This window comes from Eucyclogobius newberryi, unplaced genomic scaffold (assembly GCF_026437365.1).
Source record: "Eucyclogobius newberryi isolate DKJ021-1_F unplaced genomic scaffold, fEucNew1.0.hap1 SCAF_36, whole genome shotgun sequence".
In the NCBI taxonomy this organism is placed as follows: Eukaryota; Metazoa; Chordata; class Actinopteri; order Gobiiformes; family Gobiidae; genus Eucyclogobius; species Eucyclogobius newberryi.
In genome coordinates, this window is record NW_027316012.1 from 930,455 (window position 1) to 1,000,700 (window position 70,246).

The window sequence follows — 70,246 nt, forward strand, 5'->3', positions numbered from 1 at the left end:
ACATTGCCATCCCTCTGAACTTTAGAAGCATGCGCTTTGGCCTCAAAACTCCTCCTACTTTTGGCGGCAGGAAAAAAAGGCTACAACCCATACACACGCACAAGAAAAGGTTCCGATGGCGCTGTGTTACGTTATAGAAGAAACGTTTAAATAAGCTCTATTATCAGAATCAAAAAGGTTTTCTGGCAATTGTCAGTGAACAAAATTCCCAAACTACAAGCGTACTTGGGTGGTAAGGTGCAGCATAGCATTTTAGCCTAAGTCCAAGATGTTTATAACACATGAGATTATTCAGCAACGCCTTGACAGGGATGACTAATGAGGCCAAAGAGTTCTTTTGGGGTCTCCCCACGTAGATTTAAATCCTGAGAGTAATGGCTTCTTCTGCTCAAGTGTGTGATGGGATTTTGTTTACTTTGCCAGTGCCCCATTTTTAAGCCTATGGCTTTTGATTTCTTTCGATCGATCGATCTTTGCAAAGTAAATAAGTATTCAACTGCGGACTCTTGATTGACATTGCCATCCCTCTGAACTTTAGAAGCATGCGCTTTGGCCTCAAAACTCCTCCTACTTTTGGCGGCAGGAAAAAAAGGCTACAACCCATACACACGCACAAGAAAAGGTTCCGATGGCGCTGTGTTACGTTATAGAAGAAACGTTTAAATAAGCTCTATTTTCAGAATCAAAAAGGTTTTCTGGCAATTGTCAGTGAACAAAATTCCCAAACTACAAGCGTACTTGGGTGGTAAGGTGCAGCATAGCATTTTAGCCTAAGTCCAAGATGTTTATAACACATGAGATTATTCAGCAACGCCTTGACAGGGATGACTAATGAGGCCAAAGAGTTCTTTTGGGGTCTCCCCACGTAGATTTAAATCCTGAGAGTAATGGCTTCTTCTGCTCAAGTGTGTGATGGGATTTTGTTTACTTTGCCAGTGCCCCATTTTTAAGCCTATGGCTTTTGATTTCTTTCGATCGATCGATCGATCTTTGCAAAGTAAATAAGTATTCAACTGCGGACTCTTGATTGACATTGCCATCCCTCTGAACTTTAGAAGCATGCGCTTTGGCCTCAAAACTCCTCCTACTTTTGGCGGCAGGAAAAAAAGGCTACAACCCATACACACGCACAAGAAAAGGTTCCGATGGCGCTGTGTTACGTTATAGAAGAAACGTTTAAATAAGCTCTATTTTCAGAATCAAAAAGGTTTTCTGGCAATTGTCAGTGAACAAAATTCCCAAACTACAAGCGTACTTGGGTGGTAAGGTGCAGCATAGCATTTTAGCCTAAGTCCAAGATGTTTATAACACATGAGATTATTCAGCAACGCCTTGACAGGGATGACTAATGAGGCCAAAGAGTTCTTTTGGGGTCTCCCCACGTAGATTTAAATCCTGAGAGTAATGGCTTCTTCTGCTCAAGTGTGTGATGGGATTTTGTTTACTTTGCCAGTGCCCCATTTTTAAGCCTATGGCTTTTGATTTCTTTCGATCGATCGATCGATCTTTGCAAAGTAAATAAGTATTCAACTGCGGACTCTTGATTGACATTGCCATCCCTCTGAACTTTAGAAGCATGCGCTTTGGCCTCAAAACTCCTCCTACTTTTGGCGGCAGGAAAAAAAGGCTACAACCCATACACACGCACAAGAAAAGGTTCCGATGGCGCTGTGTTACGTTATAGAAGAAACGTTTAAATAAGCTCTATTTTCAGAATCAAAAAGGTTTTCTGGCAATTGTCAGTGAACAAAATTCCCAAACTACAAGCGTACTTGGGTGGTAAGGTGCAGCATAGCATTTTAGCCTAAGTCCAAGATGTTTATAACACATGAGATTATTCAGCAACGCCTTGACAGGGATGACTAATGAGGCCAAAGAGTTCTTTTGGGGTCTCCCCACGTAGATTTAAATCCTGAGAGTAATGGCTTCTTCTGCTCAAGTGTGTGATGGGATTTTGTTTACTTTGCCAGTGCCCCATTTTTAAGCCTATGGCTTTTGATTTCTTTCGATCGATCGATCGATCGATCTTTGCAAAGTAAATAAGTATTCAACTGCGGACTCTTGATTGACATTGCCATCCCTCTGAACTTTAGAAGCATGCGCTTTGGCCTCAAAACTCCTCCTACTTTTGGCGGCAGGAAAAAAAGGCTACAACCCATACACACGCACAAGAAAAGGTTCCGATGGCGCTGTGTTACGTTATAGAAGAAACGTTTAAATAAGCTCTATTTTCAGAATCAAAAAGGTTTTCTGGCAATTGTCAGTGAACAAAATTCCCAAACTACAAGCGTACTTGGGTGGTAAGGTGCAGCATAGCATTTTAGCCTAAGTCCAAGATGTTTATAACACATGAGATTATTCAGCAACGCCTTGACAGGGATGACTAATGAGGCCAAAGAGTTCTTTTGGGGTCTCCCCACGTAGATTTAAATCCTGAGAGTAATGGCTTCTTCTGCTCAAGTGTGTGATGGGATTTTGTTTACTTTGCCAGTGCCCCATTTTTAAGCCTATGGCTTTTGATTTCTTTCGATCGATCGATCGATCTTTGCAAAGTAAATAAGTATTCAACTGCGGACTCTTGATTGACATTGCCATCCCTCTGAACTTTAGAAGCATGCGCTTTGGCCTCAAAACTCCTCCTACTTTTGGCGGCAGGAAAAAAAGGCTACAACCCATACACACGCACAAGAAAAGGTTCCGATGGCGCTGTGTTACGTTATAGAAGAAACGTTTAAATAAGCTCTATTTTCAGAATCAAAAAGGTTTTCTGGCAATTGTCAGTGAACAAAATTCCCAAACTACAAGCGTACTTGGGTGGTAAGGTGCAGCATAGCATTTTAGCCTAAGTCCAAGATGTTTATAACACATGAGATTATTCAGCAACGCCTTGACAGGGATGACTAATGAGGCCAAAGAGTTCTTTTGGGGTCTCCCCACGTAGATTTAAATCCTGAGAGTAATGGCTTCTTCTGCTCAAGTGTGTGATGGGATTTTGTTTACTTTGCCAGTGCCCCATTTTTAAGCCTATGGCTTTTGATTTCTTTCGATCGATCGATCGATCGATCTTTGCAAAGTAAATAAGTATTCAACTGCGGACTCTTGATTGACATTGCCATCCCTCTGAACTTTAGAAGCATGCGCTTTGGCCTCAAAACTCCTCCTACTTTTGGCGGCAGGAAAAAAAGGCTACAACCCATACACACGCACAAGAAAAGGTTCCGATGGCGCTGTGTTACGTTATAGAAGAAACGTTTAAATAAGCTCTACTTTCAGAATCAAAAAGGTTTTCTGGCAATTGTCAGTGAACAAAATTCCCAAACTACAAGCGTACTTGGGTGGTAAGGTGCAGCATAGCATTTTAGCCTAAGTCCAAGATGTTTATAACACATGAGATTATTCAGCAACGCCTTGACAGGGATGACTAATGAGGCCAAAGAGTTCTTTTGGGGTCTCCCCACGTAGATTTAAATCCTGAGAGTAATGGCTTCTTCTGCTCAAGTGTGTGATGGGATTTTGTTTACTTTGCCAGTGCCCCATTTCTAAGCCTATGGCTTTTGATTTCTTTCGATCGATCGATCGATCTTTGCAAAGTAAATAAGTATTCAACTGCGGACTCTTGATTGACATTGCCATCCCTCTGAACTTTAGAAGCATGCGCTTTGGCCTCAAAACTCCTCCTACTTTTGGCGGCAGGAAAAAAAGGCTACAACCCATACACACGCACAAGAAAAGGTTCCGATGGCGCTGTGTTACGTTATAGAAGAAACGTTTAAATAAGCTCTATTTTCAGAATCAAAAAGGTTTTCTGGCAATTGTCAGTGAACAAAATTCCCAAACTACAAGCGTACATGGGTGGTAAGGTGCAGCATAGCATTTTAGCCTAAGTCCAAGATGTTTATAACACATGAGATTATTCAGCAACGCCTTGACAGGGATGACTAATGAGGCCAAAGAGTTCTTTTGGGGTCTCCCCACGTAGATTTAAATCCTGAGAGTAATGGCTTCTTCTGCTCAAGTGTGTGATGGGATTTTGTTTACTTTGCCAGTGCCCCATTTTTAAGCCTATGGCTTTTGATTTCTTTCGATCGATCGATCGATCGATCTTTGCAAAGTAAATAAGTATTCAACTGCGGACTCTTGATTGACATTGCCATCCCTCTGAACTTTAGAAGCATGCGCTTTGGCCTCAAAACTCCTCCTACTTTTGGCGGCAGGAAAAAAAGGCTACAACCCATACACACGCACAAGAAAAGGTTCCGATGGCGCTGTGTTACGTTATAGAAGAAACGTTTAAATAAGCTCTACTTTCAGAATCAAAAAGGTTTTCTGGCAATTGTCAGTGAACAAAATTCCCAAACTACAAGCGTACTTGGGTGGTAAGGTGCAGCATAGCATTTTAGCCTAAGTCCAAGATGTTTATAACACATGAGATTATTCAGCAACGCCTTGACAGGGATGACTAATGAGGCCAAAGAGTTCTTTTGGGGTCTCCCCACGTAGATTTAAATCCTGAGAGTAATGGCTTCTTCTGCTCAAGTGTGTGATGGGATTTTGTTTACTTTGCCAGTGCCCCATTTCTAAGCCTATGGCTTTTGATTTCTTTCGATCGATCGATCGATCGATCTTTGCAAAGTAAATAAGTATTCAACTGCGGACTCTTGATTGACATTGCCATCCCTCTGAACTTTAGAAGCATGCGCTTTGGCCTCAAAACTCCTCCTACTTTTGGCGGCAGGAAAAAAAGGCTACAACCCATACACACGCACAAGAAAAGGTTCCGATGGCGCTGTGTTACGTTATAGAAGAAAAGTTTAAATAAGCTCTATTTTCAGAATCAAAAAGGTTTTCTGGCAATTGTCAGTGAACAAAATTCCCAAACTACAAGCGTACATGGGTGGTAAGGTGCAGCATAGCATTTTAGCCTAAGTCCAAGATGTTTATAACACATGAGATTATTCAGCAACGCCTTGACAGGGATGACTAATGAGGCCAAAGAGTTCTTTTGGGGTCTCCCCACGTAGATTTAAATCCTGAGTAATGGCTTCTTCTGCTCAAGTGTGTGATGGGATTTTGTTTACTTTGCCAGTGCCCCATTTTTAAGCCTATGGCTTTTGATTTCTTTCGATCGATCGATCGATCTTTGCAAAGTAAATAAGTATTCAACTGCGGACTCTTGATTGACATTGCCATCCCTCTGAACTTTAGAAGCATGCGCTTTGGCCTCAAAACTCCTCCTACTTTTGGCGGCAGGAAAAAAAGGCTACAACCCATACACACCCACAAGAAAAGGGTCCGATGGCGCTGTGTTACGTTATAGAAGAAACGTTTAAATAAGCTCTATTTTCAGAATCAAAAAGGTTTTCTGGCAATTGTCAGTGAACAAAATTCCCAAACTACAAGCGTACTTGGGTGGTAAGGTGCAGCATAGCATTTTAGCCTAAGTCCAAGATGTTTATAACACATGAGATTATTCAGCAACGCCTTGACAGGGATGACTAATGAGGCCAAAGAGTTCTTTTGGGGTCTCCCCACGTAGATTTAAATCCTGAGAGTAATGGCTTCTTCTGCTCAAGTGTGTGATGGGATTTTGTTTACTTTGCCAGTGCCCCATTTTTAAGCCTATGGCTTTTGATTTCTTTCGATCGATCGATCGATCGATCTTTGCAAAGTAAATTAGTATTCAACTGCGGACTCTTGATTGACATTGCCATCCCTCTGAACTTTAGAAGCATGCGCTTTGGCCTCAAAACTCCTCCTACTTTTGGCGGCAGGAAAAAAAGGCTACAACCCATACACACGCACAAGAAAAGGTTCCGATGGCGCTGTGTTACGTTATAGAAGAAACGTTTAAATAAGCTCTACTTTCAGAATCAAAAAGGTTTTCTGGCAATTGTCAGTGAACAAAATTCCCAAACTACAAGGGTACTTGGGTGGTAAGGTGCAGCATAGCATTTTAGCCTAAGTCCAAGATGTTTATAACACATGAGATTATTCAGCAACGCCTTGACAGGGATGACTAATGAGGCCAAAGAGTTCTTTTGGGGTCTCCCCACGTAGATTTAAATCCTGAGAGTAATGGCTTCTTCTGCTCAAGTGTGTGATGGGATTTTGTTTACTTTGCCAGTGCCCCATTTTTAAGCCTATGGCTTTTGATTTCTTTCGATCGATCGATCGATCGATCTTTGCAAAGTAAATAAGTATTCAACTGCGGACTCTTGATTGACATTGCCATCCCTCTGAACTTTAGAAGCATGCGCTTTGGCCTCAAAACTCCTCCTACTTTTGGCGGCAGGAAAAAAAGGCTACAACCCATACACACGCACAAGAAAAGGTTCCGATGGCGCTGTGTTACGTTATAGAAGAAACGTTTAAATAAGCTCTACTTTCAGAATCAAAAAGGTTTTCTGGCAATTGTCAGTGAACAAAATTCCCAAACTACAAGCGTACTTGGGTGGTAAGGTGCAGCATAGCATTTTAGCCTAAGTCCAAGATGTTTATAACACATGAGATTATTCAGCAACGCCTTGACAGGGATGACTAATGAGGCCAAAGAGTTCTTTTGGGGTCTCCCCACGTAGATTTAAATCCTGAGAGTAATGGCTTCTTCTGCTCAAGTGTGTGATGGGATTTTGTTTACTTTGCCAGTGCCCCATTTCTAAGCCTATGGCTTTTGATTTCTTTCGATCGATCGATCGATCGATCTTTGCAAAGTAAATAAGTATTCAACTGCGGACTCTTGATTGACATTGCCATCCCTCTGAACTTTAGAAGCATGCGCTTTGGCCTCAAAACTCCTCCTACTTTTGGCGGCAGGAAAAAAAGGCTACAACCCATACACACGCACAAGAAAAGGTTCCGATGGCGCTGTGTTACGTTATAGAAGAAACGTTTAAATAAGCTCTATTTTCAGAATCAAAAAGGTTTTCTGGCAATTGTCAGTGAACAAAATTCCCAAACTACAAGCGTACATGGGTGGTAAGGTGCAGCATAGCATTTTAGCCTAAGTCCAAGATGTTTATAACACATGAGATTATTCAGCAACGCCTTGACAGGGATGACTAATGAGGCCAAAGAGTTCTTTTGGGGTCTCCCCACGTAGATTTAAATCCTGAGTAATGGCTTCTTCTGCTCAAGTGTGTGATGGGATTTTGTTTACTTTGCCAGTGCCCCATTTTTAAGCCTATGGCTTTTGATTTCTTTCGATCGATCGATCGATCTTTGCAAAGTAAATAAGTATTCAACTGCGGACTCTTGATTGACATTGCCATCCCTCTGAACTTTAGAAGCATGCGCTTTGGCCTCAAAACTCCTCCTACTTTTGGCGGCAGGAAAAAAAGGCTACAACCCATACACACGCACAAGAAAAGGTTCCGATGGCGCTGTGTTACGTTATAGAAGAAACGTTTAAATAAGCTCTACTTTCAGAATCAAAAAGGTTTTCTGGCAATTGTCAGTGAACAAAATTCCCAAACTACAAGCGTACTTGGGTGGTAAGGTGCAGCATAGCATTTTAGCCTAAGTCCAAGATGTTTATAACACATGAGATTATTCAGCAACGCCTTGACAGGGATGACTAATGAGGCCAAAGAGTTCTTTTGGGGTCTCCCCACGTAGATTTAAATCCTGAGAGTAATGGCTTCTTCTGCTCAAGTGTGTGATGGGATTTTGTTTACTTTGCCAGTGCCCCATTTCTAAGCCTATGGCTTTTGATTTCTTTCGATCGATCGATCGATCGATCTTTGCAAAGTAAATAAGTATTCAACTGCGGACTCTTGATTGACATTGCCATCCCTCTGAACTTTAGAAGCATGCGCTTTGGCCTCAAAACTCCTCCTACTTTTGGCGGCAGGAAAAAAAGGCTACAACCCATACACACGCACAAGAAAAGGTTCCGATGGCGCTGTGTTACGTTATAGAAGAAACGTTTAAATAAGCTCTATTTTCAGAATCAAAAAGGTTTTCTGGCAATTGTCAGTGAACAAAATTCCCAAACTACAAGCGTACTTGGGTGGTAAGGTGCAGCATAGCATTTTAGCCTAAGTCCAAGATGTTTATAACACATGAGATTATTCAGCAACGCCTTGACAGGGATGACTAATGAGGCCAAAGAGTTCTTTTGGGGTCTCCCCACGTAGATTTAAATCCTGAGAGTAATGGCTTCTTCTGCTCAAGTGTGTGATGGGATTTTGTTTACTTTGCCAGTGCCCCATTTCTAAGCCTATGGCTTTTGATTTCTTTCGATCGATCGATCGATCGATCTTTGCAAAGTAAATAAGTATTCAACTGCGGACTCTTGATTGACATTGCCATCCCTCTGAACTTTAGAAGCATGCGCTTTGGCCTCAAAACTCCTCCTACTTTTGGCGGCAGGAAAAAAAGGCTACAACCCATACACACGCACAAGAAAAGGTTCCGATGGCGCTGTGTTACGTTATAGAAGAAACGTTTAAATAAGCTCTATTTTCAGAATCAAAAAGGTTTTCTGGCAATTGTCAGTGAACAAAATTCCCAAACTACAAGCGTACTTGGGTGGTAAGGTGCAGCATAGCATTTTAGCCTAAGTCCAAGATGTTTATAACACATGAGATTATTCAGCAACGCCTTGACAGGGATGACTAATGAGGCCAAAGAGTTCTTTTGGGGTCTCCCCACGTAGATTTAAATCCTGAGAGTAATGGCTTCTTCTGCTCAAGTGTGTGATGGGATTTTGTTTACTTTGCCAGTGCCCCATTTTTAAGCCTATGGCTTTTGATTTCTTTCGATCGATCGATCGATCTTTGCAAAGTAAATAAGTATTCAACTGCGGACTCTTGATTGACATTGCCATCCCTCTGAACTTTAGAAGCATGCGCTTTGGCCTCAAAACTCCTCCTACATTTGGCGGCAGGAAAAAAAGGCTACAACCCATACACACGCACAAGAAAAGGTTCCGATGGCGCTGTGTTACGTTATAGAAGAAACGTTTAAATAAGCTCTATTTTCAGAATCAAAAAGGTTTTCTGGCAATTGTCAGTGAACAAAATTCCCAAACTACAAGCGTACTTGGGTGGTAAGGTGCAGCATAGCATTTTAGCCTAAGTCCAAGATGTTTATAACACATGAGATTATTCAGCAACGCCTTGACAGGGATGACTAATGAGGCCAAAGAGTTCTTTTGGGGTCTCCCCACGTAGATTTAAATCCTGAGAGTAATGGCTTCTTCTGCTCAAGTGTGTGATGGGATTTTGTTTACTTTGCCAGTGCCCCATTTTTAAGCCTATGGCTTTTGATTTCTTTCGATCGATCGATCGATCGATCTTTGCAAAGTAAATAAGTATTCAACTGCGGACTCTTGATTGACATTGCCATCCCTCTGAACTTTAGAAGCATGCGCTTTGGCCTCAAAACTCCTCCTACTTTTGGCGGCAGGAAAAAAAGGCTACAACCCATACACACGCACAAGAAAAGGTTCCGATGGCGCTGTGTTACGTTATAGAAGAAACGTTTAAATAAGCTCTATTTTAGGAATCAAAAAGGTTTTCTGGCAATTGTCAGTGAACAAAATTCCCAAACTACAAGCGTACTTGGGTGGTAAGGTGCAGCATAGCATTTTAGCCTAAGTCCAAGATGTTTATAACACATGAGATTATTCAGCAACGCCTTGACAGGGATGACTAATGAGGCCAAAGAGTTCTTTTGGGGTCTCCCCACGTAGATTTAAATCCTGAGAGTAATGGCTTCTTCTGCTCAAGTGTGTGATGGGATTTTGTTTACTTTGCCAGTGCCCCATTTCTAAGCCTATGGCTTTTGATTTCTTTCGATCGATCGATCGATCGATCTTTGCAAAGTAAATAAGTATTCAACTGCGGACTCTTGATTGACATTGCCATCCCTCTGAACTTTAGAAGCATGCGCTTTGGCCTCAAAACTCCTCCTACTTTTGGCGGCAGGAAAAAAAGGCTACAACCCATACACACGCACAAGAAAAGGTTCCGATGGCGCTGTGTTACGTTATAGAAGAAACGTTTAAATAAGCTCTATTTTCAGAATCAAAAAGGTTTTCTGGCAATTGTCAGTGAACAAAATTCCCAAACTACAAGCGTACATGGGTGGTAAGGTGCAGCATAGCATTTTAGCCTAAGTCCAAGATGTTTATAACACATGAGATTATTCAGCAACGCCTTGACAGGGATGACTAATGAGGCCAAAGAGTTCTTTTGGGGTCTCCCCACGTAGATTTAAATCCTGAGTAATGGCTTCTTCTGCTCAAGTGTGTGATGGGATTTTGTTTACTTTGCCAGTGCCCCATTTTTAAGCCTATGGCTTTTGATTTCTTTCGATCGATCGATCGATCTTTGCAAAGTAAATAAGTATTCAACTGCGGACTCTTGATTGACATTGCCATCCCTCTGAACTTTAGAAGCATGCGCTTTGGCCTCAAAACTCCTCCTACTTTTGGCGGCAGGAAAAAAAGGCTACAACCCATACACACGCACAAGAAAAGGTTCCGATGGCGCTGTGTTACGTTATAGAAGAAACGTTTAAATAAGCTCTACTTTCAGAATCAAAAAGGTTTTCTGGCAATTGTCAGTGAACAAAATTCCCAAACTACAAGCGTACTTGGGTGGTAAGGTGCAGCATAGCATTTTAGCCTAAGTCCAAGATGTTTATAACACATGAGATTATTCAGCAACGCCTTGACAGGGATGACTAATGAGGCCAAAGAGTTCTTTTGGGGTCTCCCCACGTAGATTTAAATCCTGAGAATAATGGCTTCTTCTGCTCAAGTGTGTGATGGGATTTTGTTTACTTTGCCAGTGCCCCATTTCTAAGCCTATGGCTTTTGATTTCTTTCGATCGATCGATCGATCGATCTTTGCAAAGTAAATAAGTATTCAACTGCGGACTCTTGATTGACATTGCCATCCCTCTGAACTTTAGAAGCATGCGCTTTGGCCTCAAAACTCCTCCTACTTTTGGCGGCAGGAAAAAAAGGCTACAACCCATACACACGCACAAGAAAAGGTTCCGATGGCGCTGTGTTACGTTATAGAAGAAACGTTTAAATAAGCTCTATTTTCAGAATCAAAAAGGTTTTCTGGCAATTGTCAGTGAACAAAATTCCCAAACTACAAGCGTACATGGGTGGTAAGGTGCAGCATAGCATTTTAGCCTAAGTCCAAGATGTTTATAACACATGAGATTATTCAGCAACGCCTTGACAGGGATGACTAATGAGGCCAAAGAGTTCTTTTGGGGTCTCCCCACGTAGATTTAAATCCTGAGAGTAATGGCTTCTTCTGCTCAAGTGTGTGATGGGATTTTGTTTACTTTGCCAGTGCCCCATTTTTAAGCCTATGGCTTTTGATTTCTTTCGATCGATCGATCGATCGATCTTTGCAAAGTAAATAAGTATTCAACTGCGGACTCTTGATTGACATTGCCATCCCTCTGAACTTTAGAAGCATGCGCTTTGGCCTCAAAACTCCTCCTACTTTTGGCGGCAGGAAAAAAAGGCTACAACCCATACACACGCACAAGAAAAGGTTCCGATGGCGCTGTGTTACGTTATAGAAGAAACGTTTAAATAAGCTCTACTTTCAGAATCAAAAAGGTTTTCTGGCAATTGTCAGTGAACAAAATTCCCAAACTACAAGCGTACTTGGGTGGTAAGGTGCAGCATAGCATTTTAGCCTAAGTCCAAGATGTTTATAACACATGAGATTATTCAGCAACGCCTTGACAGGGATGACTAATGAGGCCAAAGAGTTCTTTTGGGGTCTCCCCACGTAGATTTAAATCCTGAGAGTAATGGCTTCTTCTGCTCAAGTGTGTGATGGGATTTTGTTTACTTTGCCAGTGCCCCATTTCTAAGCCTATGGCTTTTGATTTCTTTCGATCGATCGATCGATCGATCGATCTTTGCAAAGTAAATAAGTATTCAACTGCGGACTCTTGATTGACATTGCCATCCCTCTGAACTTTAGAAGCATGCGCTTTGGCCTCAAAACTCCTCCTACTTTTGGCGGCAGGAAAAAAAGGCTACAACCCATACACACGCACAAGAAAAGGTTCCGATGGCGCTGTGTTACGTTATAGAAGAAACGTTTAAATAAGCTCTATTTTCAGAATCAAAAAGGTTTTCTGGCAATTGTCAGTGAACAAAATTCCCAAACTACAAGCGTACTTGGGTGGTAAGGTGCAGCATAGCATTTTAGCCTAAGTCCAAGATGTTTATAACACATGAGATTATTCAGCAACGCCTTGACAGGGATGACTAATGAGGCCAAAGAGTTCTTTTGGGGTCTCCCCACGTAGATTTAAATCCTGAGAGTAATGGCTTCTTCTGCTCAAGTGTGTGATGGGATTTTGTTTACTTTGCCAGTGCCCCATTTTTAAGCCTATGGCTTTTGATTTCTTTCGATCGATCGATCGATCTTTGCAAAGTAAATAAGTATTCAACTGCGGACTCTTGATTGACATTGCCATCCCTCTGAACTTTAGAAGCATGCGCTTTGGCCTCAAAACTCCTCCTACTTTTGGCGGCAGGAAAAAAAGGCTACAACCCATACACACGCACAAGAAAAGGTTCCGATGGCGCTGTGTTACGTTATAGAAGAAACGTTTAAATAAGCTCTATTTTCAGAATCAAAAAGGTTTTCTGGCAATTGTCAGTGAACAAAATTCCCAAACTACAAGCGTACTTGGGTGGTAAGGTGCAGCATAGCATTTTAGCCTAAGTCCAAGATGTTTATAACACATGAGATTATTCAGCAACGCCTTGACAGGGATGACTAATGAGGCCAAAGAGTTCTTTTGGGGTCTCCCCACGTAGATTTAAATCCTGAGAGTAATGGCTTCTTCTGCTCAAGTGTGTGATGGGATTTTGTTTACTTTGCCAGTGCCCCATTTTTAAGCCTATGGCTTTTGATTTCTTTCGATCGATCGATCGATCGATCTTTGCAAAGTAAATAAGTATTCAACTGCGGACTCTTGATTGACATTGCCATCCCTCTGAACTTTAGAAGCATGCGCTTTGGCCTCAAAACTCCTCCTACTTTTGGCGGCAGGAAAAAAAGGCTACAACCCATACACACGCACAAGAAAAGGTTCCGATGGCGCTGTGTTACGTTATAGAAGAAACGTTTAAATAAGCTCTATTTTCAGAATCAAAAAGGTTTTCTGGCAATTGTCAGTGAACAAAATTCCCAAACTACAAGCGTACATGGGTGGTAAGGTGCAGCATAGCATTTTAGCCTAAGTCCAAGATGTTTATAACACATGAGATTATTCAGCAACGCCTTGACAGGGATGACTAATGAGGCCAAAGAGTTCTTTTGGGGTCTCCCCACGTAGATTTAAATCCTGAGAGTAATGGCTTCTTCTGCTCAAGTGTGTGATGGGATTTTGTTTACTTTGCCAGTGCCCCATTTTTAAGCCTATGGCTTTTGATTTCTTTCGATCGATCGATCGATCGATCTTTGCAAAGTAAATAAGTATTCAACTGCGGACTCTTGATTGACATTGCCATCCCTCTGAACTTTAGAAGCATGCGCTTTGGCCTAAAAACTCCTCCTACTTTTGGCGGCAGGAAAAAAAGGCTACAACCCATACACACGCACAAGAAAAGGTTCCGATGGCGCTGTGTTACGTTATAGAAGAAACGTTTAAATAAGCTCTACTTTCAGAATCAAAAAGGTTTTCTGGCAATTGTCAGTGAACAAAATTCCCAAACTACAAGCGTACTTGGGTGGTAAGGTGCAGCATAGCATTTTAGCCTAAGTCCAAGATGTTTATAACACATGAGATTATTCAGCAACGCCTTGACAGGGATGACTAATGAGGCCAAAGAGTTCTTTTGGGGTCTCCCCACGTAGATTTAAATCCTGAGAGTAATGGCTTCTTCTGCTCAAGTGTGTGATGGGATTTTGTTTACTTTGCCAGTGCCCCATTTCTAAGCCTATGGCTTTTGATTTCTTTCGATCGATCGATCGATCTTTGCAAAGTAAATAAGTATTCAACTGCGGACTCTTGATTGACATTGCCATCCCTCTGAACTTTAGAAGCATGCGCTTTGGCCTCAAAACTCCTCCTACTTTTGGCGGCAGGAAAAAAAGGCTACAACCCATACACACGCACAAGAAAAGGTTCCGATGGCGCTGTGTTACGTTATAGAAGAAACGTTTAAATAAGCTCTATTTTCAGAATCAAAAAGGTTTTCTGGCAATTGTCAGTGAACAAAATTCCCAAACTACAAGCGTACATGGGTGGTAAGGTGCAGCATAGCATTTTAGCCTAAGTCCAAGATGTTTATAACACATGAGATTATTCAGCAACGCCTTGACAGGGATGACTAATGAGGCCAAAGAGTTCTTTTGGGGTCTCCCCACGTAGATTTAAATCCTGAGAGTAATGGCTTCTTCTGCTCAAGTGTGTGATGGGATTTTGTTTACTTTGCCAGTGCCCCATTTTTAAGCCTATGGCTTTTGATTTCTTTCGATCGATCGATCGATCTTTGCAAAGTAAATAAGTATTCAACTGCGGACTCTTGATTGACATTGCCATCCCTCTGAACTTTAGAAGCATGCGCTTTGGCCTCAAAACTCCTCCTACTTTTGGCGGCAGGAAAAAAAGGCTACAACCCATACACACCCACAAGAAAAGGTTCCGATGGCGCTGTGTTACGTTATAGAAGAAACGTTTAAATAAGCTCTATTTTCAGAATCAAAAAGGTTTTCTGGCAATTGTCAGTGAACAAAATTCCCAAACTACAAGCGTACTTGGGTGGTAAGGTGCAGCATAGCATTTTAGCCTAAGTCCAAGATGTTTATAACACATGAGATTATTCAGCAACGCCTTGACAGGGATGACTAATGAGGCCAAAGAGTTCTTTTGGGGTCTCCCCACGTAGATTTAAATCCTGAGAGTAATGGCTTCTTCTGCTCAAGTGTGTGATGGGATTTTGTTTACTTTGCCAGTGCCCCATTTTTAAGCCTATGGCTTTTGATTTCTTTCGATCGATCGATTGATCGATCTTTGCAAAGTAAATAAGTATTCAACTGCGGACTCTTGATTGACATTGCCATCCCTCTGAACTTTAGAAGCATGCGCTTTGGCCTCAAAACTCCTCCTACTTTTGGCGGCAGGAAAAAAAGGCTACAACCCATACACACGCACAAGAAAAGGTTCCGATGGCGCTGTGTTACGTTATAGAAGAAACGTTTAAATAAGCTCTACTTTCAGAATCAAAAAGGTTTTCTGGCAATTGTCAGTGAACAAAATTCCCAAACTACAAGCGTACTTGGGTGGTAAGGTGCAGCATAGCATTTTAGCCTAAGTCCAAGATGTTTATAACACATGAGATTATTCAGCAACGCCTTGACAGGGATGACTAATGAGGCCAAAGAGTTCTTTTGGGGTCTCCCCACGTAGATTTAAATCCTGAGAGTAATGGCTTCTTCTGCTCAAGTGTGTGATGGGATTTTGTTTACTTTGCCAGTGCCCCATTTCTAAGCCTATGGCTTTTGATTTCTTTCGATCGATCGATCGATCTTTGCAAAGTAAATAAGTATTCAACTGCGGACTCTTGATTGACATTGCCATCCCTCTGAACTTTAGAAGCATGCGCTTTGGCCTCAAAACTCCTCCTACTTTTGGCGGCAGGAAAAAAAGGCTACAACCCATACACACGCACAAGAAAAGGTTCCGATGGCGCTGTGTTACGTTATAGAAGAAACGTTTAAATAAGCTCTATTTTCAGAATCAAAAAGGTTTTCTGGCAATTGTCAGTGAACAAAATTCCCAAACTACAAGCGTACATGGGTGGTAAGGTGCAGCATAGCATTTTAGCCTAAGTCCAAGATGTTTATAACACATGAGATTATTCAGCAACGCCTTGACAGGGATGACTAATGAGGCCAAAGAGTTCTTTTGGGGTCTCCCCACGTAGATTTAAATCCTGAGAGTAATGGCTTCTTCTGCTCAAGTGTGTGATGGGATTTTGTTTACTTTGCCAGTGCCCCATTTTTAAGCCTATGGCTTTTGATTTCTTTCGATCGATCGATCGATCTTTGCAAAGTAAATAAGTATTCAACTGCGGACTCTTGATTGACATTGCCATCCCTCTGAACTTTAGAAGCATGCGCTTTGGCCTCAAAACTCCTCCTACTTTTGGCGGCAGGAAAAAAAGGCTACAACCCATACACACCCACAAGAAAAGGTTCCGATGGCGCTGTGTTACGTTATAGAAGAAACGTTTAAATAAGCTCTATTTTCAGAATCAAAAAGGTTTTCTGGCAATTGTCAGTGAACAAAATTCCCAAACTACAAGCGTACTTGGGTGGTAAGGTGCAGCATAGCATTTTAGCCTAAGTCCAAGATGTTTATAACACATGAGATTATTCAGCAACGCCTTGACAGGGATGACTAATGAGGCCAAAGAGTTCTTTTGGGGTCTCCCCACGTAGATTTAAATCCTGAGAGTAATGGCTTCTTCTGCTCAAGTGTGTGATGGGATTTTGTTTACTTTGCCAGTGCCCCATTTTTAAGCCTATGGCTTTTGATTTCTTTCGATCGATCGATCGATCGATCGATCTTTGCAAAGTAAATAAGTATTCAACTGCGGACTCTTGATTGACATTGCCATCCCTCTGAACTTTAGAAGCATGCGCTTTGGCCTCAAAACTCCTCCTACTTTTGGCGGCAGGAAAAAAAGGCTACAACCCATACACACGCACAAGAAAAGGTTCCGATGGCGCTGTGTTACGTTATAGAAGAAACGTTTAAATAAGCTCTACTTTCAGAATCAAAAAGGTTTTCTGGCAATTGTCAGTGAACAAAATTCCCAAACTACAAGCGTACTTGGGTGGTAAGGTGCAGCATAGCATTTTAGCCTAAGTCCAAGATGTTTATAACACATGAGATTATTCAGCAACGCCTTGACAGGGATGACTAATGAGGCCAAAGAGTTCTTTTGGGGTCTCCCCACGTAGATTTAAATCCTGAGAGTAATGGCTTCTTCTGCTCAAGTGTGTGATGGGATTTTGTTTACTTTGCCAGTGCCCCATTTCTAAGCCTATGGCTTTTGATTTCTTTCGATCGATCGATCGATCGATCTTTGCAAAGTAAATAAGTATTCAACTGCGGACTCTTGATTGACATTGCCATCCCTCTGAACTTTAGAAGCATGCGCTTTGGCCTCAAAACTCCTCCTACTTTTGGCGGCAGGAAAAAAAGGCTACAACCCATACACACGCACAAGAAAAGGTTCCGATGGCGCTGTGTTACGTTATAGAAGAAACGTTTAAATAAGCTCTATTTTCAGAATCAAAAAGGTTTTCTGGCAATTGTCAGTGAACAAAATTCCCAAACTACAAGCGTACATGGGTGGTAAGGTGCAGCATAGCATTTTAGCCTAAGTCCAAGATGTTTATAACACATGAGATTATTCAGCAACGCCTTGACAGGGATGACTAATGAGGCCAAAGAGTTCTTTTGGGGTCTCCCCACGTAGATTTAAATCCTGAGAGTAATGGCTTCTTCTGCTCAAGTGTGTGATGGGATTTTGTTTACTTTGCCAGTGCCCCATTTTTAAGCCTATGGCTTTTGATTTCTTTCGATCGATCGATCGATCGATCTTTGCAAAGTAAATAAGTATTCAACTGCGGACTCTTGATTGACATTGCCATCCCTCTGAACTTTAGAAGCATGCGCTTTGGCCTCAAAACTCCTCCTACTTTTGGCGGCAGGAAAAAAAGGCTACAACCCATACACACGCACAAGAAAAGGTTCCGATGGCGCTGTGTTACGTTATAGAAGAAACGTTTAAATAAGCTCTACTTTCAGAATCAAAAAGGTTTTCTGGCAATTGTCAGTGAACAAAATTCCCAAACTACAAGCGTACTTGGGTGGTAAGGTGCAGCATAGCATTTTAGCCTAAGTCCAAGATGTTTATAACACATGAGATTATTCAGCAACGCCTTGACAGGGATGACTAATGAGGCCAAAGAGTTCTTTTGGGGTCTCCCCACGTAGATTTAAATCCTGAGAGTAATGGCTTCTTCTGCTCAAGTGTGTGATGGGATTTTGTTTACTTTGCCAGTGCCCCATTTCTAAGCCTATGGCTTTTGATTTCTTTCGATCGATCGATCGATCGATCTTTGCAAAGTAAATAAGTATTCAACTGCGGACTCTTGATTGACATTGCCATCCCTCTGAACTTTAGAAGCATGCGCTTTGGCCTCAAAACTCCTCCTACTTTTGGCGGCAGGAAAAAAAGGCTACAACCCATACACACGCACAAGAAAAGGTTCCGATGGCGCTGTGTTACGTTATAGAAGAAACGTTTAAATAAGCTCTATTTTCAGAATCAAAAAGGTTTTCTGGCAATTGTCAGTGAACAAAATTCCCAAACTACAAGCGTACTTGGGTGGTAAGGTGCAGCATAGCATTTTAGCCTAAGTCCAAGATGTTTATAACACATGAGATTATTCAGCAACGCCTTGACAGGGATGACTAATGAGGCCAAAGAGTTCTTTTGGGGTCTCCCCACGTAGATTTAAATCCTGAGAGTAATGGCTTCTTCTGCTCAAGTGTGTGATGGGATTTTGTTTACTTTGCCAGTGCCCCATTTTTAAGCCTATGGCTTTTGATTTCTTTCGATCGATCGATCGATCTTTGCAAAGTAAATAAGTATTCAACTGCGGACTCTTGATTGACATTGCCATCCCTCTGAACTTTAGAAGCATGCGCTTTGGCCTCAAAACTCCTCCTACTTTTGGCGGCAGGAAAAAAAGGCTACAACCCATACACACGCACAAGAAAAGGTTCCGATGGCGCTGTGTTACGTTATAGAAGAAACGTTTAAATAAGCTCTATTTTCAGAATCAAAAAGGTTTTCTGGCAATTGTCAGTGAACAAAATTCCCAAACTACAAGCGTACTTGGGTGGTAAGGTGCAGCATAGCATTTTAGCCTAAGTCCAAGATGTTTATAACACATGAGATTATTCAGCAACGCCTTGACAGGGATGACTAATGAGGCCAAAGAGTTCTTTTGGGGTCTCCCCACGTAGATTTAAATCCTGAGAGTAATGGCTTCTTCTGCTCAAGTGTGTGATGGGATTTTGTTTACTTTGCCAGTGCCCCATTTCTAAGCCTATGGCTTTTGATTTCTTTCGATCGATCGATCGATCGATCTTTGCAAAGTAAATAAGTATTCAACTGCGGACTCTTGATTGACATTGCCATCCCTCTGAACTTTAGAAGCATGCGCTTTGGCCTCAAAACTCCTCCTACTTTTGGCGGCAGGAAAAAAAGGCTACAACCCATACACACGCACAAGAAAAGGTTCCGATGGCGCTGTGTTACGTTATAGAAGAAACGTTTAAATAAGCTCTATTTTCAGAATCAAAAAGGTTTTCTGGCAATTGTCAGTGAACAAAATTCCCAAACTACAAGCGTACATGGGTGGTAAGGTGCAGCATAGCATTTTAGCCTAAGTCCAAGATGTTTATAACACATGAGATTATTCAGCAACGCCTTGACAGGGATGACTAATGAGGCCAAAGAGTTCTTTTGGGGTCTCCCCACGTAGATTTAAATCCTGAGAGTAATGGCTTCTTCTGCTCAAGTGTGTGATGGGATTTTGTTTACTTTGCCAGTGCCCCATTTTTAAGCCTATGGCTTTTGATTTCTTTCGATCGATCGATCGATCGATCTTTGCAAAGTAAATAAGTATTCAACTGCGGACTCTTGATTGACATTGCCATCCCTCTGAACTTTAGAAGCATGCGCTTTGGCCTCAAAACTCCTCCTACTTTTGGCGGCAGGAAAAAAAGGCTACAACCCATACACACGCACAAGAAAAGGTTCCGATGGCGCTGTGTTACGTTATAGAAGAAACGTTTAAATAAGCTCTACTTTCAGAATCAAAAAGGTTTTCTGGCAATTGTCAGTGAACAAAATTCCCAAACTACAAGCGTACTTGGGTGGTAAGGTGCAGCATAGCATTTTAGCCTAAGTCCAAGATGTTTATAACACATGAGATTATTCAGCAACGCCTTGACAGGGATGACTAATGAGGCCAAAGAGTTCTTTTGGGGTCTCCCCACGTAGATTTAAATCCTGAGAGTAATGGCTTCTTCTGCTCAAGTGTGTGATGGGATTTTGTTTACTTTGCCAGTGCCCCATTTCTAAGCCTATGGCTTTTGATTTCTTTCGATCGATCGATCGATCTTTGCAAAGTAAATAAGTATTCAACTGCGGACTCTTGATTGACATTGCCATCCCTCTGAACTTTAGAAGCATGCGCTTTGGCCTCAAAACTCCTCCTACTTTTGGCGGCAGGAAAAAAAGGCTACAACCCATACACACGCACAAGAAAAGGTTCCGATGGCGCTGTGTTACGTTATAGAAGAAACGTTTAAATAAGCTCTATTTTCAGAATCAAAAAGGTTTTCTGGCAATTGTCAGTGAACAAAATTCCCAAACTACAAGCGTACATGGGTGGTAAGGTGCAGCATAGCATTTTAGCCTAAGTCCAAGATGTTTATAACACATGAGATTATTCAGCAACGCCTTGACAGGGATGACTAATGAGGCCAAAGAGTTCTTTTGGGGTCTCCCCACGTAGATTTAAATCCTGAGAGTAATGGCTTCTTCTGCTCAAGTGTGTGATGGGATTTTGTTTACTTTGCCAGTGCCCCATTTTTAAGCCTATGGCTTTTGATTTCTTTCGATCGATCGATCGATCTTTGCAAAGTAAATAAGTATTCAACTGCGGACTCTTGATTGACATTGCCATCCCTCTGAACTTTAGAAGCATGCGCTTTGGCCTCAAAACTCCTCCTACTTTTGGCGGCAGGAAAAAAAGGCTACAACCCATACACACCCACAAGAAAAGGTTCCGATGGCGCTGTGTTACGTTATAGAAGAAATGTTTAAATAAGCTCTATTTTCAGAATCAAAAAGGTTTTCTGGCAATTGTCAGTGAACAAAATTCCCAAACTACAAGCGTACTTGGGTGGTAAGGTGCAGCATAGCATTTTAGCCTAAGTCCAAGATGTTTATAACACATGAGATTATTCAGCAACGCCTTGACAGGGATGACTAATGAGGCCAAAGAGTTCTTTTGGGGTCTCCCCACGTAGATTTAAATCCTGAGAGTAATGGCTTCTTCTGCTCAAGTGTGTGATGGGATTTTGTTTACTTTGCAGGTGCCCCATTTCTAAGCCTATGGCTTTTGATTTCTTTCGATCGATCGATCGATCGATCTTTGCAAAGTAAATAAGTATTCAACTGCGGACTCTTGATTGACATTGCCATCCCTCTGAACTTTAGAAGCATGCGCTTTGGCCTCAAAACTCCTCCTACTTTTGGCGGCAGGAAAAAAAGGCTACAACCCATACACACGCACAAGAAAAGGTTCCGATGGCGCTGTGTTACGTTATAGAAGAAACGTTTAAATAAGCTCTACTTTCAGAATCAAAAAGGTTTTCTGGCAATTGTCAGTGAACAAAATTCCCAAACTACAAGCGTACTTGGGTGGTAAGGTGCAGCATAGCATTTTAGCCTAAGTCCAAGATGTTTATAACACATGAGATTATTCAGCAACGCCTTGACAGGGATGACTAATGAGGCCAAAGAGTTCTTTTGGGGTCTCCCCACGTAGATTTAAATCCTGAGAGTAATGGCTTCTTCTGCTCAAGTGTGTGATGGGATTTTGTTTACTTTGCCAGTGCCCCATTTCTAAGCCTATGGCTTTTGATTTCTTTCGATCGATCGATCGATCGATCTTTGCAAAGTAAATAAGTATTCAACTGCGGACTCTTGATTGACATTGCCATCCCTCTGAACTTTAGAAGCATGCGCTTTGGCCTCAAAACTCCTCCTACTTTTGGCGGCAGGAAAAAAAGGCTACAACCCATACACACGCACAAGAAAAGGTTCCGATGGCGCTGTGTTACGTTATAGAAGAAACGTTTAAATAAGCTCTATTTTCAGAATCAAAAAGGTTTTCTGGCAATTGTCAGTGAACAAAATTCCCAAACTACAAGCGTACATGGGTGGTAAGGTGCAGCATAGCATTTTAGCCTAAGTCCAAGATGTTTATAACACATGAGATTATTCAGCAACGCCTTGACAGGGATGACTAATGAGGCCAAAGAGTTCTTTTGGGGTCTCCCCACGTAGATTTAAATCCTGAGAGTAATGGCTTCTTCTGCTCAAGTGTGTGATGGGATTTTGTTTACTTTGCCAGTGCCCCATTTTTAAGCCTATGGCTTTTGATTTCTTTCGATCGATCGATCGATCGATCTTTGCAAAGTAAATAAGTATTCAACTGCGGACTCTTGATTGACATTGCCATCCCTCTGAACTTTAGAAGCATGCGCTTTGGCCTCAAAACTCCTCCTACTTTTGGCGGCAGGAAAAAAAGGCTACAACCCATACACACGCACAAGAAAAGGTTCCGATGGCGCTGTGTTACGTTATAGAAGAAACGTTTAAATAAGCTCTACTTTCAGAATCAAAAAGGTTTTCTGGCAATTGTCAGTGAACAAAATTCCCAAACTACAAGCGTACTTGGGTGGTAAGGTGCAGCATAGCATTTTAGCCTAAGTCCAAGATGTTTATAACACATGAGATTATTCAGCAACGCCTTGACAGGGATGACTAATGAGGCCAAAGAGTTCTTTTGGGGTCTCCCCACGTAGATTTAAATCCTGAGAGTAATGGCTTCTTCTGCTCAAGTGTGTGATGGGATTTTGTTTACTTTGCCAGTGCCCCATTTCTAAGCCTATGGCTTTTGATTTCTTTCGATCGATCGATCGATCTTTGCAAAGTAAATAAGTATTCAACTGCGGACTCTTGATTGACATTGCCATCCCTCTGAACTTTAGAAGCATGCGCTTTGGCCTCAAAACTCCTCCTACTTTTGGCGGCAGGAAAAAAAGGCTACAACCCATACACACCCACAAGAAAAGGTTCCGATGGCGCTGTGTTACGTTATAGAAGAAACGTTTAAATAAGCTCTATTTTCAGAATCAAAAAGGTTTTCTGGCAATTGTCAGTGAACAAAATTCCCAAACTACAAGCGTACTTGGGTGGTAAGGTGCAGCATAGCATTTTAGCCTAAGTCCAAGATGTTTATAACACATGAGATTATTCAGCAACGCCTTGACAGGGATGACTAATGAGGCCAAAGAGTTCTTTTGGGGTCTCCCCACGTAGATTTAAATCCTGAGAGTAATGGCTTCTTCTGCTCAAGTGTGTGATGGGATTTTGTTTACTTTGCCAGTGCCCCATTTCTAAGCCTATGGCTTTTGATTTCTTTCGATCGATCGATCGATCGATCTTTGCAAAGTAAATAAGTATTCAACTGCGGACTCTTGATTGACATTGCCATCCCTCTGAACTTTAGAAGCATGCGCTTTGGCCTCAAAACTCCTCCTACTTTTGGCGGCAGGAAAAAAAGGCTACAACCCATACACACGCACAAGAAAAGGTTCCGATGGCGCTGTGTTACGTTATAGAAGAAACGTTTAAATAAGCTCTACTTTCAGAATCAAAAAGGTTTTCTGGCAATTGTCAGTGAACAAAATTCCCAAACTACAAGCGTACTTGGGTGGTAAGGTGCAGCATAGCATTTTAGCCTAAGTCCAAGATGTTTATAACACATGAGATTATTCAGCAACGCCTTGACAGGGATGACTAATGAGGCCAAAGAGTTCTTTTGGGGTCTCCCCACGTAGATTTAAATCCTGAGAGTAATGGCTTCTTCTGCTCAAGTGTGTGATGGGATTTTGTTTACTTTGCCAGTGCCCCATTTCTAAGCCTATGGCTTTTGATTTCTTTCGATCGATCGATCGATCGATCTTTGCAAAGTAAATAAGTATTCAACTGCGGACTCTTGATTGACATTGCCATCCCTCTGAACTTTAGAAGCATGCGCTTTGGCCTCAAAACTCCTCCTACTTTTGGCGGCAGGAAAAAAAGGCTACAACCCATACACACGCACAAGAAAAGGTTCCGATGGCGCTGTGTTACGTTATAGAAGAAACGTTTAAATAAGCTCTACTTTCAGAATCAAAAAGGTTTTCTGGCAATTGTCAGTGAACAAAATTCCCAAACTACAAGCGTACTTGGGTGGTAAGGTGCAGCATAGCATTTTAGCCTAAGTCCAAGATGTTTATAACACATGAGATTATTCAGCAACGCCTTGACAGGGATGACTAATGAGGCCAAAGAGTTCTTTTGGGGTCTCCCCACGTAGATTTAAATCCTGAGAGTAATGGCTTCTTCTGCTCAAGTGTGTGATGGGATTTTGTTTACTTTGCCAGTGCCCCATTTTTAAGCCTATGGCTTTTGATTTCTTTCGATCGATCGATCGATCTTTGCAAAGTAAATAAGTATTCAACTGCGGACTCTTGATTGACATTGCCATCCCTCTGAACTTTAGAAGCATGCGCTTTGGCCTCAAAACTCCTCCTACTTTTGGCGGCAGGAAAAAAAGGCTACAACCCATACACACGCACAAGAAAAGGTTCCGATGGCGCTGTGTTACGTTATAGAAGAAACGTTTAAATAAGCTCTATTTTCAGAATCAAAAAGGTTTTCTGGCAATTGTCGGTGAACAAAATTCCCAAACTACAAGCGTACTTGGGTGGTAAGGTGCAGCATAGCATTTTAGCCTAAGTCCAAGATGTTTATAACACATGAGATTATTCAGCAACGCCTTGACAGGGATGACTAATGAGGCCAAAGAGTTCTTTTGGGGTCTCCCCACGTAGATTTAAATCCTGAGAGTAATGGCTTCTTCTGCTCAAGTGTGTGATGGGATTTTGTTTACTTTGCCAGTGCCCCATTTTTAAGCCTATGGCTTTTGATTTCTTTCGATCGATCGATCGATCGATCTTTGCAAAGTAAATAAGTATTCAACTGCGGACTCTTGATTGACATTGCCATCCCTCTGAACTTTAGAAGCATGCGCTTTGGCCTCAAAACTCCTCCTACTTTTGGCGGCAGGAAAAAAAGGCTACAACCCATACACACGCACAAGAAAAGGTTCCGATGGCGCTGTGTTACGTTATAGAAGAAACGTTTAAATAAGCTCTACTTTCAGAATCAAAATGGTTTTCTGGCAATTGTCAGTGAACAAAATTCCCAAACTACAAGCGTACTTGGGTGGTAAGGTGCAGCATAGCATTTTAGCCTAAGTCCAAGATGTTTATAACACATGAGATTATTCAGCAACGCCTTGACAGGGATGACTAATGAGGCCAAAGAGTTCTTTTGGGGTCTCCCCACGTAGATTTAAATCCTGAGAGTAATGGCTTCTTCTGCTCAAGTGTGTGATGGGATTTTGTTTACTTTGCCAGTGCCCCATTTCTAAGCCTATGGCTTTTGATTTCTTTCGATCGATCGATCGATCGATCTTTGCAAAGTAAATAAGTATTCAACTGCGGACTCTTGATTGACATTGCCATCCCTCTGAACTTTAGAAGCATGCGCTTTGGCCTCAAAACTCCTCCTACTTTTGGCGGCAGGAAAAAAAGGCTACAACCCATACACACGCACAAGAAAAGGTTCCGATGGCGCTGTGTTACGTTATAGAAGAAACGTTTAAATAAGCTCTATTTTCAGAATCAAAAAGGTTTTCTGGCAATTGTCAGTGAACAAAATTCCCAAACTACAAGCGTAAATGGGTGGTAAGGTGCAGCATAGCATTTTAGCCTAAGTCCAAGATGTTTATAACACATGAGATTATTCAGCAACGCCTTGACAGGGATGACTAATGAGGCCAAAGAGTTCTTTTGGGGTCTCCCCACGTAGATTTAAATCCTGAGAGTAATGGCTTCTTCTGCTCAAGTGTGTGATGGGATTTTGTTTACTTTGCCAGTGCCCCATTTTTAAGCCTATGGCTTTTGATTTCTTTCGATCGATCGATCGATCGATCTTTGCAAAGTAAATAAGTATTCAACTGCGGACTCTTGATTGACATTGCCATCCCTCTGAACTTTAGAAGCATGCGCTTTGGCCTCAAAACTCCTCCTACTTTTGGCGGCAGGAAAAAAAGGCTACAACCCATACACACGCACAAGAAAAGGTTCCCATAAGCAGCTAATGAGTTGTTGTGGCCGAGTGGTTAAGGCGATGGACTAGAAATCCATTAGCAATTTCCCGCGCAGGTTCGAATCCTGCCAACAACGTGGTTCATGTTGTTCCCGTATGGGCCCCTGCTGGCAGGCCATTTGGCGGAAGTAAAGAATCCCTTGTTGGCTTTTGACCAGGGCCAGATTTAGAATATGTATTTTATGAAAGCTAAACTCAAACGGAAGCGCTGCCGACAGACATCACACAGCCCTGCTCTTGACGTTCGGCATGAGAACTGGCAGCGGTGGAATTTGAACCCACGCCTCCGAAGAGACTGGAGCCTAAATCCAGCGCCTTAGACCACTCGGCCACGCTACCTGTTGCTCAGTTGGACAAGAAATGCGACCAGCGAAACCGTGCAAAAAAAGGCGTTTCTATGATAGTAATTATCTTCAAACCATGTTCCGTGTGCATGGAACTTTAGATATCAATTACAGGCGCCGATTTGCGACACGGCACTGCGAAAGCATGTGTCCTTGCGATGGTGGTATAGTGGTAAGCATAGCTGCCTTCCAAGCAGTTGACCCGGGTTCGATTCTCGGCCAACGTATGCTGTACTTTTGAGTTATACTTGTGTATATGCAGTTTCATTCACAACTAAAGCTCTCAGAGGGCAATGGCCAAACTGTCAAACAGTTGAGTATTAGAGCATTTGAACTAATCCTCTTGGCAGATCGCATGATTGCGGAGTGACAGGTATGAAACAGCCCCATAACATGAATTAGTGAATGCTGTTCACCCACTATAACAAGAATCAACAAAGTACATGACGCTGACGTGAAGTTGAACACGCAACTTTCTGATCTGGAGTCAGACGCGCTACCGTTGCGCCACAGAGGCAGCCCGAGTGGTCCGGTCCGATGGCGCTGTGTTACGTTATAGAAGAAACGCTCAAATAAGCTCTATTTTCAGAATCAAAAAGGTTTTCTGGCAATTGTCAGTGAACAAAATTCCCAAACTACAAGCGTACTTGGGTGGTAAGGTGCAGCATAGCATTTTAGCCTAAGTCCAAGATGTTTATAACACATGAGATTATTCAGCAACGCCTTGACAGGGATGACTAATGAGGCCAAAGAGTTCTTTTGGGGTCTCCCCACGTAGATTTAAATCCTGAGAGTAATGGCTTCTTCTGCTCAAGTGTGTGATGGGATTTTGTTTACTTTGCCAGTGCCCCATTTTTAAGCCTATGGCTTTTGATTTCTTTCGATCGATCGATTGATCGATCTTTGCAAAGTAAATAAGTATTCAACTGCGGACTCTTGATTGACATTGCCATCCCTCTGAACTTTAGAAGCATGCGCTTTGGCCTCAAAACTCCTCCTACTTTTGGCGGCAGGAAAAAAAGGCTACAACCCATACACACGCACAAGAAAAGGTTCCGATGGCGCTGTGTTACGTTATAGAAGAAACGTTTAAATAAGCTCTATTTTCAGAATCAAAAAGGTTTTCTGGCAATTGTCAGTGAACAAAATTCCCAAACTACAAGCGTACTTGGGTGGTAAGGTGCAGCATAGCATTTTAGCCTAAGTCCAAGATGTTTATAACACATGAGATTATTCAGCAACGCCTTGACAGGGATGACTAATGAGGCCAAAGAGTTCTTTTGGGGTCTCCCCACGTAGATTTAAATCCTGAGAGTAATGGCTTCTTCTGCTCAAGTGTGTGATGGGATTTTGTTTACTTTGCCAGTGCCCCATTTTTAAGCCTATGGCTTTTGATTTCTTTCGATCGATCGATTGATCGATCTTTGCAAAGTAAATAAGTATTCAACTGCGGACTCTTGATTGACATTGCCATCCCTCTGAACTTTAGAAGCATGCGCTTTGGCCTAAAAACTCCTCCTACTTTTGGCGGCAGGAAAAAAAGGCTACAACCCATACACACGCACAAGAAAAGGTTCCGATGGCGCTGTGTTACGTTATAGAAGAAACGTTTAAATAAGCTCTATTTTCAGAATCAAAAAGGTTTTCTGGCAATTGTCAGTGAACAAAATTCCCAAACTACAAGCGTACTTGGGTGGTAAGGTGCAGCATAGCATTTTAGCCTAAGTCCAAGATGTTTATAACACATGAGATTATTCAGCAACGCCTTGACAGGGATGACTAATGAGGCCAAAGAGTTCTTTTGGGGTCTCCCCACGTAGATTTAAATCCTGAGAGTAATGGCTTCTTCTGCTCAAGTGTGTGATGGGATTTTGTTTACTTTGCCAGTGCCCCAATTTTAAGCCTATGGCTTTTGATTTCTTTCGATCGATCGATCGATCTTTGCAAAGTAAATAAGTATTCAACTGCGGACTCTTGATTGACATTGCCATCCCTCTGAACTTTAGAAGCATGCGCTTTGGCCTAAAAACTCCTCCTACTTTTGGCGGCAGGAAAAAAAGGCTACAACCCATACACACGCACAAGAAAAGGTTCCCATAAGCAGCTAATGAGTTGTTGTGGCTGAGTGGTTAAGGCGATGGACTAGAAATCCATTGGCAAATTCCCGCGCAGGTTCGAATCCTGCCAACAACGTGGTTCATGTTGTTCCCGTATGGGCCCCTGCTGGCAGGCCATTTGGCGGAAGTAAAGAATCCCTTGTTGGCTTTTGACCAGGGCCAGATTTAGAATATGTATTTTATGAAAGCTAAACTCAAACGGAAGCGCTGCCGACAGACATCACACAGCCCTGCTCTTGACGTTCGGCATGAGAACTGGCAGCGGTGGAATTTGAACCCACGCCTCCGAAGAGACTGGAGCCTAAATCCAGCGCCTTAGACCACTCGGCCACGCTACCTGTTGCTCAGTTGGACAAGAAATGCGACCAGCGAAACCGTGCAAAAAAAGGCGTTTCTATGATAGTAATTATCTTCAAACCATGTTCCGTGTGCATGGAACTTTAGATATCAATTACAGGCGCCGATTTGCGACACGGCACTGCGAAAGCATGTGTCCTTGCGATGGTGGTATAGTGGTAAGCATAGCTGCCTTCCAAGCAGTTGACCCGGGTTCGATTCTCGGCCATCGCATGCTGTACTTTTGAGTTATACTTGTGTATATGCAGTTTCATTCACAACTAAAGCTCTCAGAGGGCAATGGCCAAACTGTCAAACAGTTGAGTATTAGAGCATTTGAACTAATCCTCTTGGCAGATCGCATGATTGCGGAGTGACAGGTATGAAACAGCCCCATAACATGAATTAGTGAATGCTGTTCACCCACTATAACAAGAATCAACAAAGTACATGACGCTGACGTGAAGTTGAACACGCAACTTTCTGATCTGGAGTCAGACGCGCTACCGTTGCGCCACAGAGGCAGCCCGAGTGGTCCGGTCCGATGGCGCTGTGTTACGTTATAGAAGAAACGCTCAAATAAGCTCTATTTTCAGAATCAAAAAGGTTTTCTGGCAATTGTCAGTGAACAAAATTCCCAAACTACAAGCGTACTTGGGTGGTAAGGTGCAGCATAGCATTTTAGCCTAAGTCCAAGATGTTTATAACACATGAGATTATTCAGCAACGCCTTGACAGGGATGACTAATGAGGCCAAAGAGTTCTTTTGGGGTCTCCCCACGTAGATTTAAATCCTGAGAGTAATGGCTTCTTCTGCTCAAGTGTGTGATGGGATTTTGTTTACTTTGCCAGTGCCCCATTTTTAAGCCTATGGCTTTTGATTTCTTTCGATCGATCGATTGATCGATCTTTGCAAAGTAAATAAGTATTCAACTGCGGACTCTTGATTGACATTGCCATCCCTCTGAACTTTAGAAGCATGCGCTTTGGCCTCAAAACTCCTCCTACTTTTGGCGGCAGGAAAAAAAGGCTACAACCCATACACACGCACAAGAAAAGGTTCCGATGGCGCTGTGTTACGTTATAGAAGAAACGTTTAAATAAGCTCTACTTTCAGAATCAAAATGGTTTTCTGGCAATTGTCAGTGAACAAAATTCCCAAACTACAAGCGTACTTGGGTGGTAAGGTGCAGCATAGCATTTTAGCCTAAGTCCAAGATGTTTATAACACATGAGATTATTCAGCAACGCCTTGACAGGGATGACTAATGAGGCCAAAGAGTTCTTTTGGGGTCTCCCCACGTAGATTTAAATCCTGAGAGTAATGGCTTCTTCTGCTCAAGTGTGTGATGGGATTTTGTTTACTTTGCCAGTGCCCCATTTCTAAGCCTATGGCTTTTGATTTCTTTCGATCGATCGATCGATCGATCTTTGCAAAGTAAATAAGTATTCAACTGCGGACTCTTGATTGACATTGCCATCCCTCTGAACTTTAGAAGCATGCGCTTTGGCCTCAAAACTCCTCCTACTTTTGGCGGCAGGAAAAAAAGGCTACAACCCATACACACGCACAAGAAAAGGTTCCGATGGCGCTGTGTTACGTTATAGAAGAAACGTTTAAATAAGCTCTATTTTCAGAATCAAAAAGGTTTTCTGGCAATTGTCAGTGAACAAAATTCCCAAACTACAAGCGTAAATGGGTGGTAAGGTGCAGCATAGCATTTTAGCCTAAGTCCAAGATGTTTATAACACATGAGATTATTCAGCAACGCCTTGACAGGGATGACTAATGAGGCCAAAGAGTTCTTTTGGGGTCTCCCCACGTAGATTTAAATCCTGAGAGTAATGGCTTCTTCTGCTCAAGTGTGTGATGGGATTTTGTTTACTTTGCCAGTGCCCCATTTTTAAGCCTATGGCTTTTGATTTCTTTCGATCGATCGATCGATCGATCTTTGCAAAGTAAATAAGTATTCAACTGCGGACTCTTGATTGACATTGCCATCCCTCTGAACTTTAGAAGCATGCGCTTTGGCCTCAAAACTCCTCCTACTTTTGGCGGCAGGAAAAAAAGGCTACAACCCATACACACGCACAAGAAAAGGTTCCCATAAGCAGCTAATGAGTTGTTGTGGCCGAGTGGTTAAGGCGATGGACTAGAAATCCATTAGCAATTTCCCGCGCAGGTTCGAATCCTGCCAACAACGTGGTTCATGTTGTTCCCGTATGGGCCCCTGCTGGCAGGCCATTTGGCGGAAGTAAAGAATCCCTTGTTGGCTTTTGACCAGGGCCAGATTTAGAATATGTATTTTATGAAAGCTAAACTCAAACGGAAGCGCTGCCGACAGACATCACACAGCCCTGCTCTTGACGTTCGGCATGAGAACTGGCAGCGGTGGAATTTGAACCCACGCCTCCGAAGAGACTGGAGCCTAAATCCAGCGCCTTAGACCACTCGGCCACGCTACCTGTTGCTCAGTTGGACAAGAAATGCGACCAGCGAAACCGTGCAAAAAAAGGCGTTTCTATGATAGTAATTATCTTCAAACCATGTTCCGTGTGCATGGAACTTTAGATATCAATTACAGGCGCCGATTTGCGACACGGCACTGCGAAAGCATGTGTCCTTGCGATGGTGGTATAGTGGTAAGCATAGCTGCCTTCCAAGCAGTTGACCCGGGTTCGATTCTCGGCCAACGTATGCTGTACTTTTGAGTTATACTTGTGTATATGCAGTTTCATTCACAACTAAAGCTCTCAGAGGGCAATGGCCAAACTGTCAAACAGTTGAGTATTAGAGCATTTGAACTAATCCTCTTGGCAGATCGCATGATTGCGGAGTGACAGGTATGAAACAGCCCCATAACATGAATTAGTGAATGCTGTTCACCCACTATAACAAGAATCAACAAAGTACATGACGCTGACGTGAAGTTGAACACGCAACTTTCTGATCTGGAGTCAGACGCGCTACCGTTGCGCCACAGAGGCAGCCCGAGTGGTCCGGTCCGATGGCGCTGTGTTACGTTATAGAAGAAACGCTCAAATAAGCTCTATTTTCAGAATCAAAAAGGTTTTCTGGCAATTGTCAGTGAACAAAATTCCCAAACTACAAGCGTACTTGGGTGGTAAGGTGCAGCATAGCATTTTAGCCTAAGTCCAAGATGTTTATAACACATGAGATTATTCAGCAACGCCTTGACAGGGATGACTAATGAGGCCAAAGAGTTCTTTTGGGGTCTCCCCACGTAGATTTAAATCCTGAGAGTAATGGCTTCTTCTGCTCAAGTGTGTGATGGGATTTTGTTTACTTTGCCAGTGCCCCATTTTTAAGCCTATGGCTTTTGATTTCTTTCGATCGATCGATTGATCGATCTTTGCAAAGTAAATAAGTATTCAACTGCGGACTCTTGATTGACATTGCCATCCCTCTGAACTTTAGAAGCATGCGCTTTGGCCTCAAAACTCCTCCTACTTTTGGCGGCAGGAAAAAAAGGCTACAACCCATACACACGCACAAGAAAAGGTTCCGATGGCGCTGTGTTACGTTATAGAAGAAACGTTTAAATAAGCTCTATTTTCAGAATCAAAAAGGTTTTCTGGCAATTGTCAGTGAACAAAATTCCCAAACTACAAGCGTACTTGGGTGGTAAGGTGCAGCATAGCATTTTAGCCTAAGTCCAAGATGTTTATAACACATGAGATTATTCAGCAACGCCTTGACAGGGATGACTAATGAGGCCAAAGAGTTCTTTTGGGGTCTCCCCACGTAGATTTAAATCCTGAGAGTAATGGCTTCTTCTGCTCAAGTGTGTGATGGGATTTTGTTTACTTTGCCAGTGCCCCATTTTTAAGCCTATGGCTTTTGATTTCTTTCGATCGATCGATTGATCGATCTTTGCAAAGTAAATAAGTATTCAACTGCGGACTCTTGATTGACATTGCCATCCCTCTGAACTTTAGAAGCATGCGCTTTGGCCTAAAAACTCCTCCTACTTTTGGCGGCAGGAAAAAAAGGCTACAACCCATACACACGCACAAGAAAAGGTTCCGATGGCGCTGTGTTACGTTATAGAAGAAACGTTTAAATAAGCTCTATTTTCAGAATCAAAAAGGTTTTCTGGCAATTGTCAGTGAACAAAATTCCCAAACTACAAGCGTACTTGGGTGGTAAGGTGCAGCATAGCATTTTAGCCTAAGTCCAAGATGTTTATAACACATGAGATTATTCAGCAACGCCTTGACAGGGATGACTAATGAGGCCAAAGAGTTCTTTTGGGGTCTCCCCACGTAGATTTAAATCCTGAGAGTAATGGCTTCTTCTGCTCAAGTGTGTGATGGGATTTTGTTTACTTTGCCAGTGCCCCAATTTTAAGCCTATGGCTTTTGATTTCTTTCGATCGATCGATCGATCTTTGCAAAGTAAATAAGTATTCAACTGCGGACTCTTGATTGACATTGCCATCCCTCTGAACTTTAGAAGCATGCGCTTTGGCCTAAAAACTCCTCCTACTTTTGGCGGCAGGAAAAAAAGGCTACAACCCATACACACGCACAAGAAAAGGTTCCCATAAGCAGCTAATGAGTTGTTGTGGCTGAGTGGTTAAGGCGATGGACTAGAAATCCATTGGCAAATTCCCGCGCAGGTTCGAATCCTGCCAACAACGTGGTTCATGTTGTTCCCGTATGGGCCCCTGCTGGCAGGCCATTTGGCGGAAGTAAAGAATCCCTTGTTGGCTTTTGACCAGGGCCAGATTTAGAATATGTATTTTATGAAAGCTAAACTCAAACGGAAGCGCTGCCGACAGACATCACACAGCCCTGCTCTTGACGTTCGGCATGAGAACTGGCAGCGGTGGAATTTGAACCCACGCCTCCGAAGAGACTGGAGCCTAAATCCAGCGCCTTAGACCACTCGGCCACGCTACCTGTTGCTCAGTTGGACAAGAAATGCGACCAGCGAAACCGTGCAAAAAAAGGCGTTTCTATGATAGTAATTATCTTCAAACCATGTTCCGTGTGCATGGAACTTTAGATATCAATTACAGGCGCCGATTTGCGACACGGCACTGCGAAAGCATGTGTCCTTGCGATGGTGGTATAGTGGTAAGCATAGCTGCCTTCCAAGCAGTTGACCCGGGTTCGATTCTCGGCCATCGCATGCTGTACTTTTGAGTTATACTTGTGTATATGCAGTTTCATTCACAACTAAAGCTCTCAGAGGGCAATGGCCAAACTGTCAAACAGTTGAGTATTAGAGCATTTGAACTAATCCTCTTGGCAGATCGCATGATTGCGGAGTGACAGGTATGAAACAGCCCCATAACATGAATTAGTGAATGCTGTTCACCCACTATAACAAGAATCAACAAAGTACATGACGCTGACGTGAAGTTGAACACGCAACTTTCTGATCTGGAGTCAGACGCGCTACCGTTGCGCCACAGAGGCAGCCCGAGTGGTCCGGTCCGATGGCGCTGTGTTACGTTATAGAAGAAACGCTCAAATAAGCTCTATTTTCAGAATCAAAAAGGTTTTCTGGCAATTGTCAGTGAACAAAATTCCCAAACTACAAGCGTACTTGGGTGGTAAGGTGCAGCATAGCATTTTAGCCTAAGTCCAAGATGTTTATAACACATGAGATTATTCAGCAACGCCTTGACAGGGATGACTAATGAGGCCAAAGAGTTCTTTTGGGGTCTCCCCACGTAGATTTAAATCCTGAGAGTAATGGCTTCTTCTGCTCAAGTGTGTGATGGGATTTTGTTTACTTTGCCAGTGCCCCATTTTTAAGCCTATGGCTTTTGATTTCTTTCGATCGATCGATTGATCGATCTTTGCAAAGTAAATAAGTATTCAACTGCGGACTCTTGATTGACATTGCCATCCCTCTGAACTTTAGAAGCATGCGCTTTGGCCTAAAAACTCCTCCTACTTTTGGCGGCAGGAAAAAAAGGCTACAACCCATACACACGCACAAGAAAAGGTTCCGATGGCGCTGTGTTACGTTATAGAAGAAACGTTTAAATAAGCTCTATTTTCAGAATCAAAAAGGTTTTCTGGCAATTGTCAGTGAACAAAATTCCCAAACTACAAGCGTACTTGGGTGGTAAGGTGCAGCATAGCATTTTAGCCTAAGTCCAAGATGTTTATAACACATGAGATTATTCAGCAACGCCTTGACAGGGATGACTAATGAGGCCAAAGAGTTCTTTTGGGGTCTCCCCACGTAGATTTAAATCCTGAGAGTAATGGCAATTTCCCGCGCAGGTTCGAATCCTGCCAACAACGTGGTTCATGTTGTTCCCGTATGGGCCCCTGCTGGCAGGCCATTTGGCGGAAGTAAAGAATCCCTTGTTGGCTTTTGACCAGGGCCAGATTAAGAATATGTATTTTATGAAAGCTAAACTCAAACGGAAGCGCTGCCGACAGACATCACACAGCCCTGCTCTTGACGTTCGGCATGAGAACTGGCAGCGGTGGAATTTGAACCCGCGCCTCCGAAGAGACTGGAGCCTAAATCCAGCGCCTTAGACCACTCGGCCACGCTACCTGTTGCTCAGTTGGACAAGAAATGCGACCAGCGAAACCGTGCAAAAAAAGGCGTTTCTAAGATAGTAATTATCTTCAAACCATGTTCCGTGTGCATGGAACTTTAGATATCAATTACAGGCGCCGATTTGCGACACGGCACTGCGAAAGCATGTGTCCTTGCGATGGTGGTATAGTGGTAAGCATAGCTGCCTTCCAAAGCAGTTGACCCGGGTTCGATTCTCGGCCATCGCATGCTGTACTTTTGAGTTATACTTGTGTATATGCAGTTTCATTCACAACTAAAGCTCTCAGAGGGCAATGGCCAAACTGTCAAACAGTTGAGTATTAGAGCATTTGAACTAATCCTCTTGGCAGATCGCATGATTGCGGAGTGACAGGTATGAAACAGCCCCATAACATGAATGAGTGAATGCTGTTCACCCACTATAACAAGAATCAACAAAGTACATGACGCTGACGTGAAGTTGAACACGCAACTTTCTGATCTGGAGTCAGACGCGCTACCGTTGCGCCACAGAGGCAGCCCGAGTGGTCCGGTCCGATGGCGCTGTGTTACGTTATAGAAGAAACGCTCAAATAAGCTCTATTTTCAGAATCAAAAAGGTTTTCTGGCAATTGTCAGTGAACAAAATTCCCAAACTACAAGCGTACTTGGGTGGTAAGGTGCAGCATAGCATTTTAGCCTGAGTCCAAGATGTTTATAACACATGAGATTATTCAGCAACGCCTTGACAGGGATGACTAATGAGGCCAAAGAGTTCTTTTGGGGTCTCCCCACGTAGATTTAAATCCTGAGAGTAATGGCTTCTTCTGCTCAAGTGTGTGATGGGATTTTGTTTACTTTGCCAGTGCCCCATTTTTAAGCCTATGGCTTTTGATTTCTTTCGATCGATCGATTGATCGATCTTTGCAAAGTAAATAAGTATTCAACTGCGGACTCTTGATTGACATTGCCATCCCTCTGAACTTTAGAAGCATGCGCTTTGGCCTCAAAACTCCTCCTACTTTTGGCGGCAGGAAAAAAAGGCTACAACCCATACACACGCACAAGAAAAGGTTCCGATGGCGCTGTGTTACGTTATAGAAGAAACGTTTAAATAAGCTCTATTTTCAGAATCAAAAAGGTTTTCTGGCAATTGTCAGTGAACAAAATTCCCAAACTACAAGCGTACTTGGGTGGTAAGGTGCAGCATAGCATTTTAGCCTAAGTCCAAGATGTTTATAACACATGAGATTATTCAGCAACGCCTTGACAGGGATGACTAATGAGGCCAAAGAGTTCTTTTGGGGTCTCCCCACGTAGATTTAAATCCTGAGATAATGGCTTCTTCTGCTCAAGTGTGTGATGGGATTTTGTTTACTTTGCCAGTGCCCCATTTTTAAGCCTATGGCTTTTGATTTCTTTCGATCGATCGATTGATCGATCTTTGCAAAGTAAATAAGTATTCAACTGCGGACTCTTGATTGACATTGCCATCCCTCTGAACTTTAGAAGCATGCGCTTTGGCCTAAAAACTCCTCCTACTTTTGGCGGCAGGAAAAAAAGGCTACAACCCATACACACGCACAAGAAAAGGTTCCGATGGCGCTGTGTTACGTTATAGAAGAAACGTTTAAATAAGCTCTATTTTCAGAATCAAAAAGGTTTTCTGGCAATTGTCAGTGAACAAAATTCCCAAACTACAAGCGTACTTGGGTGGTAAGGTGCAGCATAGCATTTTAGCCTAAGTCCAAGATGTTTATAACACATGAGATTATTCAGCAACGCCTTGACAGGGATGACTAATGAGGCCAAAGAGTTCTTTTGGGGTCTCCCCACGTAGATTTAAATCCTGAGAGTAATGGCTTCTTCTGCTCAAGTGTGTGATGGGATTTTGTTTACTTTGCCAGTGCCCCAATTTTAAGCCTATGGCTTTTGATTTCTTTCGATCGATCGATTGATCGATCTTTGCAAAGTAAATAAGTATTCAACTGCGGACTCTTGATTGACATTGCCATCCCTCTGAACTTTAGAAGCATGCGCTTTGGCCTCAAAACTCCTCCTACTTTTGGCGGCAGGAAAAAAAGGCTACAACCCATACACACGCACAAGAAAAGGTTCCGATGGCGCTGTGTTACGTTATAGAAGAAACGTTTAAATAAGCTCTATTTTCAGAATCAAAAAGGTTTTCTGGCAATTGTCAGTGAACAAAATTCCCAAACTACAAGCGTACTTGGGTGGTAAGGTGCAGCATAGCATTTTAGCCTAAGTCCAAGATGTTTATAACACATGAGATTATTCAGCAACGCCTTGACAGGGATGACTAATGAGGCCAAAGAGTTCTTTTGGGGTCTCCCCACGTAGATTTAAATCCTGAGAGTAATGGCTTCTTCTGCTCAAGTGTGTGATGGGATTTTGTTTACTTTGCCAGTGCCCCAATTTTAAGCCTATGGCTTTTGATTTCTTTCGATCGATCGATCTTTGCAAAGTAAATAAGTATTCAACTGCGGACTCTTGATTGACATTGCCATCCCTCTGAACTTTAGAAGCATGCGCTTTGGCCTCAAAACTCCTCCTACTTTTGGCGGCAGGAAAAAAAGGCTACAACCCATACACACGCACAAGAAAAGGTTCCCATAAGCAGCTAATGAGTTGTTGTGGCCGAGTGGTTAAGGCGATGGACTAGAAATCCATTGGCAACTTCCCGCGCAGGTTCGAATCCTGCCAACAACGTGGTTCATGTTGTTCCCGTATGGGCCCCTGCTGGCAGGCCATTTGGCGGAAGTAAAGAATCCCTTGTTGGCTTTTGACCAGGGCCAGATTAAGAATATGTATTTTATGAAAGCTAAACTCAAACGGAAGCGCTGCCGACAGACATCACACAGCCCTGCTCTTGACGTTCGGCATGAGAACTGGCAGCGGTGGAATTTGAACCCGCGCCTCCGAAGAGACTGGAGCCTAAATCCAGCGCCTTAGACCACTCGGCCACGCTACCTGTTGCTCAGTTGGACAAGAAATGCGACCAGCGAAACCGTGCAAAAAAAGGCGTTTCTAAGATAGTAATTATCTTCAAACCATGTTCCGTGTGCATGGAACTTTAGATATCAATTACAGGCGCCGATTTGCGACACGGCACTGCGAAAGCATGTGTCCTTGCGATGGTGGTATAGTGGTAAGCATAGCTGCCTTCCAAGCAGTTGACCCGGGTTCGATTCTCGGCCATCGCATGCTGTACTTTTGAGTTATACTTGTGTATATGCAGTTTCATTCACAACTAAAGCTCTCAGAGGGCAATGGCCAAACTGTCAAACAGTTGAGTATTAGAGCATTTGAACTAATCCTCTTGGCAGATCGCATGATTGCGGAGTGACAGGTATGAAACAGCCCCATAACATGAATGAGTGAATGCTGTTCACCCACTATAACAAGAATCAACAAAGTACATGACGCTGACGTGAAGTTGAACACGCAACTTTCTGATCTGGAGTCAGACGCGCTACCGTTGCGCCACAGAGGCAGCCCGAGTGGTCCGGTCCGATGGCGCTGTGTTACGTTATAGAAGAAACGCTCAAATAAGCTCTATTTTCAGAATCAAAAAGGTTTTCTGGCAATTGTCAGTGAACAAAATTCCCAAACTACAAGCGTACTTGGGTGGTAAGGTGCAGCATAGCATTTTAGCCTAAGTCCAAGATGTTTATAACACATGAGATTATTCAGCAACGCCTTGACAGGGATGACTAATGAGGCCAAAGAGTTCTTTTGGGGTCTCCCCACGTAGATTTAACCCTTTAGGCGCCAGAGATTATGGATGAAATAAATGTATAAATAAAAAACTTCCTGAGATACAGAGAACTGAAGCCGGGGCACAGCTCTGGGTCGGCAGTGCCCCTGGAGGCCCGTAGAAGCTCCACACTCCAGTTGATTCTTGGATAAAAGGGCACCCAGCCGGTCTCGAACTCGCGTGAGGCGGAGCAGGGATCATCCACCCCGCACACGGCCAGACTTTGCCCGGCCAGGGAGCACCTTCTGCGGGTCGGAGGCTCCGGGTCGGAGCCCCTGGAGCCTGGAGCCCTCACCGGGCCCCGAACTCGGCTGCCGGAGGCAGTGCAGTGCCTCATGGATAAAAGGGCACCCAGCCGGTCTCGAACTCGCGTGAGGCGGAGCAGGGATCATCCACCCCGCACACGGCCAGACTTTGCCCGGCCAGGGAGCACCTTCTGCGGGTCGGAGGCTCCGGGTCGGAGCCCCTGGAGCCTGGAGCCCTCACCGGGCCCCGAACTCGGCTGCCGGAGGCAGTGCAGTGCCTCATGGATAAAAGGGCACCCAGCCGGTCTCGAACTCGCGTGAGGCGGAGCAGGGATCATCCACCCCGCACACGGCCAGACTTTGCCCGGCCAGGGAGCACCTTCTGCGGGTCGGAGGCTCCGGGTCGGAGCCCCTGGAGCCTGGAGCCCTCACCGGGCCCCGAACTCGGCTGCCGGAGGCAGTGCAGTGCCTCATGGAGAAAAGGGCACCCAGCCGGTCTCGAACTCGCGTGAGGCGGAGCAGGGATCATCCACCCCGCACACGACCAGACTTTGCCCGGGGAAGGGCCACTCTGGCTGGGCATGGCCCCCACTGAGCACCCCCTGGAACCCCTGGAGCCCCCGGAGCACCTCCAGAGCCACCCCCCACTCCTCCAGACTCTGCCCGGGGAAGGGCCACTCTGGCTGGGCATGGCCTCCGCCGAGCACCCCCTGGAGCCCCCGGAGCACCTCCAGAGCCACCCCCCACTCCTCCAGACTCTGCCCGGGGAAGGGCCACTCTGGCTGGGCATGGCCTCCGCTGAGCACCCCCTGGAACCCCTGGAGCCCCCGGAGCACCTCCAGAGCCACCCCCCACTCCTCCAGACTCTGCCCGGGGAAGGGACACTCTGGCTGGGCATGGCCTCCACTGAGCACCCCCTGGAGCCCCCGGAGCACCTCCAGAGCCACCCCCCACTCTCCCCAGACTATGCCCGGGGAAGGGCCACTCTGGCTGGGCATGGCCTCCGCCGAGCACCCCCTGGAGCCCCCGGAGCACCTCCAGAGCCACCCCCCACTCCTCCAGACTCTGCCCGGGGAAGGGACACTCTGGCTGGGCATGGCCTCCACTGAGCACCCCCTGAAGCCCCCGGAGCACCTCCAGGGCCACCCCCCACTCTCCCCAGACTATGCCCGGGGAAGGGCCACTCTGGCTGGGCATGGCCTCCACTGAGCACCCCCTGGAGCCCCCGGAGCACCTCCAGAGCCACCCCCCACTCTCCCCAGACTATGCCCGGGGAAGGGCCACTCTGGCTGGGCATGGCCTCCGCCGAGCACCCCCTGGAACCCCTGGAGCCCCTCCAGAGCCACCCCCCACTCCTCCAGACTCACCCCGGGGAAGGGCCACTCTGGCTGGGCATGGCCTCCGCCGAGCACCCCCCTGGAACCCTGGAGCCCCTCCAGAGCCACCCCCCACTCCTCCAGACTCACCCCGGGGAAGGGCAACTCTGGCTGGGCATGGCCTCCGCTGAGCACCCCCTGGAACCCCTGGAGCCCCCGGAGCACCTCCAGAGCCACCCCCCACTCCTCCAGACTCTGCCCGGGGAAGGGCCACTCTGGCTGGGCATGGCCTCCACTGAGCACCCCCTGGAGCCCCCGGAGCACCTCCAGAGCCACCCCCCACTCTCCCCAGACTATGCCCGGGGAAGGGCCACTCTGGCTGGGCATGGCCTCCACCGAGCACCCCCTGGAACCCCTGGAGCCCCCGGAGCACCTCCAGAGCCACCCCCCACTCCTCCAGACTCTGCACGGGGAAGGGACACTCTGGCTGGGCATGGCCTCCACTGAGCACCCCCTGGAGCCCCCGGAGCACCTCCAGAGCCACCCCCCACTCTCCCCAGACTATGCCCGGGGAAGGGCCACTCTGGCTGGGCATGGCCTCCGCCGAGCACCACCTGGAACCCCTGGAGCCCCTCCAGAGCCACCCCCCACTCCTCCAGACTCACCCCGGGGAAGGGCAACTCTGGCTGGGCATGGCCCCCACTGAGCACCCCCTGGAACCCCTGGAGCCCCCGGAGCACCTCCAGAGCCACCCCCCACTCTCCCCAGATTCTGCCCGGGGAAGGGCCACTCTGGCTGGGCATGGCCTCCGCCGAGCACCCCCTGGAACCCCTGGAGCCCCTCCAGAGCCACCCCGCATTCCCCCAAACTCAGTCTGGGGACGGGCCACTCTTCCCCGGGTTGCAGGCTCTGGGACTCCGGGGATGACCACCGGGGACCAGGCCCTCCCTTCGAACCCGGGGACCCACACTTAAGCACCCCCACACGGGCTACACACCCTTGTTTCAGCCCCCTGGAGGTCCGTGCCCTTGGTACTATACCATGGAAGTCCGTGCCCTTGGTACTCCGACTGGAGTACCAAGGGAACGGCCCAGCACTCACCACAGAGGCTCGCGGCGGCCCCGGCCCACCTTTCGTCCCCGGGTACCCACACTTAAGCACCCCAACACGAGCTACACACCCTTGGTGCAGCCCCCTGGAAGTCCGTGCCCTTGGTACTCTGAGCCACTTTAAAAGATAAAAAGCACCAGGACCCCAAGGCCCTGGCTCCCCTGTCCCCTACACCACACTTGGAGGCAGGGCCCTTGCCCTCCACTGGCTGCCCCCGCGCCCAATGTACTCCATAACCGAAGAAGAGAGGGGGACCCGGAGGCCGGCCTACTAGGGTAACAGGTTTAATTTAGAGCCGGGGCTCTGGACCACAAATGCCAACAACCCCGCAGTGCGCAGGAGCCTTCGAAGCTGGATGAAACCAGAACGGGGCCCTACGATGGCGGTGACCAGCCAGTTGATAGCAAAGTGAGCCCTGGACAGGAGCTGCATTTGACAAACTCAGAGACGAGGAAGGGACCGGAGTCGGACCAAATATATCATCTGGCGCTGTGTCCAGCGTGAGGGTGAGCCAGCGCAAATCAGGACCACAAATGCCAACAACCCCGCAGTGCGCAGGAGCCTTCGAAGCTGGATGAAACCAGAACGGGGCCCTACGATGGCGGTGACCAGCCAGTTGATAGCAAAGTGAGCCCTGGACAGGCGCTGCATTTGACAAACTCAGAGACGAGGAAGGGACCGGAGTCGGACCAAATATATCATCTGGCGCTGTGTCCAGCGTGAGGGTGAGCCAGCGCAAATCAGGACCACAAATGCCAACAACCCCGCAGTGCGCAGGAGCCTTCGAAGCTGGATGAAACCAGAACGGGGCCCTACGATGGCGGTGACCAGCCAGTTGATAGCAAAGTGAGCCCTGGACAGGCGCTGCATTTGACAAACTCAGAGACGAGGAAGGGACCGGACTCGGACCAAAAATATGCGCCGGCCCTGCCCCCCGCCCCGCGCAGAGCCATCGGACACGTTGAGGCTGAAGGGGACTGGCGCAGAGCCCTTGGGCCCAGGGGCTAAGCGCAGCCATCATCCTTCAAGCCGCGCCTCCTGCTGCGCGGGGGTGAGTGACAATGGGCTCGGACTGTGGTTCCGTCGGACGCGTTGAGGCTGAAGGAGACTGGCGCAGAGCCCCTGTAACAGGGGCTAAGCGCAGCCATCATCCTCCAAGCCGCGCGTCCTTCAGTGCGGGGGTGAGTGACAGTGGGCCTGGACTGTTGTTCCACCGGAGGCGTTGAGGCTGAAGGGGACTGGTGCAGAGCCCCTGTGCCAGGGGCTAAGCGCAGCCATCATCCTCCAAGCCGCGCGTCCTTCTGCGCAGGGGTGAGTGACAGTGGACCCGGACTGTGTTCCCACCGGACGCGTTGAGGCTGAAGGGGACTGGCTCAGAGCCCCTGGCACAGGGGCTAAGCACAGCCATCATCCTTCAAGCCGCGCGTCCTTCAGTGCGGGGGTGAGTGACAGAGGGCCTGGACTGTTGTTCCACCGGACGCGTTGAGGCTGAAGGGGACTGGTGCAGAGCCCCTGTGCCAGGGGCTAAGCGCAGCCATCATCCTCCAAGCCGCGCGTCCTTCTGCGCAGGGGTGAGTGACAATGGACCCGGACTGTGTTCCCACCGGACGCGTTGAGGCTGAAGGGGACTGGCTCAGAGCCCCTGGCACAGGGGCTAAGCGCAGCCATCATCCTCCAAGCCGCGCGTCCTTCAGTGCGGGGGTGAGTGACAGTGGGCCTGGACTGTTGTTCCACCGGACGCGTTGAGGCTGAAGGGGACTGGTGCAGAGCCCCTGTGCCAGGGGCTAAGCGCAGCCATCATCCTCCAAGTCGCGCGTCCTTCTGCGCAGGGGTGAGTGACAGTGGACCCGGACTGTGTTCCCACCGGACGCGTTGAGGCTGAAGGGGACTGGCTCAGAGCCCCTGGCACAGGGGCTAAGCACAGCCATCATCCTTCAAGCCGCGCGTCCTTCAGTGCGGGGGTGAGTGACAGAGGGCCTGGACTGTTGTTCCACCGGACGCGTTGAGGCTGAAGGGGACTGGTGCAGAGCCCCTGTGCCAGGAGCTAAGCGCAGCCATCATCCTCCAAGCCGCGCGTCCTTCTGCGCAGGGGTGAGTGACAATGGACCCGGACTGTGTTCCCACCGGACGCGTTGAGGCTGAAGGGGACTGGCTCAGAGCCCCTGGCACAGGGGCTAAGCGCAGCCATCATCCTTCAAGCCGCGCGTCCTTCAGTGCGGGTGTGAGTGACGGTCCCATCTCCGGAGACAAGGGGCCAGGCGCGGGGGAAGCCAGTCAGACTGAAGCCCCGCGCCTGGTGGGACCTCTGTCTCGGCCTCGCTTCCAACGTGTCCGGCGTGAGGTTAGCCGGAGCAAACCACAGCCGCAAAATGTAAACAAACCCGCAGTGCGCAGGAGCCTTCGAAGCTGGATAAAACCAGAACGGGGCCCTACGATGGCGGGTCTTGAGTGCCAATAGACCAAGCTCCTTGTCTGGTATACATAGAACCATGATTTGTACCATTTTCATGGTTGATTCACGGATGATCCCTGCTCCGCCTCACGCGAGTTGGACGGCTGGGTGCCTTTTATCCATGAGGCACTGCACTGCCTCCGGCAGCCGAGTTCGGGGCCCGGTGAGGGCTCCAGGCTCCAGGGGCTCCGACCCGGAGCCTCCGACCCGCAGAAGGTGCTCCCTGGCCGGGCAAAGTCTGGCCGTATGCGGGGTGGATGGCCCTGGGTCTGGGCGGCGCTAAGATCACGGAGCGGGTCACCTCCGCGTACAGCCCGTGGTCAGCGTGACACCGTGCTCTGCCCCGAGCAATCAGAGCAAACAGGAAGCTTCTGGAAGTGCCCGGGAGTCTGGTAAAATCAAGCCGAAAATAGACCCTCTCATGCCGGGTCTGAGCGGCACTTAGAGCCCGGAGGAGCGCGGAGCGCGGGGCTACATTCAGAGGCTCCGTGATCCGCCTTACAACCAGCTCTCACCTCCGCGTACAGCCCGTGGTCAGCGTGACACCGTGCTCTGCCCCGAGCAATCAGAGCAAACAGGAAGCTTCTGGAAGTGCCCGGGAGTCTGGTAAAATCAAGCCGAAAATAGACCCTCTCATGCCGGGTCTGAGCGGCGCTTAGAGCCCGGAGGAGCGCGGAGCGCGGGGCTCCATTCAGAGGCTCCGTGATCCGCCTTACAACCAGCTCTCACCTCCGCGTACAGCCCGTGGTCAGCGTGACACCGTGCTCTGCCCCGAGCAATCAGAGCAAACAGGAAGCTTCTGGAAGTGCCCGGGAGTCTGGTAAAATCAAGCCGAAAATAGACCCTCTCATGCCGGGTCTGAGCGGCGCTTAGAGCCCGGTGGAGCACGGAGCGCGGGGCTCCATTCAGAGGCTCCGTGATCCGCCTTACAACCAGCTCTCACCTCCGCGTACAGCCCGTGGTCAGCGTGACACCGTGCTCTGCCCCGAGCAATCAGAGCAAACAGGAAGCTTCTGGAAGTGCCCGGGAGTCTGGTAAAATCAAGCCGAAAATAGACCCTCTCATGCCGGGTCTGAGCGGCGCTTAGAGCCCGGTGGAGCGCGGAGCGCGGGGCTCCATTCAGAGGCTCCGTGATCCGACGCTCACCTCCGCACCTCCGAACCATGACTTGACATTACGGCTGTGAAGGAGCCTTGGAAGCTGGATAAAACCAGAACGGGGCCCATCGATCGCGGTTCTCGTGTGCCCGTCAAACGAGCTCCTTGCCCGGTATCCGCACAACCAGGAAATGTACCTGTTTCGATTGCGAAAAACGTCATTCTCAAAAACCGCCCGCCCCTCCCTCCCAGCATTACCATTTTGCACATTCCGCGTGAGAGCAGCGTAAGAATTTCTCGGGAGCAGCGTGATTTAGCCCGGGAATTTTGAGCTGAACGCTTATTCCCACGAGCCCAAAAAACGACTAAGTCCAACGGTATATAGTGTACTATTGCCGAAAAACGACAGAGTCGCTCTGGTATAGTGTACTATTGCCGAAAAATGACAGAGTCTTTTCAGGTATAGTGTACTATTTCGGTTTTTACTCTAAGTCCCTCAGGGGCATATGGTGCTATACTATGATGGTCAGATCACCTCCAGGCCCCAGGGGAGTGCTTTTCTGGGGGCAAACAGTGCACTGATGATGGGGGATTATTTCATTTTGCTCATTTTGGTGTTTTTTCACATTTTAACCCATTTTCACCCCATTTGCTCACAACTTCATACTACGGCCCGGAAAAACGACAGAGTCGCTCGGGTATAGTGTACTATTGCCGAAAAATGACAGAGTCTTTTCAGGTATAGTGTACTATTTCGGTTTTTACTCTAAGTCCCTCAGGGGCATATGGTGCTATACTCTGATGGTCAGATCACCTCCAGGCCCCAGGGGAGTGCTTTTCTGGGGGCAAACAGTGCACTGATGATGGGGGATTATTTCATTTTGCTCATTTTGGTGTTTTTTCACATTTTAACCCATTTTCACCCCTTTTGCTCACAACTTCATACTACGGCCCGGAAAAACGACAGAGTCCCTCGGGTATAGTGTACTATTGCAGAAAAACGACAGAGTCTTTTCAGGCATAGTGTACTATTTCGGTTTTTACTCTAAGTCCCTCAGGGGCATATGGTGCTATAGTCTGATGGTCAGATCACCTCCAGGCCCCATTGGAGTGCTTTTCTGGGGGCAAACAGTGCACTGATGATGGGGGATTATTTAATTTTGCTCATTTTGGTGTTTTTTCACATTTTAACCCATTTTCACCCCTTTTGCTCACAACTTCATACTACGGCCCGGAAAAACGACAGAGTCCCTCGGGTATAGTGTACTATTGCCGAAAAACGACAGAGTCCCTCGGGTATAGTGTACTATTGCCGAAAAACGACAGAGTCCCTCGGGTATAGTGTACTATTGCCGAAAAACGACAGAGTCCCTCGGGTATAGTGTACTATTGCCGAAAAACGACAGAGTCCCTCGGGTATAGTGTACTATTGCCGAAAAACGACAGAGTCCCTCGGGTATAGTGTACTATTGCCGAAAAACGACAGAGTCCCTCGGGTATAGTGTACTATTGCCGAAAAACGACAGAGTCCCTCGGGTATAGTGTACTATTGCCGAAAAACGACAGAGTCCCTCGGGTATAGTGTACTATTGCCGAAAAACGACAGAGTCCCTCGGGTATAGTGTACTATTGCCGAAAAACGACAGAGTCCCTCGGGTATAGTGTACTATTGGCTGGAAGCTCGGTTTTTTTTCTAAGACCAGCAGGGGTATATGGTACTATATTCTGGTGGTCAGATCACCTCCAGGCCCCAGGGGAGTGCTTTTCTGGGGGCAAACTGTGCACTGATGATGGGGGATTATTTCATTTTGCTCATTTTGGTGTTTTTTCACATTTTAACCCATTTTCACCCCTTTTGCTCACATCTTCAAACTCGGGCCCTGATTACAAGTTCTGACCAAATGATGACAAACACGGTATTTATTATGTATTTTTTTCATTTTTTTTATTTTTCCAACTTATACATCCATCATTGGTGCCAGGCAGGTTGTGGAGAAAGCAGTGAAGAAAGGAGAGAGCCATCACAGAAAAGATGTCCATCCAGGGTCAAGGTACCCTGCACTTTTACATATCCAAATGACAGCATTTAAAGTTTTTTAGCGTATGGTATCTCTCGTTGCATGGAACCGCACAGAGGCCAACGCCACACTGACGGCACCTGTACTTTGTTTGCCGCCTGCCTTTGGTACGAGAGCGGTCAGAGCACACGGCGCAGTCTGGACGTCCCTCTGCTTGACAAAGCCAATGACGCTCTGTGAGTCTCTGTGGCATTTCACCCTCCGGTCTTGAGCGCCTTTCTTGTTTTTTGGAGTGATCAGCCAGTAATGCATCAATAATCTTCTGAATGTAAACCTTTAAAGGTTTGTGTGGGCCTGGAGTGGATTTGGTGTATATGATGTGTGAGTTGACAATACTTATGCTTATAATGGCATTGAATATGCGATGATACCATTTCCGGGACCTGTGTGGAAAGAGGTATGTCTTCATCCTCTGGTCAGCAGTGTCCACTCCACCCATGTAGGCGTTGTACTGGTCGACACATACAGGTCTTTTGATGTCACGGAAGCCAGTGTCATCTGTCTTGGATCGGATCCTCCTCTGAACACAATCATTTCCATGGACTGTGGACAACATGGTGAGACGTTTAGTATCGTGCCAAGCACAAGCCAGGAGTTTTCCCTTTCTGCAAAAAACTGGGTCATCTCCTTTTTTCAGCTGTAAGACACTTTTACCAAGGCATTTTGGCATCCCCAACCTGGTAATCCTTACCGTCCCACACAGTCCAGTTTCCAAATCTGCTAATTCATTTGCAATTACAGGCGAGGTATAGTAACTGTCCATGTAAATCTCGTGTCCTTTGCCCGTAAAGGGAGAAACCAACTCACGGACAACTGCGTGTGTTGCACTGATGTTGCTTGCATTATTTTTGTACTGTCCAGTGTGCATTGACCAGCGCAAAACATACCCTGAACAGCTTTCACTCAGGGCATACACTCTATAGCCATATTTGTCAGGTTTATTCGGAGAGTAACATTTTAGTGAAGATCTCCCCTTGAAAGCTATTGTCATTTCATCTAAAGAAAGCTCCTTGATTGGACTGTAAACTGCTGCAAATTTGGGAATAATCAAATCTATTATTGGGCGGACTTTGAACAGTTTATCGTGCCCGGGCTCGCCTGTTCTCACATAATCATTATTGTTGACAAAATGAAAGAACGAAAGAATGATTTCAAATCTGTTTCTTGACATTACATTTCCAAATCCAGGCGTTTGTGTAAGCCAAAATGTTCCCCAGTAATCCTCGATTTCAGGTTTCTCAACAAGGCCCATGGAGAGATGCAAAGCGAAGAAAGCTTTCATTTCGGTGACTGATACATCATACCACTCAAGAAATCTTGAATGTGGCTTCAGAATCATAGGTGCCATACACTGATGTGCATATCTATTTGTCTCATCAGTAATGAAAGTCCAAAACTGATCGGTCAGAAAGAGTGACAGAATATCAAATGGATTAGCATCCGTCAGATCCATCTCTCCTGTGTAGCCAACTGGGTCTTCAAAAGGTTTGATCCATGCCTCAAATACCTCGACCTCTCTCAGCATGTCCCAGCTCTCATCCACCGGGCAAGTTTTACTGCAGCCACTGGTTCCACTGGTTCCTCGCCTCCGTCTGTCCTTTGCACCTGTCCGTTGTTTCGAAGTCCCTTCATCTCCACTTGGAAATCCATCGTCACTCTCGGGGAGATAATACCCTTCAGAGTCAGAATCTGCTGTAAATTGCATGCCACGTGTACTTCCTCCAGCCATTTTTTTCCTTACCGGATCTGCCCTGGATCATACCTGGCTAATAAAGGGAAGTTGCACCGAACCGACCAATGACTGAAGTGATTCATTTTCTACTATTATTTCATTAATTTCCTTGTACGGTAAAGTTGCATTTCTGCGACTTTGGCGCTTAAAGGGTTAGAATACAGAGTTTTTGGTTTCAATACCTTATCATCTGCTGCCATCTTCTGTATTTTTTGTAAATAAAGGTGGACAAAAATAAATAAATATTTGACAAACGCCAAGCCTAGCCCCAAGCCCCAAGGACTGATAACCCTTTAGGCGCCAGAGATTATGGATGAAATAAATGTATAAATAAAAAACTTCCTGAGATACAGAGAACTGAAGCCGGGGCACAGCTCTGGGTCGGCAGTGCCCCTGGAGGCCCGTAGAAGCTCCACACTCCAGTTGATTCTTGGATAAAAGGGCACCCAGCCGGTCTCGAACTCGCGTGAGGCGGAGCAGGGATCATCCACCCCGCACACGGCCAGACTTTGCCCGGCCAGGGAGCACCTTCTGCGGGTCGGAGGCTCCGGGTCGGAGCCCCTGGAGCCTGGAGCCCTCACCGGGCCCCGAACTCGGCTGCCGGAGGCAGTGCAGTGCCTCATGGATAAAAGGGCACCCAGCCGGTCTCGAACTCGCGTGAGGCGGAGCAGGGATCATCCACCCCGCACACGGCCAGACTTTGCCCGGCCAGGGAGCACCTTCTGCGGGTCGGAGGCTCCGGGTCGGAGCCCCTGGAGCCTGGAGCCCTCACCGGGCCCCGAACTCGGCTGCCGGAGGCAGTGCAGTGCCTCATGGATAAAAGGGCACCCAGCCGGTCTCGAACTCGCGTGAGGCGGAGCAGGGATCATCCACCCCGCACACGGCCAGACTTTGCCCGGCCAGGGAGCACCTTCTGCGGGTCAGAGGCTCCGGGTCGGAGCCCCTGAAGCCTGGAGCCCTCACCGGGCCCCGAACTCGGCTGCCGGAGGCAGTGCAGTGCCTCATGGATAAAAGGGCACCCAGCCGGTCTCGAACTCGCGTGAGGCGGAGCAGGGATCATCCACCCCGCACACGGCCAGACTTTGCCCGGCCAGGGAGCACCTTCTGCGGGTCGGAGGCTCCGGGTCGGAGCCCCTGGAGCCTGGAGCCCTCACCGGGCCCCGAACTCGGCTGCCGGAGGCAGTGCAGTGCCTCATGGATAAAAGGGCACCCAGCCGGTCTCGAACTCGCGTGAGGCGGAGCAGGGATCATCCACCCCGCACACGGCCAGACTTTGCCCGGCCAGGGAGCACCTTCTGCGGGTCGGAGGCTCCGGGTCGGAGCCCCTGGAGCCTGGAGCCCTCACCGGGCCCCGAACTCGGCTGCCGGAGGCAGTGCAGTGCCTCATGGATAAAAGGGCACCCAGCCGGTCTCGAACTCGCGTGAGGCGGAGCAGGGATCATCCACCCCGCACACGGCCAGACTTTGCCCGGCCAGGGAGCACCTTCTGCGGGTCGGAGGCTCCGGGTCGGAGCCCCTGGAGCCTGGAGCCCTCACCGGGCCCCGAACTCGGCTGCCGGAGGCAGTGCAGTGCCTCATGGAGAAAAGGGCACCCAGCCGGTCTCGAACTCGCGTGAGGCGGAGCAGGGATCATCCACCCCGCACACGACCAGACTTTGCCCGGGGAAGGGCCACTCTGGCTGGGCATGGCCCCCACTGAGCACCCCCTGGAACCCCTGGAGCCCCCGGAGCACCTCCAGAGCCACCCCCCACTCCTCCAGACTCTGCCCGGGGAAGGGCCACTCTGGCTGGGCATGGCCTCCGCCGAGCACCCCCTGGAGCCCCCGGAGCACCTCCAGAGCCACCCCCCACTCCTCCAGACTCTGCCCGGGGAAGGGCCACTCTGGCTGGGCATGGCCTCCGCTGAGCACCCCCTGGAACCCCTGGAGCCCCCGGAGCACCTCCAGAGCCACCCCCCACTCCTCCAGACTCTGCCCGGGGAAGGGACACTCTGGCTGGGCATGGCCTCCACTGAGCACCCCCTGGAGCCCCCGGAGCACCTCCAGAGCCACCCCCCACTCTCCCCAGACTATGCCCGGGGAAGGGCCACTCTGGCTGGGCATGGCCTCCGCCGAGCACCCCCTGGAGCCCCCGGAGCACCTCCAGAGCCACCCCCCACTCCTCCAGACTCTGCCCGGGGAAGGGACACTCTGGCTGGGCATGGCCTCCACTGAGCACCCCCTGAAGCCCCCGGAGCACCTCCAGGGCCACCCCCCACTCTCCCCAGACTATGCCCGGGGAAGGGCCACTCTGGCTGGGCATGGCCTCCACTGAGCACCCCCTGGAGCCCCCGGAGCACCTCCAGAGCCACCCCCCACTCTCCCCAGACTATGCCCGGGGAAGGGCCACTCTGGCTGGGCATGGCCTCCGCCGAGCACCCCCTGGAACCCCTGGAGCCCCTCCAGAGCCACCCCCCACTCCTCCAGACTCACCCCGGGGAAGGGCCACTCTGGCTGGGCATGGCCTCCGCCGAGCACCCCCCTGGAACCCTGGAGCCCCTCCAGAGCCACCCCCCACTCCTCCAGACTCACCCCGGGGAAGGGCAACTCTGGCTGGGCATGGCCTCCGCTGAGCACCCCCTGGAACCCCTGGAGCCCCCGGAGCACCTCCAGAGCCACCCCCCACTCCTCCAGACTCTGCCCGGGGAAGGGCCACTCTGGCTGGGCATGGCCTCCACTGAGCACCCCCTGGAGCCCCCGGAGCACCTCCAGAGCCACCCCCCACTCTCCCCAGACTATGCCCGGGGAAGGGCCACTCTGGCTGGGCATGGCCTCCACCGAGCACCCCCTGGAACCCCTGGAGCCCCCGGAGCACCTCCAGAGCCACCCCCCACTCCTCCAGACTCTGCACGGGGAAGGGACACTCTGGCTGGGCATGGCCTCCACTGAGCACCCCCTGGAGCCCCCGGAGCACCTCCAGAGCCACCCCCCACTCTCCCCAGACTATGCCCGGGGAAGGGCCACTCTGGCTGGGCATGGCCTCCGCCGAGCACCACCTGGAACCCCTGGAGCCCCTCCAGAGCCACCCCCCACTCCTCCAGACTCACCCCGGGGAAGGGCAACTCTGGCTGGGCATGGCCCCCACTGAGCACCCCCTGGAACCCCTGGAGCCCCCGGAGCACCTCCAGAGCCACCCCCCACTCTCCCCAGATTCTGCCCGGGGAAGGGCCACTCTGGCTGGGCATGGCCTCCGCCGAGCACCCCCTGGAACCCCTGGAGCCCCTCCAGAGCCACCCCGCATTCCCCCAAACTCAGTCTGGGGACGGGCCACTCTTCCCCGGGTTGCAGGCTCTGGGACTCCGGGGATGACCACCGGGGACCAGGCCCTCCCTTCGAACCCGGGGACCCACACTTAAGCACCCCCACACGGGCTACACACCCTTGTTTCAGCCCCCTGGAGGTCCGTGCCCTTGGTACTATACCATGGAAGTCCGTGCCCTTGGTACTCCGACTGGAGTACCAAGGGAACGGCCCAGCACTCACCACAGAGGCTCGCGGCGGCCCCGGCCCACCTTTCGTCCCCGGGTACCCACACTTAAGCACCCCAACACGAGCTACACACCCTTGGTGCAGCCCCCTGGAAGTCCGTGCCCTTGGTACTCTGAGCCACTTTAAAAGATAAAAAGCACCAGGACCCCAAGGCCCTGGCTCCCCTGTCCCCTACACCACACTTGGAGGCAGGGCCCTTGCCCTCCACTGGCTGCCCCCGCGCCCAATGTACTCCATAACCGAAGAAGAGAGGGGGACCCGGAGGCCGGCCTACTAGGGTAACAGGTTTAATTTAGAGCCGGGGCTCTGGACCACAAATGCCAACAACCCCGCAGTGCGCAGGAGCCTTCGAAGCTGGATGAAACCAGAACGGGGCCCTACGATGGCGGTGACCAGCCAGTTGATAGCAAAGTGAGCCCTGGACAGGAGCTGCATTTGACAAACTCAGAGACGAGGAAGGGACCGGAGTCGGACCAAATATATCATCTGGCGCTGTGTCCAGCGTGAGGGTGAGCCAGCGCAAATCAGGACCACAAATGCCAACAACCCCGCAGTGCGCAGGAGCCTTCGAAGCTGGATGAAACCAGAACGGGGCCCTACGATGGCGGTGACCAGCCAGTTGATAGCAAAGTGAGCCCTGGACAGGCGCTGCATTTGACAAACTCAGAGACGAGGAAGGGACCGGAGTCGGACCAAATATATCATCTGGCGCTGTGTCCAGCGTGAGGGTGAGCCAGCGCAAATCAGGACCACAAATGCCAACAACCCCGCAGTGCGCAGGAGCCTTCGAAGCTGGATGAAACCAGAACGGGGCCCTACGATGGCGGTGACCAGCCAGTTGATAGCAAAGTGAGCCCTGGACAGGCGCTGCATTTGACAAACTCAGAGACGAGGAAGGGACCGGACTCGGACCAAAAATATGCGCCGGCCCTGCCCCCCGCCCCGCGCAGAGCCATCGGACACGTTGAGGCTGAAGGGGACTGGCGCAGAGCCCTTGGGCCCAGGGGCTAAGCGCAGCCATCATCCTTCAAGCCGCGCCTCCTGCTGCGCGGGGGTGAGTGACAATGGGCTCGGACTGTGGTTCCGTCGGACGCGTTGAGGCTGAAGGAGACTGGCGCAGAGCCCCTGTAACAGGGGCTAAGCGCAGCCATCATCCTCCAAGCCGCGCGTCCTTCAGTGCGGGGGTGAGTGACAGTGGGCCTGGACTGTTGTTCCACCGGAGGCGTTGAGGCTGAAGGGGACTGGTGCAGAGCCCCTGTGCCAGGGGCTAAGCGCAGCCATCATCCTCCAAGCCGCGCGTCCTTCTGCGCAGGGGTGAGTGACAGTGGACCCGGACTGTGTTCCCACCGGACGCGTTGAGGCTGAAGGGGACTGGCTCAGAGCCCCTGGCACAGGGGCTAAGCACAGCCATCATCCTTCAAGCCGCGCGTCCTTCAGTGCGGGGGTGAGTGACAGAGGGCCTGGACTGTTGTTCCACCGGACGCGTTGAGGCTGAAGGGGACTGGTGCAGAGCCCCTGTGCCAGGGGCTAAGCGCAGCCATCATCCTCCAAGCCGCGCGTCCTTCTGCGCAGGGGTGAGTGACAATGGACCCGGACTGTGTTCCCACCGGACGCGTTGAGGCTGAAGGGGACTGGCTCAGAGCCCCTGGCACAGGGGCTAAGCGCAGCCATCATCCTCCAAGCCGCGCGTCCTTCAGTGCGGGGGTGAGTGACAGTGGGCCTGGACTGTTGTTCCACCGGACGCGTTGAGGCTGAAGGGGACTGGTGCAGAGCCCCTGTGCCAGGGGCTAAGCGCAGCCATCATCCTCCAAGTCGCGCGTCCTTCTGCGCAGGGGTGAGTGACAGTGGACCCGGACTGTGTTCCCACCGGACGCGTTGAGGCTGAAGGGGACTGGCTCAGAGCCCCTGGCACAGGGGCTAAGCACAGCCATCATCCTTCAAGCCGCGCGTCCTTCAGTGCGGGGGTGAGTGACAGAGGGCCTGGACTGTTGTTCCACCGGACGCGTTGAGGCTGAAGGGGACTGGTGCAGAGCCCCTGTGCCAGGAGCTAAGCGCAGCCATCATCCTCCAAGCCGCGCGTCCTTCTGCGCAGGGGTGAGTGACAATGGACCCGGACTGTGTTCCCACCGGACGCGTTGAGGCTGAAGGGGACTGGCTCAGAGCCCCTGGCACAGGGGCTAAGCGCAGCCATCATCCTTCAAGCCGCGCGTCCTTCAGTGCGGGTGTGAGTGACGGTCCCATCTCCGGAGACAAGGGGCCAGGCGCGGGGGAAGCCAGTCAGACTGAAGCCCCGCGCCTGGTGGGACCTCTGTCTCGGCCTCGCTTCCAACGTGTCCGGCGTGAGGTTAGCCGGAGCAAACCACAGCCGCAAAATGTAAACAAACCCGCAGTGCGCAGGAGCCTTCGAAGCTGGATAAAACCAGAACGGGGCCCTACGATGGCGGGTCTTGAGTGCCAATAGACCAAGCTCCTTGTCTGGTATACATAGAACCATGATTTGTACCATTTTCATGGTTGATTCACGGATGATCCCTGCTCCGCCTCACGCGAGTTGGACGGCTGGGTGCCTTTTATCCATGAGGCACTGCACTGCCTCCGGCAGCCGAGTTCGGGGCCCGGTGAGGGCTCCAGGCTCCAGGGGCTCCGACCCGGAGCCTCCGACCCGCAGAAGGTGCTCCCTGGCCGGGCAAAGTCTGGCCGTATGCGGGGTGGATGGCCCTGGGTCTGGGCGGCGCTAAGATCACGGAGCGGGTCACCTCCGCGTACAGCCCGTGGTCAGCGTGACACCGTGCTCTGCCCCGAGCAATCAGAGCAAACAGGAAGCTTCTGGAAGTGCCCGGGAGTCTGGTAAAATCAAGCCGAAAATAGACCCTCTCATGCCGGGTCTGAGCGGCACTTAGAGCCCGGAGGAGCGCGGAGCGCGGGGCTACATTCAGAGGCTCCGTGATCCGCCTTACAACCAGCTCTCACCTCCGCGTACAGCCCGTGGTCAGCGTGACACCGTGCTCTGCCCCGAGCAATCAGAGCAAACAGGAAGCTTCTGGAAGTGCCCGGGAGTCTGGTAAAATCAAGCCGAAAATAGACCCTCTCATGCCGGGTCTGAGCGGCGCTTAGAGCCCGGAGGAGCGCGGAGCGCGGGGCTCCATTCAGAGGCTCCGTGATCCGCCTTACAACCAGCTCTCACCTCCGCGTACAGCCCGTGGTCAGCGTGACACCGTGCTCTGCCCCGAGCAATCAGAGCAAACAGGAAGCTTCTGGAAGTGCCCGGGAGTCTGGTAAAATCAAGCCGAAAATAGACCCTCTCATGCCGGGTCTGAGCGGCGCTTAGAGCCCGGTGGAGCACGGAGCGCGGGGCTCCATTCAGAGGCTCCGTGATCCGCCTTACAACCAGCTCTCACCTCCGCGTACAGCCCGTGGTCAGCGTGACACCGTGCTCTGCCCCGAGCAATCAGAGCAAACAGGAAGCTTCTGGAAGTGCCCGGGAGTCTGGTAAAATCAAGCCGAAAATAGACCCTCTCATGCCGGGTCTGAGCGGCGCTTAGAGCCCGGTGGAGCGCGGAGCGCGGGGCTCCATTCAGAGGCTCCGTGATCCGACGCTCACCTCCGCACCTCCGAACCATGACTTGACATTACGGCTGTGAAGGAGCCTTGGAAGCTGGATAAAACCAGAACGGGGCCCATCGATCGCGGTTCTCGTGTGCCCGTCAAACGAGCTCCTTGCCCGGTATCCGCACAACCAGGAAATGTACCTGTTTCGATTGCGAAAAACGTCATTCTCAAAAACCGCCCGCCCCTCCCTCCCAGCATTACCATTTTGCACATTCCGCGTGAGAGCAGCGTAAGAATTTCTCGGGAGCAGCGTGATTTAGCCCGGGAATTTTGAGCTGAACGCTTATTCCCACGAGCCCAAAAAACGACTAAGTCCAACGGTATATAGTGTACTATTGCCGAAAAACGACAGAGTCGCTCTGGTATAGTGTACTATTGCCGAAAAATGACAGAGTCTTTTCAGGTATAGTGTACTATTTCGGTTTTTACTCTAAGTCCCTCAGGGGCATATGGTGCTATACTATGATGGTCAGATCACCTCCAGGCCCCAGGGGAGTGCTTTTCTGGGGGCAAACAGTGCACTGATGATGGGGGATTATTTCATTTTGCTCATTTTGGTGTTTTTTCACATTTTAACCCATTTTCACCCCATTTGCTCACAACTTCATACTACGGCCCGGAAAAACGACAGAGTCGCTCGGGTATAGTGTACTATTGCCGAAAAATGACAGAGTCTTTTCAGGTATAGTGTACTATTTCGGTTTTTACTCTAAGTCCCTCAGGGGCATATGGTGCTATACTCTGATGGTCAGATCACCTCCAGGCCCCAGGGGAGTGCTTTTCTGGGGGCAAACAGTGCACTGATGATGGGGGATTATTTCATTTTGCTCATTTTGGTGTTTTTTCACATTTTAACCCATTTTCACCCCTTTTGCTCACAACTTCATACTACGGCCCGGAAAAACGACAGAGTCCCTCGGGTATAGTGTACTATTGCAGAAAAACGACAGAGTCTTTTCAGGCATAGTGTACTATTTCGGTTTTTACTCTAAGTCCCTCAGGGGCATATGGTGCTATAGTCTGATGGTCAGATCACCTCCAGGCCCCATTGGAGTGCTTTTCTGGGGGCAAACAGTGCACTGATGATGGGGGATTATTTAATTTTGCTCATTTTGGTGTTTTTTCACATTTTAACCCATTTTCACCCCTTTTGCTCACAACTTCATACTACGGCCCGGAAAAACGACAGAGTCCCTCGGGTATAGTGTACTATTGCCGAAAAACGACAGAGTCCCTCGGGTATAGTGTACTATTGCCGAAAAACGACAGAGTCCCTCGGGTATAGTGTACTATTGCCGAAAAACGACAGAGTCCCTCGGGTATAGTGTACTATTGCCGAAAAACGACAGAGTCCCTCGGGTATAGTGTACTATTGCCGAAAAACGACAGAGTCCCTCGGGTATAGTGTACTATTGCCGAAAAACGACAGAGTCCCTCGGGTATAGTGTACTATTGCCGAAAAACGACAGAGTCCCTCGGGTATAGTGTACTATTGGCTGGAAGCTCGGTTTTTTTTCTAAGACCAGCAGGGGTATATGGTACTATATTCTGGTGGTCAGATCACCTCCAGGCCCCAGGGGAGTGCTTTTCTGGGGGCAAACTGTGCACTGATGATGGGGGATTATTTCATTTTGCTCATTTTGGTGTTTTTTCACATTTTAACCCATTTTCACCCCTTTTGCTCACATCTTCAAACTCGGGCCCTGATTACAAGTTCTGACCAAATGATGACAAACACGGTATTTATTATGTATTTTTTTCATTTTTTTTATTTTTCCAACTTATACATCCATCATTGGTGCCAGGCAGGTTGTGGAGAAAGCAGTGAAGAAAGGAGAGAGCCATCACAGAAAAGATGTCCATCCAGGGTCAAGGTACCCTGCACTTTTACATATCCAAATGACAGCATTTAAAGTTTTTTAGCGTATGGTATCTCTCGTTGCATGGAACCGCACAGAGGCCAACGCCACACTGACGGCACCTGTACTTTGTTTGCCGCCTGCCTTTGGTACGAGAGCGGTCAGAGCACACGGCGCAGTCTGGACGTCCCTCTGCTTGACAAAGCCAATGACGCTCTGTGAGTCTCTGTGGCATTTCACCCTCCGGTCTTGAGCGCCTTTCTTGTTTTTTGGAGTGATCAGCCAGTAATGCATCAATAATCTTCTGAATGTAAACCTTTAAAGGTTTGTGTGGGCCTGGAGTGGATTTGGTGTATATGATGTGTGAGTTGACAATACTTATGCTTATAATGGCATTGAATATGCGATGATACCATTTCCGGGACCTGTGTGGAAAGAGGTATGTCTTCATCCTCTGGTCAGCAGTGTCCACTCCACCCATGTAGGCGTTGTACTGGTCGACACATACAGGTCTTTTGATGTCACGGAAGCCAGTGTCATCTGTCTTGGATCGGATCCTCCTCTGAACACAATCATTTCCATGGACTGTGGACAACATGGTGAGACGTTTAGTATCGTGCCAAGCACAAGCCAGGAGTTTTCCCTTTCTGCAAAAAACTGGGTCATCTCCTTTTTTCAGCTGTAAGACACTTTTACCAAGGCATTTTGGCATCCCCAACCTGGTAATCCTTACCGTCCCACACAGTCCAGTTTCCAAATCTGCTAATTCATTTGCAATTACAGGCGAGGTATAGTAACTGTCCATGTAAATCTCGTGTCCTTTGCCCGTAAAGGGAGAAACCAACTCACGGACAACTGCGTGTGTTGCACTGATGTTGCTTGCATTATTTTTGTACTGTCCAGTGTGCATTGACCAGCGCAAAACATACCCTGAACAGCTTTCACTCAGGGCATACACTCTATAGCCATATTTGTCAGGTTTATTCGGAGAGTAACATTTTAGTGAAGATCTCCCCTTGAAAGCTATTGTCATTTCATCTAAAGAAAGCTCCTTGATTGGACTGTAAACTGCTGCAAATTTGGGAATAATCAAATCTATTATTGGGCGGACTTTGAACAGTTTATCGTGCCCGGGCTCGCCTGTTCTCACATAATCATTATTGTTGACAAAATGAAAGAACGAAAGAATGATTTCAAATCTGTTTCTTGACATTACATTTCCAAATCCAGGCGTTTGTGTAAGCCAAAATGTTCCCCAGTAATCCTCGATTTCAGGTTTCTCAACAAGGCCCATGGAGAGATGCAAAGCGAAGAAAGCTTTCATTTCGGTGACTGATACATCATACCACTCAAGAAATCTTGAATGTGGCTTCAGAATCATAGGTGCCATACACTGATGTGCATATCTATTTGTCTCATCAGTAATGAAAGTCCAAAACTGATCGGTCAGAAAGAGTGACAGAATATCAAATGGATTAGCATCCGTCAGATCCATCTCTCCTGTGTAGCCAACTGGGTCTTCAAAAGGTTTGATCCATGCCTCAAATACCTCGACCTCTCTCAGCATGTCCCAGCTCTCATCCACCGGGCAAGTTTTACTGCAGCCACTGGTTCCACTGGTTCCTCGCCTCCGTCTGTCCTTTGCACCTGTCCGTTGTTTCGAAGTCCCTTCATCTCCACTTGGAAATCCATCGTCACTCTCGGGGAGATAATACCCTTCAGAGTCAGAATCTGCTGTAAATTGCATGCCACGTGTACTTCCTCCAGCCATTTTTTTCCTTACCGGATCTGCCCTGGATCATACCTGGCTAATAAAGGGAAGTTGCACCGAACCGACCAATGACTGAAGTGATTCATTTTCTACTATTATTTCATTAATTTCCTTGTACGGTAAAGTTGCATTTCTGCGACTTTGGCGCTTAAAGGGTTAGAATACAGAGTTTTTGGTTTCAATACCTTATCATCTGCTGCCATCTTCTGTATTTTTTGTAAATAAAGGTGGACAAAAATAAATAAATATTTGACAAACGCCAAGCCTAGCCCCAAGCCCCAAGGACTGATAACCCTTTAGGCGCCAGAGATTATGGATGAAATAAATGTATAAATAAAAAACTTCCTGAGATACAGAGAACTGAAGCCGGGGCACAGCTCTGGGTCGGCAGTGCCCCTGGAGGCCCGTAGAAGCTCCACACTCCAGTTGATTCTTGGATAAAAGGGCACCCAGCCGGTCTCGAACTCGCGTGAGGCGGAGCAGGGATCATCCACCCCGCACACGGCCAGACTTTGCCCGGCCAGGGAGCACCTTCTGCGGGTCGGAGGCTCCGGGTCGGAGCCCCTGGAGCCTGGAGCCCTCACCGGGCCCCGAACTCGGCTGCCGGAGGCAGTGCAGTGCCTCATGGATAAAAGGGCACCCAGCCGGTCTCGAACTCGCGTGAGGCGGAGCAGGGATCATCCACCCCGCACACGGCCAGACTTTGCCCGGCCAGGGAGCACCTTCTGCGGGTCGGAGGCTCCGGGTCGGAGCCCCTGGAGCCTGGAGCCCTCACCGGGCCCCGAACTCGGCTGCCGGAGGCAGTGCAGTGCCTCATGGATAAAAGGGCACCCAGCCGGTCTCGAACTCGCGTGAGGCGGAGCAGGGATCATCCACCCCGCACACGGCCAGACTTTGCCCGGCCAGGGAGCACCTTCTGCGGGTCAGAGGCTCCGGGTCGGAGCCCCTGGAGCCTGGAGCCCTCACCGGGCCCCGAACTCGGCTGCCGGAGGCAGTGCAGTGCCTCATGGATAAAAGGGCACCCAGCCGGTCTCGAACTCGCGTGAGGCGGAGCAGGGATCATCCACCCCGCACACGGCCAGACTTTGCCCGGCCAGGGAGCACCTTCTGCGGGTCGGAGGCTCCGGGTCGGAGCCCCTGGAGCCTGGAGCCCTCACCGGGCCCCGAACTCGGCTGCCGGAGGCAGTGCAGTGCCTCATGGATAAAAGGGCACCCAGCCGGTCTCGAACTCGCGTGAGGCGGAGCAGGGATCATCCACCCCGCACACGGCCAGACTTTGCCCGGCCAGGGAGCACCTTCTGCGGGTCGGAGGCTCCGGGTCGGAGCCCCTGGAGCCTGGAGCCCTCACCGGGCCCCGAACTCGGCTGCCGGAGGAAGTGCAGTGCCTCATGGATAAAAGGGCACCCAGCCGGTCTCGAACTCGCGTGAGGCGGAGCAGGGATCATCCACCCCGCACACGGCCAGACTTTGCCCGGCCAGGGAGCACCTTCTGCGGGTCGGAGGCTCCGGGTCGGAGCCCCTGGAGCCTGGAGCCCTCACCGGGCCCCGAACTCGGCTGCCGGAGGCAGTGCAGTGCCTCATGGAGAAAAGGGCACCCAGCCGGTCTCGAACTCGCGTGAGGCGGAGCAGGGATCATCCACCCCGCACACGACCAGACTTTGCCCGGGGAAGGGCCACTCTGGCTGGGCATGGCCCCCACTGAGCACCCCCTGGAACCCCTGGAGCCCCCGGAGCACCTCCAGAGCCACCCCCCACTCCTCCAGACTCTGCCCGGGGAAGGGCCACTCTGGCTGGGCATGGCCTCCGCCGAGCACCCCCTGGAGCCCCCGGAGCACCTCCAGAGCCACCCCCCACTCCTCCAGACTCTGCCCGGGGAAGGGACACTCTGGCTGGGCATGGCCTCCACTGAGCACCCCCTGAAGCCCCCGGAGCACCTCCAGAGCCACCCCCCACTCTCCCCAGACTATGCCCGGGGAAGGGACACTCTGGCTGGGCATGGCCTCCACTGAGCACCCCCTGGAGCCCCCGGAGCACCTCCAGAGCCACCCCCCACTCTCCCCAGACTATGCCCGGGGAAGGGCCACTCTGGCTGGGCATGGCCTCCGCCGAGCACCCCCTGGAGCCCCCGGAGCACCTCCAGAGCCACCCCCCACTCCTCCAGACTCTGCCCGGGGAAGGGACACTCTGGCTGGGCATGGCCTCCACTGAGCACCCTCTGGAGCCCCCAGAGCACCTCCAGAGCCACCCCCCACTCTCCCCAGACTATGCCCGGGGAAGGGCCACTCTGGCTGGGCATGGCCTCCGCTGAGCACCCCCTGGAGCCCCCGGAGCACCTCCAGAGCCACCCCCCACTCTCCCCAGACTCACCCCGGGGAAGGGCCACTCTGGCTGGGCATGGCCTCCGCTGAGCACCCCCTGGAACCCCTGGAGCCCCCGGAGCACCTCCAGAGCCACCCCCCACTCCTCCAGACTCTGCCCGGGGAAGGGACACTCTGGCTGGGCATGGCCTCCACTGAGCACCCCCTGGAGCCCCCGGAGCACCTCCAGAGCCACCCCCCACTCTCCCCAGACTATGCCCGGGGAAGGGCCACTCTGGCTGGGCATGGCCTCCGCCGAGCACCCCCTGGAGCCCCCGGAGCACCTCCAGAGCCACCCCCCACTCCTCCAGACTCTGCCCGGGGAAGGGACACTCTGGCTGGGCATGGCCTCCACTGAGCACCCCCTGGAGCCCCCGGTGCACCTCCAGAGCCACCCCCCACTCTCCCCAGACTATGCCCGGGGAAGGGCCACTCTGGCTGGGCATGGCCTCCGCCGAGCACCCCCTGGAGCCCCCGGAGCACCTCCAGAGCCACCCCCCACTCCTCCAGACTCTGCCCGGGGAAGGGACACTCTGGCTGGGCATGGCCTCCACTGAGCACCCCCTGGAGCCCCCGGAGCACCTCCAGAGCCACCCCCCACTCTCCCCAGACTATGCCCGGGGAAGGGCCACTCTGGCTGGGCATGGCCTCCGCCGAGCACCCCCTGGAGCCCCCGGAGCACCTCCAGAGCCACCCCCCACTCCTCCAGACTCTGCCCGGGGAAGGGACACTCTGGCTGGGCATGGCCTCCACTGAGCACCCCCTGGAGCCCCCGGAGCACCTCCAGAGCCACCCCCCACTCTCCCCAGACTATGCCCGGGGAAGGGCCACTCTGGCTGGGCATGGCCTCCGCCGAGCACCCCCTGGAGCCCCCGGAGCACCTCCAGAGCCACCCCCCACTCCTCCAGACTCTGCCCGGGGAAGGGACACTCTGGCTGGGCATGGCCTCCACTGAGCACCCCCTGGAGCCCTCGGAGCACCTCCAGAGCCACCCCCCACTCTCCCCAGACTATGCCCGGGGAAGGGCCACTCTGGCTGGGCATGGCCTCCGCCGAGCACCCCCTGGAGCCCCCGGAGCACCTCCAGAGCCACCCCCCACTCCTCCAGACTCTGCCCGGGGAAGGGACACTCTGGCTGGGCATGGCCTCCACTGAGCACCCCCTGGAGCCCCCGGAGCACCTCCAGAGCCACCCCCCACTCTCCCCAGACTATGCCCGGGGAAGGGCCACTCTGGCTGGGCATGGCCTCCGCCGAGCACCCCCTGGAGCCCGCGGAGCACCTCCAGAGCCACCCCCCACTCCTCCAGACTCTGCCCGGGGAAGGGACACTCTGGCTGGGCATGGCCTCCACTGAGCACCCCCTGGAGCCCCCGGAGCACCTCCAGAGCCACCCCCCACTCTCCCCAGACTATGCCCGGGGAAGGGCCACTCTGGCTGGGCATGGCCTCCGCCGAGCACCCCCTGGAGCCCCCGGAGCACCTCCAGAGCCACCCCCCACTCCTCCAGACTCTGCCCGGGGAAGGGACACTCTGGCTGGGCATGGCCTCCACTGAGCACCCCCTGGAGCCCCCGGAGCACCTCCAGAGCCACCCCCCACTCTCCCCAGACTATGCTCGGGGAAGGGCCACTCTGGCTGGGCATGGCCTCCGCCGAGCACCCCCTGGAGCCCCCGGAGCACCTCCAGAGCCACCCCCCACTCCTCCAGACTCTGCCCGGGGAAGGGACACTCTGGCTGGGCATGGCCTCCACTGAGCACCCCCTGGAGCCCCCGGAGCACCTCCAGAGCCACCCCCCACTCTCCCCAGACTATGCCCGGGGAAGGGCCACTCTGGCTGGGCATGGCCTCCGCCGAGCACCCCCTGGAGCCCCCGGAGCACCTCCAGAGCCACCCCCCACTCCTCCAGACTCTGCCCGGGGAAGGGACACTCTGGCTGGGCATGGCCTCCACTGAGCACCCCCTGAAGCCCCCGGAGCACCTCCAGAGCCACCCCCCACTCTCCCCAGACTATGCCCGGGGAAGGGCCACTCTGGCTGGGCATGGCCTCCACTGAGCACCCCCTGGAGCCCCCGGAGCACCTCCAGAGCCACCCCCCACTCTCCCCAGACTATGCCCGGGGAAGGGCCACTCTGGCTGGGCATGGCCTCCGCCGAGCACCCCCTGGAACCCCTGGAGCCCCTCCAGAGCCACCCCCCACTCCTCCAGACTCACCCCGGGGAAGGGCCACTCTGGCTGGGCATGGCCTCCGCCGAGCACCCCCTGGAGCCCCCGGAGCACCTCCAGAGCCACCCCCCACTCCTCCAGACTCTGCCCGGGGAAGGGACACTCTGGCTGGGCATGGCCTCCACTGAGCACCCCCTTAAGCCCCCGGAGCACCTCCAGAGCCACCCCCCACTCTCCCCAGACTATGCCCGGGGAAGGGCCACTCTGGCTGGGCATGGCCTCCACTGAGCACCCCCTGGAGCCCCCGGAGCACCTCCAGAGCCACCCCCCACTCTCCCCAGACTATGCCCGGGGAAGGGCCACTCTGGCTGGGCATGGCCTCCGCCGAGCACCCCCTGGAACCCCTGGAGCCCCTCCAGAGCCACCCCCCACTCCTCCAGACTCACCCCGGGGAAGGGCCACTCTGGCTGGGCATGGCCTCCGCCGAGCACCCCCCTGGAACCCCTGGAGCCCCTCCAGAGCCACCCCCCACTCCTCCAGACTCACCCCGGGGAAGGGCAACTCTGGCTGGGCATGGCCTCCGCTGAGCACCCCCTGGAACCCCTGGAGCCCCCGGAGCACCTCCAGAGCCACCCCCCACTCCTCCAGACTCTGCCCGGGGAAGGGCCACTCTGGCTGGGCATGGCCTCCACTGAGCACCCCCTGGAGCCCCCGGAGCACCTCCAGAGCCACCCCCCACTCTCCCCAGACTATGCCCGGGGAAGGGCCACTCTGGCTGGGCATGGCCTCCGCCGAGCACCCCCTGGAACCCCTGGAGCACCTCTAGAGCCACCCCCCACTCTCCCCAGACTATGCCCGGGGAAGGGCCACTCTGGCTGGGCATGGCCTCCACTGAGCACCCCCTGGAGCCCCCGGAGCACCTCCAGAGCCACCCCCCACTCTCCCCAGACTATGCCCGGGGAAGGGCCACTCTGGCTGGGCATGGCCTCCGCCGAGCACCCCCTGGAACCCCTGGAGCCCCTCCAGAGCCACCCCCCACTCCTCCAGACTCACCCCGGGGAAGGGCCACTCTGGCTGGGCATGGCCTCCGCCGAGCACCCCCTGGAGCCCCCGGAGCACCTCCAGAGCCACCCCCCACTCCTCCAGACTCTGCCCGGGGAAGGGACACTCTGGCTGGGCATGGCCTCCACTGAGCACCCCCTTAAGCCCCCGGAGCACCTCCAGAGCCACCCCCCACTCTCCCCAGACTATGCCCGGGGAAGGGCCACTCTGGCTGGGCATGGCCTCCACTGAGCACCCCCTGGAGCCCCCGGAGCACCTCCAGAGCCACCCCCCACTCTCCCCAGACTATGCCCGGGGAAGGGCCACTCTGGCTGGGCATGGCCTCCGCCGAGCACCCCCTGGAACCCCTGGAGCCCCTCCAGAGCCACCCCCCACTCCTCCAGACTCACCCCGGGGAAGGGCCACTCTGGCTGGGCATGGCCTCCGCCGAGCACCCCCCTGGAACCCCTGGAGCCCCTCCAGAGCCACCCCCCACTCCTCCAGACTCACCCCGGGGAAGGGCAACTCTGGCTGGGCATGGCCTCCGCTGAGCACCCCCTGGAACCCCTGGAGCCCCCGGAGCACCTCCAGAGCCACCCCCCACTCCTCCAGACTCTGCCCGGGGAAGGGCCACTCTGGCTGGGCATGGCCTCCACTGAGCACCCCCTGGAGCCCCCGGAGCACCTCCAGAGCCACCCCCCACTCTCCCCAGACTATGCCCGGGGAAGGGCCACTCTGGCTGGGCATGGCCTCCGCCGAGCACCCCCTGGAACCCCTGGAGCCCCCGGAGCACCTCCAGAGCCACCCCCCACTCCTCCAGACTCTGCCCGGGGAAGGGCCACTCTGGCTGGGCATGGCCTCCACTGAGCACCCCCTGGAGCCCCCGGAGCACCTCCAGAGCCACCCCCCACTCTCCCCAGACTATGCCCGGGGAAGGGCCACTCTGGCTGGGCATGGCCTCCACCGAGCACCCCCTGGAACCCCTGGAGCCCCCGGAGCACCTCCAGAGCCACCCCCCACTCCTCCAGACTCTGCACGGGGAAGGGACACTCTGGCTGGGCATAGCCTCCACTGAGCACCCCCTGGAGCCCCCGGAGCACCTCCAGAGCCACCCCCCACTCTCCCCAGACTATGCCCGGGGAAGGGCCACTCTGGCTGGGCATGGCCTCCGCCGAGCACCCCCTGGAACCCCTGGAGCCCCTCCAGAGCCACCCCCCACTCCTCCAGACTCACCCCGGGGAAGGGCAACTCTGGCTGGGCATGGCCCCCACTGAGCACCCCCTGGAACCCCTGGAGCCCCCGGAGCACCTCCAGAGCCACCCCCCACTCTCCCCAGATTCTGCCCGGGGAAGGGCCACTCTGGCTGGGCATGGCCTCCGCCGAGCACCCCCTGGAACCCCTGGAGCCCCTCCAGAGCCACCCCGCATTCCCCCAAACTCAGTCTGGGGACGGGCCACTCTTCCCCGGGTTGCAGGCTCTGGGACTCCGGGGATGACCACCGGGGACCAGGCCCTCCCTTCGAACCCGGGGACCCACACTTAAGCACCCCCACACGGGCTACACACCCTTGTTTCAGCCCCCTGGAGGTCCGTGCCCTTGGTACTATACCATGGAAGTCCGTGCCCTTGGTACTCCGACTGGAGTACCAAGGGAACGGCCCAGCACTCACCACAGAGGCTCGCGCCGGCCCCGGCCCACCTTTCGTCCCCGGGTACCCACACTTAAGCACCCCAACACGAGCTACACACCCTTGGTGCAGCCCCCTCGAAGTCCGTGCCCTTGGTACTCTGAGCCACTTTAAAAGATAAAAAGCACCAGGACCCCAAGGCCCTGGCTCCCCTGTCCCCTACACCACACTTGGAGGCAGGGCCCTTGCCCTCCACTGGCTGCCCCCGCGCCCAATGTACTCCATAACCGAAGAAGAGAGGGGGACCCGGAGGCCGGCCTACTAGGGTAACAGGTTTAATTTAGAGCCGGGGCTCTGGACCACAAATGCCAACAACCCCGCAGTGCGCAGGAGCCTTCGAAGCTGGATGAAACCAGAACGGGGCCCTACGATGGCGGTGACCAGCCAGTTGATAGCAAAGTGAGCCCTGGACAGGAGCTGCATTTGACAAACTCAGAGACGAGGAAGGGACCGGAGTCGGACCAAATATATCATCTGGCGCTGTGTCCAGCGTGAGGGTGAGCCAGCGCAAATCAGGACCACAAATGCCAACAACCCCGCAGTGCGCAGGAGCCTTCGAAGCTGGATGAAACCAGAACGGGGCCCTACGATGGCGGTGACCAGCCAGTTGATAGCAAAGTGAGCCCTGGACAGGCGCTGCATTTGACAAACTCAGAGACGAGGAAGGGACCGGAGTCGGACCAAATATATCATCTGGCGCTGTGTCCAGCGTAAGGGTGAGCCAGCGCAAATCAGGACCACAAATGCCAACAACCCCGCAGTGCGCAGGAGCCTTCGAAGCTGGATGAAACCAGAACGGGGCCCTACGATGGCGGTGACCAGCCAGTTGATAGCAAAGTGAGCCCTGGACAGGAGCTGCATTTGACAAACTCAGAGACGAGGAAGGGACCGGAGTCGGACCAAATATATCATCTGGCGCTGTGTCCAGCGTGAGGGTGAGCCAGCGCAAATCAGGACCACAAATGCCAACAACCCCGCAGTGCGCAGGAGCCTTCGAAGCTGGATGAAACCAGAACGGGGCCCTACGATGGCGGTAACCAGCCAGTTGATAGCAAAGTGAGCCCTGGACAGGCGCTGCATTTGACAAACTCAGAGACGAGGAAGGGACCGGAGTCGGACCAAATATATCATCTGGCGCTGTGTCCAGCGTAAGGGTGAGCCAGCGCAAATCAGGACCACAAATGCCAACAACCCCGCAGTGCGCAGGAGCCTTCGAAGCTGGATGAAACCAGAACGGGGCCCTACGATGGCGGTGACCAGCCAGTTGATAGCAAAGTGAGCCCTGGACAGGCGCTGCATTTGACAAACTCAGAGACGAGGAAGGGACCGGAGTCGGACCAAAAATATGCGCCGGCCCTGCCCCCCGCCCCGCGCAGAGCCATCGGACACGTTGAGGCTGAAGGGGACTGGCGCAGAGCCCTTGGGCCCAGGGGCTAAGCGCAGCCATCATCCTTCAAGCCGCGCCTCCTGCTGCGCGGGGGTGAGTGACAATGGGCTCGGACTGTGGTTCCGTCGGACGCGTTGAGGCTGAAGGAGACTGGCGCAGAGCCCCTGTAACAGGGGCTAAGCGCAGCCATCATCCTCCAAGCCGCGCGTCCTTCAGTGCGGGGGTGAGTGACAGTGGGCCTGGACTGTTGTTCCACCGGACGCGTTGAGGCTGAAGGGGACTGGTGCAGAGCCCCTGTGCCAGGGGCTAAGCGCAGCCATCATCCTCCAAGCCGCGCGTCCTTCTGCGCAGGGGTGAGTGACAGTGGACCCGGACTGTGTTCCCACCGGACGCGTTGAGGCTGAAGGGGACTGGCTCAGAGCCCCTGGCACAGGGGCTAAGCACAGCCATCATCCTTCAAGCCGCGCGTCCTTCAGTGCGGGGGTGAGTGACAGAGGGCCTGGACTGTTGTTCCACCGGACGCGTTGAGGCTGAAGGGGACTGGTGCAGAGCCCCTGTGCCAGGGGCTAAGCGCAGCCATCATCCTCCAAGCCGCGCGTCCTTCTGCGCAGGGGTGAGTGACAATGGACCCGGACTGTGTTCCCACCGGACGCGTTGAGGCTGAAGGGGACTGGCTCAGAGCCCCTGGCACAGGGGCTAAGCGCAGCCATCATCCTCCAAGCCGCGCGTCCTTCAGTGCGGGGGTGAGTGACAGTGGGCCTGGACTGTTGTTCCACCGGACGCGTTGAGGCTGAAGGGGACTGGTGCAGAGCCCCTGTGCCAGGGGCTAAGCGCAGCCATCATCCTCCAAGTCGCGCGTCCTTCTGCGCAGGGGTGAGTGACAGTGGACCCGGACTGTGTTCCCACCGGACGCGTTGAGGCTGAAGGGGACTGGCTCAGAGCCCCTGGCACAGGGGCTAAGCACAGCCATCATCCTTCAAGCCGCGCGTCCTTCAGTGCGGGGGTGAGTGACAGAGGGCCTGGACTGTTGTTCCACCGGACGCGTTGAGGCTGAAGGGGACTGGTGCAGAGCCCCTGTGCCAGGAGCTAAGCGCAGCCATCATCCTCCAAGCCGCGCGTCCTTCTGCGCAGGGGTGAGTGACAATGGACCCGGACTGTGTTCCCACCGGACGCGTTGAGGCTGAAGGGGACTGGCTCAGAGCCCCTGGCACAGGGGCTAAGCGCAGCCATCATCCTTCAAGCCGCGCGTCCTTCAGTGCGGGTGTGAGTGACGGTCCCATCTCCGGAGACAAGGGGCCAGGCGCGGGGGAAGCCAGTCAGACTGAAGCCCCGCGCCTGGTGGGACCTCTGTCTCGGCTTCGCTTCCAACGTGTCCGGCGTGAGGTTAGCCGGAGCAAACCACAGCCGCAAAATGTAAACAAACCCGCAGTGCGCAGGAGCCTTCGAAGCTGGATAAAACCAGAACGGGGCCCTACGATGGCGGGTCTTGAGTGCCAATAGACCAAGCTCCTTGTCTGGTATACATAGAACCATGATTTGTACCATTTTCATGGTTGATTCACGGATGATCCCTGCTCCGCCTCACGCGAGTTGGACGGCTG

At 50.7% G+C, this 70,246-nt stretch overlaps 14 non-coding genes across 14 annotated transcripts; 8 read left to right on the plus strand and 6 right to left on the minus strand.

Moving 5' to 3' along the window:
* The first annotated feature begins 26,102 nt into the window (after positions 1-26,102).
* trnas-aga (transfer RNA serine (anticodon AGA)) lies at positions 26,103-26,184 on the plus strand. Its single transcript has one exon. It is a non-coding gene; the product is annotated as a tRNA-Ser (tRNA).
* Positions 26,185-26,364: 180 nt separating this feature from the next.
* Positions 26,365-26,446, minus strand: trnal-uag (transfer RNA leucine (anticodon UAG)). Its single transcript has one exon. It is a non-coding gene; the product is annotated as a tRNA-Leu (tRNA).
* Positions 26,447-28,562: 2,116 nt separating this feature from the next.
* On the plus strand, positions 28,563-28,644 carry trnas-aga (transfer RNA serine (anticodon AGA)). Its single transcript has one exon. It is a non-coding gene; the product is annotated as a tRNA-Ser (tRNA).
* A 180-nt stretch (positions 28,645-28,824) lies between these two features.
* trnal-uag (transfer RNA leucine (anticodon UAG)) lies at positions 28,825-28,906 on the minus strand. Its single transcript has one exon. It is a non-coding gene; the product is annotated as a tRNA-Leu (tRNA).
* A 160-nt stretch (positions 28,907-29,066) lies between these two features.
* Positions 29,067-29,138, plus strand: trnag-ucc (transfer RNA glycine (anticodon UCC)). The gene has a single exon. It is a non-coding gene; the product is annotated as a tRNA-Gly (tRNA).
* Positions 29,139-31,026: 1,888 nt separating this feature from the next.
* trnas-aga (transfer RNA serine (anticodon AGA)) lies at positions 31,027-31,108 on the plus strand. The gene has a single exon. It is a non-coding gene; the product is annotated as a tRNA-Ser (tRNA).
* Positions 31,109-31,288: 180 nt separating this feature from the next.
* trnal-uag (transfer RNA leucine (anticodon UAG)) lies at positions 31,289-31,370 on the minus strand. Its single transcript has one exon. It is a non-coding gene; the product is annotated as a tRNA-Leu (tRNA).
* A 2,116-nt stretch (positions 31,371-33,486) lies between these two features.
* Positions 33,487-33,568, plus strand: trnas-aga (transfer RNA serine (anticodon AGA)). Its single transcript has one exon. It is a non-coding gene; the product is annotated as a tRNA-Ser (tRNA).
* A 180-nt stretch (positions 33,569-33,748) lies between these two features.
* On the minus strand, positions 33,749-33,830 carry trnal-uag (transfer RNA leucine (anticodon UAG)). Its single transcript has one exon. It is a non-coding gene; the product is annotated as a tRNA-Leu (tRNA).
* Positions 33,831-33,990: 160 nt separating this feature from the next.
* On the plus strand, positions 33,991-34,062 carry trnag-ucc (transfer RNA glycine (anticodon UCC)). Its single transcript has one exon. It is a non-coding gene; the product is annotated as a tRNA-Gly (tRNA).
* A 1,310-nt stretch (positions 34,063-35,372) lies between these two features.
* trnal-uag (transfer RNA leucine (anticodon UAG)) lies at positions 35,373-35,454 on the minus strand. Its single transcript has one exon. It is a non-coding gene; the product is annotated as a tRNA-Leu (tRNA).
* Positions 35,455-38,087: 2,633 nt separating this feature from the next.
* trnas-aga (transfer RNA serine (anticodon AGA)) lies at positions 38,088-38,169 on the plus strand. Its single transcript has one exon. It is a non-coding gene; the product is annotated as a tRNA-Ser (tRNA).
* A 180-nt stretch (positions 38,170-38,349) lies between these two features.
* trnal-uag (transfer RNA leucine (anticodon UAG)) lies at positions 38,350-38,431 on the minus strand. Its single transcript has one exon. It is a non-coding gene; the product is annotated as a tRNA-Leu (tRNA).
* Positions 38,432-38,591: 160 nt separating this feature from the next.
* Positions 38,592-38,663, plus strand: trnag-ucc (transfer RNA glycine (anticodon UCC)). The gene has a single exon. It is a non-coding gene; the product is annotated as a tRNA-Gly (tRNA).
* Positions 38,664-70,246: the final 31,583 nt, after the last annotated feature.